This window comes from Hyperolius riggenbachi, chromosome 8 (genome assembly GCF_040937935.1).
Source record: "Hyperolius riggenbachi isolate aHypRig1 chromosome 8, aHypRig1.pri, whole genome shotgun sequence".
Classification (NCBI taxonomy): domain Eukaryota; kingdom Metazoa; phylum Chordata; class Amphibia; order Anura; family Hyperoliidae; genus Hyperolius; species Hyperolius riggenbachi.
Window position 1 is genome coordinate 30,294,953 of NC_090653.1, and position 72,089 is coordinate 30,367,041.

At 47.0% G+C, this 72,089-nt stretch overlaps 1 pseudogene; it reads right to left on the reverse strand.

Annotated features, from left to right (window-relative positions):
• Window positions 1-15,442: 15,442 nt before the first annotated feature.
• LOC137527258 (carbohydrate sulfotransferase 4-like) lies at window positions 15,443-16,581 on the reverse strand (annotated as a pseudogene).
• Between the last annotated feature and the right edge of the window lie 55,508 nt (window positions 16,582-72,089).

Here is a 72,089-nt window from a genome sequence, read left to right on the forward strand (position 1 = left end):
TCAGAGACTGACCAAAGCCAGGGGTAGATGGGTGGACTGGGGTGAGGAAATTACTAACTTAGAATGGGCAGACTTTGAGGAGTCATATATGAAGACTGTAATTAGTTCTCGTGATAAGTTAATACAGATCCGGTGGTTTCATCAAATTTACTACACTCCCCAAAGAATTTCAAAATTCTCTAAAGGTATTAGTGATGCTTGTTGGAAATGCGGGTACAGCCCAGGTTCTTTTAAACATATGGCATGGGACTGTCCTCTAATCCAAATATTCTGGGAAAAAGTCTTAGCATTTCTAAATGAGAACATAGGTCTATATGTAGTCTCCTCATACAAGATATGCCTATTGGGCATGATTGAAGATATGCCTCTTGGCACCCACAAAAAACTTTTGCTTAGACTTTTACTGTTCTATGCTAAAAAGACCGTTGCATTGGAGTGGAGGGGAACCTCTGAACCCTCTTTAACTGTATGGTTAAGAATTGTTAACTCTTCTCTTCCATTCTACCAGCTGACTTGGATGGCAAGAGGAGCCAACTCTAAATTTTCAAAGGTCTGGGATCTATGGACACAGAATTTTAAGTCAGCTATCGATAATCTGGATATAACGCCAAATATCATAGACTTTCTATAGGTCTTCTCCACGCACTATAAGAGGATTATGACTGCCATTCGTTCTCTTCTTTCCAGGAGTTTTTAAACAATCAAAAAAAAGCCATGTTCTCAGCTGGTCAGATTGCTTTATAATATATTATACTAGTGACTGTACTCTTGCACTACCTTTCGCTATAACCGTCATGTATTTAAACATGTTGTGTTCACATTTATAATTTACACTGTCAGTTGAACACGAGGTTTTCTCGTTGTTGTTTGTTTTGTTGTAAAAAAACAATAAAAAGATTTTGAAAAAAAAAAAAAAAAAGAATGACTGCAGTTTATATTTTCCCATTTAAAAAGTTAGTTGTTTTTTGCTCCACCCACTGTTGCTAACCTTGACATACAGTCACTCAAAGACCAATTTTATGAACTTTGGGGTCCTTGGCATTCATAAATTGCATTTTTCCATTGAAATTAAACAAATCTGATTGGCTGTTTGTAGCCTGTCCCCTTTTCAGAATTTAAATCCCAGTCTCCCAGTGACGGACTGTACCAGATTTGAGGCATTTGCCATTAAGAGTGTAAGAATGGTAGCAATGTAAATATTCCCCTTGAAAATCAATAGGTGAATATTGATTGGCTGTTGTAGACTCCACCCACTTTCGTGAATATTAATCCCAGTCATGTCAGTGACCAACTGTGTCAAGTTTGAGAACCCTGCCAATAACAGAATGGCTGAAATCAATCTAAGAAATCTCATTGGCTGTTTGTGGCCCCACCCCCTTTAGTGAATTTAGACTCCAGTCACCCAATGACTGACTTTGAGGCCCCTGCCATTAACAGTGTAAAAATGATAGCAATGTAAATATTCCCCTTGACAACATCAATAGGGGAATTTTGATTGGCTGTTGTAGGCTCCACCCACTTTCTAAATATGAATTATAGTCACTCAGTGGCCAACTGTGTCAAGTTTGGGAACCCTGTCATTAACAGTGTAAGAATGGCTGCAGTTTATATTTTCCCATGTAAAAAATGTAGTTGTTGGCGCTGCCCACTTTTTCTAACCTTGACATACAGTCACTAAATTATCAAGTTTATGAGCTTTGGGGTCCTTGGTATCAATTTATATATTCCCATTAAAATGACACAAATCTGATTGGCTGTTTGTGGCCCCACCCCTTTCTGAATTTGAACCCCCACCCACTGACCAATTGTACCAGGTTTGCGGTAGCTGCTATTAACAGTGTAAGAATGGCAGCAATTTAAATATTCCCCATGAAAATCAACAGGTGAATTTTGATTGGCTGTTGTAGGTTCCACCCATTTTCCTGAATAGTAATCCCAGTCACCCAGTGACCAACTGTGCAAAGTTTGAGAACCCTGCCATTAACAGTGTAAGAATGGCTGCAGTTTACATTTCCCCAGTGAAATTTGTTTTTAGCTCCGCCCACTTTTTGTAACCTGGACACACAGTCACTCAATGATTAAGTTTGTGAGCTTTCAGGTTCCTGCCATCAAAAATGTGTGAATAGAAGCAGTTTATCCAGCAAGGAAATCTGATTGGCTGTTTGTGGCCTCGCCCCTTTAGTGAATTTGGACCCCAGTCACCCAATGACCGACTGTAGCAAGTCTGAAGCCTCTGCCATAAACAGTATAAGAATGGCAGCAGTGTCATGTGTGGGGACTGTGGCTTGATTACTGTGAGAATGGTAGCCTTTTACATTTTTTCCATTGACATGAATGGGTGAAATCTGATTAGCTGTTTGTAGCTCCGCCCAGGTAAGCAGGGAGAACGCTAGTAAGGGATCTACATACCAAGTTTCGTTCAAATCGGTCAAGCTGTTTTCGAGTGATCGTGGCACATACATACATACATACACACATACACACACACACACACACACATCTGATTTTATATATATATATATATATATATATATATATATATATATATATATATATATATATATATATATATATATATATATATATTTAAATCTACTTTTTAAGTTTTTACTGTTTTATTGTTTTTGCTCAATGGCACATTCATTGAAGTATGCCTGAGCTAAAATCTATGAACTGTTGACTCTTTGTACCTCTTTCCTGCTCCCAGAAGCCATTTTCTGCTAGGAAAGTGTTTTATAGTTGTAATTTCTTATCAGTGAGGGTCATGCTGTAGTCTGACCCAGTCCTGACTCAGACAGGAACTGCCACTTACATACCTGATGTTTAACTCTTTCAGACAGAGAAAGAAAAAAAGGAACACAGCATAGTTATTTGTGTACTAGGCACTGTAGATACACGTCTATCTCATCATGTCACATGTGACCTTGGGTATCCTTTAAAAGGAAATAAATATGGCAGCCTTCATATGCCTCTCACTTCAAGTGTACTTTACGATGTGCTGCCATTGTACAGGCAGGGTCATAGTAGTAGAAGTGCGGCTTCACAGATGCAAATTTAAGGTACGCAGCTATACATGTTTTAGAGGATAACTTACAAATACACTTTAAATAATCACAAAAGAAATAATTTACAATTGCAAAAGTTCTACATGTTTAACTTTATTAGCGGTAACCTAAAAATGGCATTCAGTGCTCACAGTAAAAATACATGATATAAATATATTATATTTACACATCAAATGGGATTCCTATGATAGTTAAGGCACTCTTTAGTCATTTAATATTACAAAAAAGGGGTCAATGTTTTACAGCAAACTTGAAGTGAAAATAAACTTGTGAGATAATTTATTGTATATGTAGTACAGCTAAGAAATAGAACATTAGCAGCAAAGAAAAGAGTCTCATTGTTTTCCGGTACAGGAAGAGTTAAGAAACTTCAGCTGTTATCTATGCAAAAGAGCTTCTCTGAGCTCTTCACCCATTGGGCTTGATACACTAAACCGTGACAACTCAAATATTACTTTTTATCAAAGATATCACACCTTATGAAAAGATATCACACGCTATCAAAGATATCACACCTTATCAAGGATATCACACCTTATCAAAGTTAGCACGCCTTATCAGAGTAGCATAGCGAGCGCTATGAACCCGCAGGGGCTCAGGGCAGGACGAGTGCCATTGCCAATTAGCAGACATAAATTTGTAGCATCGCTATGCTACTCTGATAAGGTGTGTTAACTTTTATAAGGTGTGATATATTTTCATAAGGTGTGATATCTTTGATAAAGTATGATATTTGAGTTATCACGGTTTAGTGAATCAAGCCCATTGAGTGGAAGAAGGTGAAATAGGATGTTGGGATTGTAGCACCGAGGGTGGGGGAAGAAAAGAGGAAAGCCGATCCAGCGTCCGGACAGGTAAATATGAAACTGCTCCCTATGCCCATTTGAGCCCGATATCAGCCGCTGAGATTGCCATCTCACATGAGATAATGCGGGCAGGGCTGCTTAAAGGTTAAAGAAAGGTATGTGCATAATCTCCTGTGCAGCATGATTTGCTACATGCCTTTTATTTTGTCTCTGTGAAGTCCCATTCCTCAACTATTACCATATCCTGCCATTAGATTTGCTGACAGTCTATAGACAGGAAGTGGGATTGTCTAAGAACTGGAATTTCACGGGGATAAAGGAAAGGCATGCACATGATCACGCCTCAGAGGAGAAGATACAAATGCATGTTATTTAGAAACACATTTAGTGCAAGTATACTTTAAAGGACCACTATTGCAAAAATTGTAAAATGTAAAATGCATGAAAACACAAAAATAACATGTACATTTCTTCCAGAGTAAAATGTGCTATAAATTACTTTTCTCATATGTTGCTGTCACTTACAGTGGTTACTAGTTAGTAGAACTGACAGGTTTTGGACTATTCCGTCTTCTCGTGGGGTTTTCTCAGGTTTTCTTTATTTTCAAAAACACTTAGTGAACAAGAGTTGCTCAGTCCATCTGCCAGAAGAGTGTGCAAAGTGGTAGGTGGCGGCCTTCACATTTGTATATATCCTTTCCAGGGATGCTTTTGTAAAGAGTAAATTAAATACTGAGAATCCCTCATGAAGAGATGGACTAGTCAAAAACCTGTCAGTTCTGTCAGATTTCTACTAAGTGCTGCAACGTAGGAGAAAAGTAATTTATATTGCATTTTATTCTGGAAGAAACAGACTTCTCATTTGTATGTGTTTACATGTTTTTTTGTTTTTGTTTTACATTTTTTTTAAAAATTGCTATAGCGGTCTTTAAAGTATTAAATTAGCAATTGCAAAATTCAGCATGTTTAATGTTATTAGCAGTAAACCTTAAATGGCAGACATTGCTCACAATAAAATAAGTTATATAACTATATGTATCCTATGTAAACATCAGAACTAATTCCTGTGGTACTAAAATGGCTCTTTCATAATTTAAAATAACAACAACTGTATTGTAATAACAATATGGCTGTATTGTAATAACACAATTACTGTGCTGTAATGTAACACATTGTAAGGATGATTTAAAACACACCTGACCTGAAAGGGATATGGCGGCTGAAATACATATTTCCTTTTAAAGCATACTTGAAGTGAAAATAAACTTATGATAAAATTAATTGTATGTGTAGTACAGCTAAGAAATAGAACATTGGTAGCAAAGAAAACAGCCTCATATTGTTTTCCAGTACAGGAAGAGTTAAAAAACTTCAGTTGTTATCTATGCAAAAGAGCTTCTTTGAGCCATTCCACCCAATTTGGGTCAATACTATCTTGTTTTAGGCACTTAAAGCGGATCCGAGATGAAAAACTAACTGTAACAAGTAACTTGTCTATATATCTTATCTAAAGTTTAGATAGTTTACACAGCAAATCTAGCTGCAAACAGCTTTAATAGAATATGATTATTTCTTCCTGTGATACAATGACAGCAGCCATGTTGTTTGTAAACATTACACAGAGGCAGGCTTATCTGCATCTTGAGCAAAAAAAACCTAATCCCCCCTCCTCCTCCCTCCTCCCCTCTGCCTCTGAAATCTGTGGCTAGTAATACCCCCCCCCCCTCCTCCTGCCCAGACTGAGCTCCCATGAGCCTTTGCTACTGTCTGAAAGTGCCTTGGCTCTCTGAAATTCTGTGGGCGTGGCTTGTTTAGTTTATAGGGAATTACAGTATTAGAAACAAAAACAAAAAAGTATTTGGCTTGAGGAATGCCCTATAAACAATAGGAAAGGAACACAATTATGCAATGAGTAAAAATTCGGATCCACTTTAAACAGCCAAAAAACAGGGAGAGACAGCTTGAGATAAGGTTTTACTGCAGGAGAGTTCAGAGGGTTATTATCTTTGCTTTCTGCTGTTAAAAATATGAGACTCCTTTCTTTGCTAATGTTTCATTCATTATTCGTCCTGCACATACTATTAATTATATCATGCTTTTTTATTTTTTTTTTTTATTTTTTTTTGCTCCAGATTTGATTTAAACAATGTAAATTGCCAGGCTGCCCTGCTGACCCTCTGCATCTGAGGGTAGGGACACACTAGGCAGAATCGCATAAGCCTTTTCCACTATGTGCTATGGGAAAACTTAATTCGGTAATTCTGTAATTCTACCTAGTGCGTTCCTACCCTTACTTTTAGTCATAGACTCTGAACAAGCATGCAGATCAGATGTTTCTGACTGAAGTCTGACTGCTTGTTTCAGGGGTGTGATTCACTACTGATGCACGGAAGATCGGAAGGACAGCCAGGCAACTGGTATTATTTAAAAGGAAACACATATGGCAGCCTCCATATCCCTCTCAGTTTAGGTGTACTTTAAATGGCCATCTCTTTATATAATTTCCCTGTGTCCCATGTCCCTGTGTCAGTGCTTTTGCTCTACTGCCCATGTCCAACACTGACAGCCATTTGGACAGGACAGGCCAGGGGGCGGGACAGCGGGGCGTGTGTGCGCGAGGCGGATGGACGCTGCTGCTGCGGCGGTGACAGTCAGACCTAGAGCCCGTTTTTAAACAGGCTTAGGTTAGCTAGTCACACAGTAATCTTATAATTTTAGGGGGGGGGGGAAATCCATGTACAAAAGTAATGATGTAACTATAACCTCAATCCCGTTAGATTTTACTCAAAAATATATTAATTTAAGACTGTCCACAAATACCTACATTTCAATTTTGCTAAAACCTTGAAGAATGTATTTTGTCAAAATTCTATGTGAAAATCCAAAAAGGCCATGCAAACATTCTATGTGAAAATCCAAAAAGGCCATGCAAACATTCTATGTGAAAATCCAAAAAGGCCATGCAAACATTCTATGTGATGATCCAAAAAGGCCATGCAAACATTCTATGTGATGATCCAAAAAGGCCATGCAAACATTCTATGTGATGATCCAAAAAGGCCATGCAAACATTCTATGTGAAAATCCAAAAAGGCCATGCAAACATTCTATGTGATAATCCAAAAAGGCCATGCAAACATTCTATGTGAAAATCCAAAAAGGCCATGCAAACATTCTATGTGATAATCCAAAAATCCTCAGCAAAATTGTAAGCTACTGTGAACATATTTTCATGAATAAATTACAATTTTATGATTTTACAATGCAAACAGAGAGCTTGTTCACACTGCAGGCGTTTTTGTTATTTTTTTAAGTGCGGGCGATCTTTCAAAATCACCCTGAAAGCGCTTACACAATGATTCTCTATGAGATAGTTCATATCTAAGTGGTTCGTTTCCGATCCGTTTAGATAAGCGGTGCTTGAGCCATTTTTGAGGGGATTTCGCCTCAATGGAAGGTATAGAAAAAAAACGCAAACCGCTCACAAAACCACTTTTTGGAACGATTGCGTTCGCGTTTTTAGGAATAAATACATTGTATTTATTATTTTCCCGATCAATGAGTTCACTTCCTGACTTGCGTCAGGGAGAGAATTACCAAAACGCTCAGGAAAAAACGAGTTGGTAACCGCTAACCACAAAAAAGAATCGCCCACCCAAGCGCCGGGAATCGGAAAGAAAAAACGGCGCAAAATAAGAACACCGTGGACGGACACGCTAGCCGAATGCGATGTGAACAAGGCCTGGAATTCCATGTGAATTTTTTGAATTTTGATGAATTTGGAATTCAGCAATTTTTGACCATTTTTTAGCTATCAGAATAGAGTACTGGTTGCCCTTTGCTTTTATTCTTTTTTTTTTTTTCATGTCATTACAGTTACTGGATAGCAGGAATCCTGGTTGCTGTTGCTGCTGAGAGAATGACAGTCAGCAGCTCTGCTGTCATTGGAGCATGGGGAAAAATGCTGGAAGTGAATTGTCCAATCACCTGCATCTGACTCCTATATAGTCCTCGGACAAACGTGGTCTGATGAATTTGAAAGACCAGCTAACCCAGGTGATAATCCCTCCATCCGTGCCCTTGTTCCTGGCTAGGGATTCTCATTCGGATTCTGCAGAGTTAAAATTTCCGCATTTCCGATTAGAAATTGGGATTCCTGGAAATCGTAGTTCCACGGAAATCTGATTTACAGCAACTCAGCCATTTTAGCCCAATCACAGAATTCTGAAGCATTGGACCAATCAGAGAATGTAGACTTTTTTTTCTGCAAAAATCAGAATTTTAGAACAATCACAAGACTGATTTTCTGCTTTTTGCTGATCACTGTTTTTCTGCTTTTCATTTGTATGATTTCTGTTTTTCCAATTTTTTTTTATTTTTGCATTCTCTGATGCAAAAAATGACTAATAAAATATTACTCAAAAATTAGAAAAATTAAAAATAGGAAATTGGAAAAAACGGAAATTGGCAGAAATCAGAATCTGAAATGGACATTTCTGACCATCCCTAGTCCTGGCACAAGTTCTTGGGTGTAATTGGTCACTCGCTCACTGATGAGTGGTTAATGTTTTTAAAATGGTATACGATAGCCGAAATCTAAGGAGTAAGTTATGGTGAATTACTATTACAATGGTTATGGTTGCCCTAATCTAAGGCTGGGTTATGGTGAATTATTATTACAATGGTTATGGTGGCCGGAATCTAAGGCCGGGGTTATGGTGAATTATTATTACAATGGTTATGGTGGCCGGAATCTAAGGCCGGGGTTATGGTGAATTATTATTACAATGGTTATAGTGGCCTGAACCTAAAGCCGGGTTATGGTGAATTATTATTACAATCGCTATGGTGGCCTGAATCTAAGGCCAGGGATACAATTAATTATTATTACAATGGTTATGGTTGTCTGAATCTAAGGCCAGGGTTATGGTGAATTTTTATTACAATGGTTATGGTGAATTATTATTACAATGGTTATGGTGGCCTGAATCTCTGGTTATAGTTGTCTGAATCTAAATGCTCACACTCACGTCCAACTTAATGCACAACCAACTGCACAACATGACCAACCACACATCAAGTTGTTTACATGACAAGTACGTACACACGCGCCAACCAACTAAACAACCAACTGAATTAAATTCTATGCGTGCAAGCTAAATGACAAACTTCACCACATGTCCACATTCAAAAACAATAAAGTTGTTCAGAAGACTAGGACACACATTACAACCTGCCTGATACTTGGTCAAATTGATCTGGCAAAAACCTCTTATCAGTTGGACATCTGGTTGTTCGCCAGCTGTAGACACACCTAACTTATCTTCCAACAGACAAGTTTAAAAGATAGTTGGACAGATAGTTGGTAGGTGTGTATGAGCTTTAAGGCCGGGGTTATAGGGAATTATGATGGTTGTCCAAGTCAACAGCCATGTTAAAGAGAAACTCCAACCTAGAATTGAACTTTATCCCAATCAGTAGCTGATACCCCCTTTTACATGAGAAATATGATGCTTTTCACAAACAGACCATCAGGGGGCGCTGTATGACTGATTTTGTGCTGAAACCCCTCCCACAAGAAGCTCTGAGTACCGCGGTACTCTGGGCAAACTGCCACAATGTAACAATGTTCACAGACAGGAATTAGCTGTTTACAGCTGTCTCTAACAGCCAAAACAGCTAGCAGCAGCTACATAACCTGCCCACAGTAAAAATGTCACCATGTAATAAATGTCAGAATGTAAATCGGGGAGAGGAAAGATTTTACATAATTATGGTAAAAAATGAAGCACTTTTTTTACTACATTATTTTCACTGGAGTTCCTCTTTAATATGAATTTCTATTTCTTTGGAAAAAGTCTAATGTGTGTTAATTTCCTGTTTACCTCGAGTATTATGACTAAGCTTGTTGATTTATGTGGCTAAAGTTTTTCTTTCTTAAAGAGACTCTGTAACAAAAAAAAGTTCCCCTGTGGGTTACTTACCTCGGGAGGGGGAAGCTTCAGGGTCCCAATGAGGCTTCCCCCTCCCCTGTAGCTGCAGACAATCCAGCGCTGGCTCCCCCGAAGTCTCTGGCAATCCTGGCTCGACAAGCCTGACAAGGCTTGAAATATTTACCTTCCCTGGCTCCAGCGGGGGCGCTGTTGAGGCTCTCTGCTCGGAGATAGGTGAAAATAGCCAATCTCTGTCGGGTCCGCTTTACTACGCAGGAGTAGGAGACTTGTGCCTGCGCAGTAGAGCGGCCCGACAGCGAACGCATCTTTCCGCCTATCTCCGAGCGGAGAGCCGATACTGCGCCTGCGCTGGAGCCGGGAAGGTAAATTATTTACATCCCCACTGTTTGGAGGGCCCAAGCGAGACCGTCGTGGGACACAGGAGGATGGGGAAAGCCTCGATAGGATCTGGAAGCTTCCCCCTACCGAGGTGAGTACCCCCCAGGGGAACTTTTTGTCGTTACAGGTTTTCTTTAAAGTTTATAATTTTTGGTTTTTTAATGATAATTTAATCTCCTAAAAGAAATCAGGTGTTTATCTTTAATATTTTTATTTGTGTTCTTTTTTTATTTTGCATAGAAAGTTCTAATAATAATTTAAACAAGATATCCCCACTTTGGATTACTACAGTGGTGTCACTTTTTTTTTAAAAAAAATTACATGGCATAGCATAATGGGAGAAGAGTTTCTGGATCTGGATGATTAATTGTGAGCCAGAGCTCAGCAACTCCAGACAGCCCCACCCCATTCTCAGCCTGAAGTAGATGCAGGACCTGCAGGGGCGTCTCTAGCCATTTTGTCACTCCAGGCGAGAAATCCTGTGGTCCCCCCCCCGTGATTGCCCTGCAGCCCCATACTCCCCACCCCCGTGGTGAACACCACCCCTGTGGTGAACTCCACCCCAAGACCCCCGAAAATCATACTACACCAGCGTTTCACCAGAAAATACACTTATTGCGTCATGGGTTATATCAAGAGGGGGCACGCCACTCACAATGAGGGTCTCCCCTCTGCTGCTCTGCAGACTGTGTGCACACTGTGCAGCATGTGTGTCTCCCTCCCTCCGAGTCCTGCCCAGACCCACACAGCAGCAGGCATGATGCTATATGCCTGTATTATTTATCATCCATCCCAGGAGCCACTGCCTGCAGCGATATGGGCGAGCGGGAGGGGGGGGGGGGGCGGATTCAGGGCCAGCCAGGATGCATATAAAAAAAAATTATCGAGAGCAGCAGCAGATCTGCAGATGGCACTCACTGTGGGGAGAGGGGGCGGACCAGTAGGCGGCGGCGGCACCGCACATAAACTAATGTGCGTGCTGCTTGCTCGGAAAAGAGGAGAGGAAGGGCAGTGTTCTCCCCAGGATTTTTTTCCAGCCGGGTGGCATGAAAAAGTAGCCGGGTGGGGTGTGACAGGGGAATGCAGGACCAGTGCAATTCTGCTTACAGCATAGGCGGAGGATGAGGAGACGAGCCAATGTACCTGCTAGGTACACACAATGCAATTTTATGACAGATTTACTGTCAGATCGACTATTTCCAACATGTTAACTCTGATTTTCAATCGATTTTCCGTTCACTTCTATGGGAAACCAAGCAGAAATGTGATCAGAAATCAGATTGGACATGTTGGAAATAGTCGGTCTGACAGTAAATCTGTCAGAAAATTGCATTGTGTGTATAGCGTTAGGGAGAAATTGTTTCAGATTATTGTGCTCAAGTTCCCCCAGCGACATGATTAACAGCAAAGACGAGATTGTAAGATCTTCTGAGTACAGTTAGTGACATGACGGTAGGGATTAGATCATAAGCTCCTCTGTGGATAGTTAGTGACATCACAGAAGGGATAAGATTGTAAACTTCTCTGTTTTTAGTTAGTGACATAATGGCTGGGATCAGATTGTAAACTCCTCTGTGGATAGGTATGCCTGGTACACACCATGAGATGTTCTGGCAGATTTTTTTACCTGATCAATTATTTCTAACATGCCCAATTTTCCAAAAGATTTGAATGAAAAATCAATTGGAAATCAGATGGGACATGCTGGAAATAATCGATCTGGCAGTAAATCTGCCAGAAAATCTCAGTGTGTACCAACCATTAGGGACATGACGGCAGCGATTAGATTGTAAAATCGTTTGTGGATAGTTAGCGTCATCACAGCAGGGATTAGATGGCAAGATCCTCTGTGGATAGTTAGTGACATCACGGCAGGGATTAGACTGTAAAATCCTTCCTGGATAGTAAGTGGCATGAAGGCATGAATTAGATTGTAAGCTCTTCTGTGGATAGATAGTGACATGAAGGCAGGAATTAGATTGCAAGCTCTTCTGTGGATAGTTATTAACATGTTGACAGGGGTAATTCAATTATCATAAATAATAGGTATTGAACCAAAATAGACAGCAAAAGGCTGAATTAAAAAACAAAACACACACACACACACACACACACACACACACACACACACACACACACACAACCTATATTATCCCAGATGATCACCTGCGCACTGAAATCAGGCTATATAACAAAGCCCTGTGACAGGACAAGAAGAGTCCCCTCTGTATGTAGCTGGCCAGTGTCCTGTCTGGGAGACGCTGAGATCTGCAATCCACACACCGGGTCATCTTGAGGAGTGAGTAGGGGGAGAGGGGGCGCGAATCCACACTGCCAGGCAGCGCAGCCGCTCAGTAGATGAAAAGAAATTCCTCACATTCCAGCCAGGCAGACTTTACATTATGCTAACCTGTGTTTGTAGCTTTTGCTTCTCTCTGCCTGGCTGTTGCGTGCACAAACCCCGGCTCCCTCCATGATCTTTCATTTACCGCCAGCTTCTTCCACGTGTGTCACAACACAGCACTGCATAAGCCACTCCCCAAGCCATGCTATTGGATGGCTGGGCACCCCTGATTTGCTTGGGAACGCAGCGATTGGCTGCGCTGTTACACAGGCCTGTTTTCAAAGTAAGGAAGCCGGACAGCTCTACAAGATCCACCGGAGCCTGGAGAAAGAATGTCGGCCAGAATCCGTAATAGGCGAGCCCCTCCAGCCTGCCCGCGGCCACCCACTGCTGCTAGCCTGCCTATCTGCATACTTATGCAGGCTACAGACGGAGGTAGAGAGGCGAGAAAGCGTACATGCAGACTGCAGCTGTGTCGGCATGATGATGTATAGCGCGGTTGGCTGCTTCTACTTCGGCTTTTTTTTTTCTAGCTAGGTGGGCCAATGACAACAGCTGGGCGGGTTTAAAAACAGCCTAGCGGCCCGCCCACCTAATTGGCCCTGGGGAGAACACTGAAGGGGGCGGACCAGTAGGCGGCGCCGGGCACAGGCTGAGCTGCCTGTCACAGCCGGCGCCGACCTGGCTGAAAAAAAAAAAATAAACACGCACAGAGGCAGAGCGGTGACTTGGCGAGAGGGCGCCCACTTCCACCCACGGCGCTATAGGCAACAATTTATAGTTGCCTAGTGACACAAACGCCCCTGAGGACCTGCCTTTTGTCTGCATACAGAGTTGCTCCTCTTCCATGTGACCGGATCAAAGATCGATCGCTATACCTATGTGGCTGCTTAATGACAAAAGAAATGTGTTGCAGTAGTTCAGGAAACCAGTTAAGGAGCATTAAGATGTTTATTCTTACTTGTCTGGACATATGTTTTAAAGCAGGGGTGACCACACTTTTTCGGCTCGCAAGCTACTTTGAAAATTCCCGAGCCCGAGAGATCTACCAACGTATCCCCCCCCCCCCCCCCCCAAATCGCTGTGTATGGCCTCTCTCACCCTTCTCTGCAGGCACTTCTTCTAACAGCCTGCCTAGTCTCTCTTCATCCCCTCCTGGAGCCCCGTGCTACACGCCATCTCCAACATTCAACCTTCCCCGCTGAATCGCTAGTTCCTCTCGCTGTGCATCCTGGAGGGGAGGGGCCACAGACCATCACTGGCTGTTCCTCTCCTCCTCTGGCTGTCACGTGCTGCTCTGCATAGCGTAGCAGAGAAGCACGATTAGATAGAAGCACTGGCAGCATCCGGCGCACTATTTCAAAATACCCGACCGCGATCTACCCAGCAGTCCTAGGGCATTGGGCACCCCAGCTTTAAAGTCACCCCTATATTAAAGTGTACCTGAGATGAATGACATCTCGGTTACCATACTTACCTGGGGCTTCCCTAAGTCCCCTTGAGGCCGCTCAGTCCTCGCTGTCTCCCCATCACCCGCAATACTGCCCAAAAGCCTGGCCGAGTTATGCTTCGTCTTGCATGTGCCGCCTGGCCGGGCATGCTCCCATCACTGCGCAGTAGTGCTGCCCAAGTGCAGAATGGTCCAAGCCACAGGAACATGACGGGGGAGCACGCCTGGCCGGGCCGCCCATGAACGACAAAGCACAACTCAGACAGGTTTTCGTGCAGTATTGCGGGGGACAGGAGTGACCCAGGGAGATGTGGAGGGACTGAGCGGCCTCAAGGGGGCTTAATGTTGCCCCAGGTAAGTATAGAACCTGAGATGGCTTTTAGCTCAGGTTCACTTTAAGTTGTGGTTGACATTTGCAGACATTACTGTATTCATAAAGAGCCTAGCAGCTCACAAGGAACAAGTGACAGTAGGGAGACTCATTCTGCTCCATACTTCTTACCAGGGCCATTACTAGGCTAAATTGCTCCCAGGGTGGGGGTGTAAAAATTGCAGTAATGATATATGTCCATTAAATTTCTTAGCTTTCCTGGCCTATGCTACAACCAATGCAAAACGCCTCCAACTGCTATCTTCTCCATAGTGTAAACATTAGCAAAATCTGTGAGAAGCTTCATCTAGAGCAGGATCCACAAGGCAATGTAGGGAGGTGCCTGGGGCCTAGTGGGTGTCACTAACACCTTTTTGACCTCTCTCCTACCTCAGCTTACCAAGAAGATTAAAATAGGAAGCCAAAGCTACCACCTTGCTTTGGGGCTCAGCCATTTCCTCCTTCTTTGATTGTAAGAGGATAAGCTGGTAAGTGGAGCTAAGAGTCCATATGCAGAGAACTTGCTCCCAGTCAGGGATGCTCAACGTCGGATTCGGGTGAAACCCGGATAGTTGCTATCCAGATTTTCACCCTGGTAATTACAATCACCTGTGCGGGCTGGGCGGGGGGGGGGGGGGGGTCAATCTTACCTCTCTGATGTCTTTATCCTTCCGTCCCTCGGCGCCTTCTCGAGTCACGATGCGCTCCAATCCGGCGTCACGTGAGTACAAACACTTCCTCCTTCGGGGTTGAAGGAAAAAGTGTATAGTCACGTGACGCCGGATTGGAGCGCATCTTGGGAGGCGCGGAGGGACGGAACGAAGAAGAAGTCAGAGAGGTAAGATTGACTACCCCGCCCAGCCCGCACAGGTGATTGTAATTACCAGGGTGAGACTCCGGATAGCAACTATCCGGGTTTCACCCGAATCCGAAGTTGAGCATCCCTGCTCCCAGTCATCAGTTTTCAATAGAATGACCTTCTAAAGTTTCTCAGTTTTTAAATAGTAGGTCAAACAGGAAGTGCTTTCTCTAATACCTCATAGAGGTACTTCATACAGAATCCCTCAGTTCAACTTCATACCAATGACTTTTCCTTTCTGACCAAAGTCAAACTCATATTTTTCAGTTCAGTCTGAGATCTTGCCGGCAAGTAGCCAAACATATCCATGGCCTCTTTGCAGTTCTTCTGAATTTCTTCCACAGAACTGAAGTCCATATCATTTCTCCATTTTTGCGCCACCTTTGAGGACTCCCGTGAGAAACTTAAGAGTTTTTTTGTATCTCCAACTTCCTTGTGAGTGATATTGTAAATCCACTGGTCCACATCCTCGGTTAGAGGAAGGCTGGAGAATTTGTAAATTTCTTTAATTGTTTTAACAGGTTCATTGGAGAGGTCCTCATGGCGAACAGCCATATACCGTCCCTGCAAGGCTTGAGTTGCATTGGCCACGTTGTTAATGTCAACCTGAGATTTGCAAATCTTCTCCATGACCCTGTTCATTGACTTATTTGTGTCTCTTTCATTCTTAAGTACAATTCTATCATCATCATTGAGAACAAAGTATTTCCTTGACGAGGCAATGGCTCGTGGGTCCCTTACAAGGTGCAGAATTCGTAGATCAAGAGCAGGATCTCGAAAAAGAGACAGTAGAATGGAAAGGTCTAAAATACGAACGGTTTTCATCACCACGTGACTGTATGTTTTACACGTCTCTGACATTGTGTCCAGAGGCCTGTGTCCACAGCGGCTGTAGCAACTGAAGCGATCATAACCTTCAGAAGGGATGAAGGTTGAACAAGCTGGAGGCATGCAGAGAGCCCGAGTTTCTGCAAAAAAAAATAGTCATCGAGCTGTTTGCCACCGTTGGGAAGGTACTGCTTAAGAGGTGACATGTCACAGGTGAAGAGGGATCGTATGAAGTCTCTTAAGGGATAATGGAGCAGCTCAGAACTCTCTTCTTTAAACTTCATCCACACAGGATGTCCAGGCTCAAAAAAGTAAAACACGTCACTGTGATGGTTGAAGATCTGACCCACGAAGGAAGAACCCGACCTCCAAGAAGACAGAACCAAGATGTGGACAGGGTGCTTTTTCGGAGTGAAAGTAGGAGAGTAGGAAATAGAGTGAGATTTGTAAGAAACGAAGGATAGACACAAAATCATGAAAATTGTAAACAGCAAGAAGAACAACTTGATACGATGGGACCTCATGTGGAGCATATGATTAGCTGGAGGAAGAACCAGATAGACTTAACACCAAAGAAAGAACAGAATAGGAGCAAATTAAAAAAATGGATATCTGTAAAAACAAAAAACAAAATAAAGGTAAGCAAATAAGAATGATAGAAGACTAAATGTTGTACTGTGTAAATCGTAAAAATCTGTGAACATGGAAAATTGAAAAACTACCTGCAGAAAGAAAGGTTGTTCTTACTCACTACCTTCATAAAAAATCACTGATGGCAGAGCTTCAGGTATTGTTACCAGTGCTGCTCATCCGGATTCCGGATATCCGGGTAACCCGGATATTCAACCTTTTTTCAGCTATCCGACCGGATTCGGATTCCAGATACCTGGGCCCAAATCCAGATAGCTATCTGCGGATAGTTAGTTGGAAATCCGGATATCCGGCAGATATCCGAATCTTGAGATACTGTAACTAAGTAGATGACGTCCAGGACGTCATTGAGCCAATTGTTGGGCTCCCAGCAAAAGCCCTAGCAACCAATCACAGAGGGGAACCCTGGCCAGCCCCACCTGACCTCATTGAGCCAATCAGAGGGCTCCCAGCCTAAGCCTTGGCACCCAATCACAGAAAGAAACCCTGGCCAGCCCCCCTGTGGGTGCCATGATGAGAAATCTCGTCCTGTGTGACTGCTCAGTCACTGAGAGACATGCTCCAGTGCTGCTGGCCTAGCAAGTGCTGTATACAGTGATAAACCTAAAGCTGTTCAGTGATTAACCCATTCACTATCACTACACTATTGTATTGTAATTAGCTTGGTTTCATTGTGTGACAGTCAGAGAGAGTGTGTGCTGCAGGGCTGCTGCAGCTGCTATGTGTCTGTGTGTATGTGCACAGACCAGGCTAGCTGCTGCCTGCTGGTCAGCTATTAGCCTTAGCTAGCTACAGTATAGGTTAGTTTAGGGATTAGGGAATAGGATTACTGTATTATTGTGTAGTTAGTACTTTAGTACTGTAGTCAGACAGTGCTAGTAGTTGTTAGAGTAGTAGTACTACTGTGTAAGCTTACTACAGAACTGCTGTGCTGCTGAGCTGCCAGTGTGACAGTTAGTGTCCTCTCCTCTGCTGTCTGACTGTCACTCGGCACTTGGCAAGTGGCCCTTGGCACGTGGCACTTTGTACGTGGCACTTTGCACGTAGCAGTTGGCACGTGGCACTTGGCACATATCACGTACTAAGTGCCACGTGCAAAGTGGCATGTGCAAAGTGCCACATGAATTGTGCCACGTGCAAAGTGCCCCGTGCCAAGTGCCAAGTGTAAAGTGCCAAGTGTAAAGTGTCAAGTGTAAAGTGCCACGTGTAAAGTGCCACGTGCAAAGTGCCATGTGCCAAGTTCCACATGCCACATGGCAAGTGCCACATGCCATGTGCCACTGCCAAGTGCCACGTCCGGCATGCTCCTGGCAGACGTTACACCTGCCGCTGCTGCATTGCCCTGCTCCTGCTGCCTTTGCTGCTCCCACCGCCAGGCCAGGGTGCCACAGGCCACTGCTGCTGTGCTGATACCACCTATATTTAACCTAAAACACAATCGCTGCATAATTTTTGGGAGGTGTCTGTGGTGAAAACTGTCATGTCCCAGTTGTGCGGTTGGACTTTGGACACAATGTGGGCTGCACGATCGCTGTCTGGAACCTAGTCCTGATGTTGACAAACTTTTTTTTTTTGTTTGGGGGGGGGAGATTTTAAGTCCCCACATCATCAATTAGTGTTTCCCTTTAAAAAATAATGATGCTACATGCCTCATTTACCCTAAAAAACGTTTTTAAAGCAATTTAAAGGCCGCTTCCATTTTTTCTATCCAGATATCCAAATTTGCCCGGATACCCCGGATACTGAGGTCAGATATCCGATCGGATTCGGATTGGAAAATTTTGAACTCGGATATCCTACCCGGATCGGATATCTGGCTATCCGGATCCGGATCCAATCCAGATTTTGAAAAGGGGTATCCGAGCAGCACTTCTCTGCTTCTGGAAAACCCTATAAGATGTGCCCAGTGATCCTTGTATGAAATAGCCCCCCCGAAGGGGACACTTTAACCTCTTGAGGACCATAGGTTTAGTTACACCTCCCTAGTGACCAGGCTATTTTTCACAATTTAGGCCACTGTAGCTTTAAGGCATCGCTGCAGGGCCGCACACCTCAGCACACAAGTGATTCCCCGTCCCCCTTTTCTGCCCACCAATAGAGATTTCTGTTGGTGGGCTGTGATCGCTCCTGGGATGTTTGTTTTTTTATATAAATATTTATTTGGGTTTTTTTTTATAAATAATAAAAAATTTTTATTTATTTATGTTTCCCCACCCTCCTTCTCCCTGTAAGCCAATCACAGCGATTGGCTCTCATAGACATCAGCCTATAAGAGCTGATCACTCTCTGTGCCACCAGAGGGGACAACCATGTCACACGGCTGTCCCCAGTACAGCGCTGCTTTAGATCGCAGCGCTGTACGGTGTAAATAAACATTGGTTTTGCCATCTAACAGTCTCCTAGCAGGAAACCGATGACAGAGCAGAGCTCCGTTATTCAAGCAGAGATGTGTGCACATCGGCTTGCGGTCTCCTGCAAAACCCCACCATTTGGCGTTAGGCAGTCCTGGGGCTGCCACCACGCTCACGCCTATTGGCGTTACGTGGTCGGCAAGCAGGTAAGCTAGACACACACAACTCAATTTTAGCTCAACACTATTTTAATGTGACCAATTTATTTGAGAAAAAAATTGCTAACTTTGCTAAAAATATCAACAGATGATGAAAAAGGAGTCATCAATGTACAGTTGATTCTAACGACGTACATACAAAAACCAATGCACTTGTTACTTATGATATTTAACCTGAGTGTGTGTGTGTGTGTGTGTGTGTGTGTGTGTGTGTGTGTGTGTGTGTGTGTGTGTGTGTGTGTGTGGTGTGTGTGTGTGTGTGTGTGTGTGTGTGTGTGTGTGTGTGTGTGGTGTGTGTGTGTGTGTGTGTGTGTGTGTGTGTGTGTGTGTGTGTGTGTGTGTGGTGTGTGTGTGGTGTGTGTGTGTGTGTGTGTGTGTGTGTGTGTGGTGTGTGTGTGTGTGTGTGTGTGTGTGTGTGTGTGTGTGTGTGTGTGTGTGTGTGTGTGTGTGTGTGTGTGTGTGTGTGTGTGTGTGTGTGTGTGTGTGTGTGTGTGGTGTGTGTGTGTGTGTGTGTGTGTGTGTGTGTGTGTGTGTAACTAATTCTGGGGGCACATCTGACTACCTATACGGGGGGCTACGTAATACTGGAGGCACACCTGGCTAACTATACAGAGACGGGGCACATCCGCTCTCTATACTGAGGGGGCTACCTAATACTGGGTACTGGGGGCACATCTTGCTACCAATACAAAAGGGTGGCTACATACTTCTGCAGGCACATCTGGCTACCTATACTGGGAGGGATTACCTAATACTGGGGGCACATCTGGCTACCTAATACCATTGGGGGTGCATCTGACTAATACTAATATCTAGGGGCATGCCTGGCTACCTGAAACTACGGGGTACGCATTGTTCTCTGTATTGGCGTTCTGATCTTCGTTGGCGTTCTGATCTTCATCAGTTGGCGGCGGTCAGAATCTGTGTGTGTCCGGGGATGGGGGAGGTGGGGGGTAGTGTTAGGCACCATAGTTTAGTTTCTATCAGGCTGGACCTGGTCTTATTCAAAGCACTGCCCTCTGCCTACTTCTCTAGGTTTTAACTCTGAGACGAGTATAAATCAATGTACATGATGTACAACCATCGGCAACCATTACCAGATACTGTAGTATTACCTGCATCCCATCTAGCCAGGGGTGCCCTTGTCAAGGTCTGGGGCAGGAGAGTATCTGGCCAAACGGTCCTTGGTGGTGTCTACCCCACAGGAGAACGATGAAAGGGTGAAGGTGAATGGTGAAAGGTGTTTATATTAGGAGGATCACCCTGTCTGAAGCTTACGTAATCCACTAATGGAGTTGTTTGTCTCTTTCCTAAGGCAGCATTTTTAGACTTAAAGCAGATCTAAGATGAAACTAACTATAAGAAGTAACTTGTCTATATATCTTATCTAAAGTTTAGATTTAGTTTTAACAGCATATCTAGCTGCAAACAGCTTCAACAGTTTATGGTTATTTATTCCTGCGATACAATGAGAGCAGCCATGTTCTGTTTGTCACATTACACACAGGCAAGCTGCTCTGCATCTCCAGTCCTCAGCCTATGAAAACTTCACTCCCCTCTCCTCCTCTCTCCTTCCCTCTGCCTCTGAAATCTCTGGCTAGTAACCTCCTCCTCCTGCCCAGACTTAGCTCCCATACGCCCTTGCTACTGTAGATGGCTCGAACTTCAGATGTTGTGTATGCAGACCGCAAAAGTCCGCAGACGGGCGAACTCGACAATAGACTTCAATGGGCAAAACTACAAACAGACAAACAGTGTTTCTGGCCACAAAAATGATGGAAAAGATGTTTCAAGGGGTCTAACACCTAGAGGGGGGGGGGGCATGGCGGAGTGGGATACATGCCAAAAGTCCCTGGGAAAATTACGTATTTGATGCAGGGTTATAATCCCTAAAGCGCAGAAATCACATTGCATTCCTAAATTGGAGGCATAAAGTGCTTGAAAACATCTTGCGTGTGTATACATGGATCAGGTAGTGTAAGTAGTGTACTGCTTCACACTGACAGACCAAACTCACTATGTAACGCACCACAAACAGCTGTTTTTGTAGTGATGGCCAAGCTGGACTGGTGCGCACGATGGCGAGAGTGCAGGCGATGGGGGTTTTCCAGCCCATATGGTCGGGCTAGCCCAATGACAAAACAACAGTTACTGTCCAGCTGGTTGAATTTAGTCTGTCCACAATGAAGCAACGACCTTATTATCTTGGGTGTGCCCCCCCATCACACTCATATAGGTCATTGCTTCATTGTGATACTCAAACCCCTTCACCGCAGCAAGGTAACAATCATGAAGGGGAATTGTCACATGTACATGCCTTTTGTTTTGTTGTTGCAGCCGCAGTGCAGCCAGAAAAATTAGGCAGGCATGTACACGCACCAGAAAAATTATTATTCTTTTTGGTAGCAGCCGCTGCTAGCAGCGGCCTTAAAAATTCAGGAATCCACCTGGAGTCCTGGACCCTGTTGGTGGTGGCGGAGAAGGCAGTCACACGGTGTGCAGGCAGAGATGCTGTGTGGGGACTGACTTAGTCTTCGGGCAGACAGTAGCCCTCCAGGATCCATGCCTCATTCCTTTTAATAAAGGTGAGGTGTTGAACACTTTTTTGACCTAGGCGACTCCTCGTCTCACTGACAATGCCTGCAGCTGCGCTAAAAGTCCTTTCTTACAGGACACTTGAGGCAGGGCAAGCCAGAAGTTGGTTGGCAAATTGTGACAGCTCTGTTCACAGGTCAAGCCTGCGCACCCAATAGTCCAGAGGTTCATCACTGCTCAGAGTGACTATATCCGCAGTTAAGGCCAGGTAGGTGGCTACTTGCCGGTCGAGGCGTTCGTGGAGGGTGGATCCGGAAGGCCTAAGGCAAGGCGTTGGACTAAGGAAAGTACGCATGTCCGACATCACCATCTGATCGCTAGAGCACCCTGTCCTTGCCTGCGTGGACATGGGAGGGGGAGGATTGCTGGCACCTTTTTCCATTGTGTTGTGACATCACCCTTAAATGCACTGTAAAGCATACTTCCCAAATTGTATTGCAAGTGCTTCATCCTTTCAGCCTTGCGTTTATGTGGTAACATCTCTTCCACTTTGTGGTTATACCGAGGGTCTAGTAGTGTTGCCACCCAGTACAGGTCATTCCCCTTGAGTTTTTTTATACAGGGGTCCCTCAACAGGCTGGATAGCATGAAAGACCCCATCTGCACTAAGTTGAATGCCGACCTACTTGTCATCTCCTCTTGCTCTTCCTCAGAGATATCAGGTAAGTTCTCTTCCTCACCCCAGCCATGAACAATACCATGGGAAAGGTGAGCAGCACAAGCCCCCTGCAATGCCTGCTGCGGTTGTTCTTGCGCTTCCTCCTCGAAGCCACCTTCCTCCTCTGACTCCTCTTCCCCAGACGACTCCTCCTCCTCCCCCCTCCTCTGTGATGCTGCAGGTAGTGATGACAGATCTGGTTCTGGTGATGTTTCAAACAAGTCTTCCTCCTCTTCCTGTTCACGCTCCTCTACAGCTTGATCCATCAGCTTGATCCACCACTCTACGCTCAAGGAAGAAAGTGTATGGGATCAGGTCACGGATGGCACCTTCACTGTGACTCACCAGGTTTGTTACCTCCTCAAACGGACACATAAGCCTGCAGATATTATGCATGAGTGTCCAGTACTTCAGCCAGAAAACCCCCAGCTCCCCAAAGACAGAGCCTGACCTTTCACTGTAGTTGTACAGATACTCATTGACGGCTTTCTCCTGTTGTAGCGGGCGATCAAGCATGAGGAGCGTTGATATCCATCGAGTCGGGCTATCGCAAATTGAGCCCATTACCGGCAAGTTGTTTCTCTGCTGAATATCGGACAAACGTGCCATGGCCGTGTAGCAGGGCCGGGCCGAGGCATAGGCTGGAGAGGCTCCAGCCTCAGGGCGCAGTGTAGGAGGGGGCGCACAATTCATTCGGCTGTCATTCCTAATTGTGCATGAAGCAGAAAGAAATACGAAAAAGGGGATACATAGTAGTGACTGCAAGCCAAATAACTAGAGATTAAGGTGTTGGGGAGGTTGTGGGCCCTGTGACCCTCTTAGTCTAATAGCAATCAGTGTGTGACAGCTGGGGTGGGAGGGATAGAGGGGCGCACTTTGGTGTCTCAGCCTTGGGTGCTGGAGGACCTTGTCCCTGCTCTGCTGTGTAGGAACACCTGAAATGCCCACACACCTTTCTGGACTGCCTCAGGACCTCCTGTAAGCCTGGGAATTTACACACAAATCTTTGGATTATAAGATTCAGGACATGTGCCATGCAGGGCATAGTGTTGGGCGAACAGTGTTCGCCACTGTTCGGGTTCTGCAGAACATCACCCTGTTCGGGTGATGTTCGAGTTCGGCCGAACACCTGACGGTGCTCGGCCAAACCGTTCGGCCATATGGCCGAACTAAGAGCGCATGGCCGAACGTTCCCCGAACGTTCGGCTAGCGCTGTGATTGGCCGAACGGGTCACGTGGTTCGGACCCGAACGCGCTCTGATTGGCCGAACGGTCACGTGGTTCGGGTAAATAAATACCCGAACCACGTCATATCTCCGCCATTTGTCTGTGGGTTTAGCTTTGGGTAGGCAGGCAGGGTAGTTCGCGCTCCAGCCACGCTAGCCAGGGTCCCCCCTGTCATTGTGTCACTGCTGGGAACAGTAGTACACCGCTTGCTCAGCCACACTATATAGCATTCTGTTTACTGCCACTCTGTGTACCTCGCTCAGCCACACTATATAGCATTCTGTTTACTGCCACTCTGTGTCTGCTGGGAATAGTAGTACACCGCTTGCTCAGCCACACTATATAGCATTCTGTTTACTGCCACTCTGTGTACCTCGCTCAGCCACACTATATAGCATTCTGTTTACTGCCACTCTGTGTCTGCTGGGAATAGTGGTACACCGCTCGCTCAGCCACACTATATAGCATTCTGTTCACTGTTCTGTGTCTGCTTGGAATAGTGGTACACCGCTCGCTCAGCCACACTATATAGCATTCTGTTTACTGTTCTGTGTCTGCTGGGAATAGTGGTACACCGCTCGCTCAGCCACACTATATAGCATTCTGTTTACTGTTCTGTGTCTGCTGGGAATAGTGGTACACCGCTCGCTCAGCCACACTATATAGCATTCTGTTCACTGTTCTGTGTCTGCTGGGAATAGTGGTACACCGCTCGCTCAGCCACACTATATAGCATTCTGTTCACTGTTCTGTCTGCTGGGAATAGTGGTACACCGCTCGCTCAGCCACACTATATAGCATTCTGTTTACTGTTCTGTGTCTGCTGGGAATAGTGGTACACCGCTCGCTCAGCCACACTATATAGCATTCTGTTCACTGTTCTGTGTCTGCTGGGAATAGTGGTACACCGCTCGCTCAGCCACACTATATAGCATTCTGTTCACTGTTCTGTGTCTGCTGGGAATAGTGGTACACCGCTCGCTCAGCCACACTATATAGCATTCTGTTCACTGTTCTGTGTCTGCTGGGAATAGTGGTACACCGCTCGCTCAGCCACACTATATAGCATTCTGTTTACTGTTCTGTGTCTGCTGGGAATAGTGGTACACCGCTCGCTCAGCCACACTATATAGCATTCTGTTTACTGTTCTGTGTCTGCTGGGAATAGTGGTACACCGCTCGCTCAGCCACACTATATAGCATTCTGTTTACTGTTCTGTGTCTGCTGGGAACAGTAGTACACCGCTCGCTCAGCCAGAGTATATAGCATTGTGTTTACTGCCACTCTGTGTACACCGCTCAGCCAGACTATATACCATTGTTTACTGACACTCTGTGTACACCGCTCAGCCAGACTATATACCATTGTTTACTGCCACTCTGATTCTGCTGGGAACAGTAGTACACCGCTCGCTCAGCCAGACTATATACCATTGTTTACTGACACTATATAGCAGACTATATAGCATTGTGTGTACACCGCTCAGCCAGACTATATACCATTGTTTACTGACACTCTGTGTACACCGCTCAGCCAGACTATATACCATTGTTTACTGCCACTCTGATTCTGCTGGGAACAGTAGTACACCGCTCGCTCAGCCAGACTATATACCATTGTTTACTGACACTCTGTGTACACCGCTCAGCCAGACTATATACCATTGTTTACTGCCACTCTGATTCTGCTGGGAACAGTAGTACACCGCTCGCTCAGCCAGACTATATAGCATTGTGTTTACTGCCACTCTGTGTACACCGCTCAGCCACACTATATAGCATTGCGTACTCTGCCAGTCAGTGTGTATATTGCTGGGATCAGTAATACTCCACTCACCGTCAACCACTATATGAGCTCAACATGAGTTCCCCAGAGACCTCCGCTGTGAGCAGCACTCCCAACAACAGCAACAGCCAACGCCCCACGCAAGCTATAACATCCACCCCAGCAGCCAGTGGTCAGCAGCAGCCCTCCCCGGAGGAGAACGTTGTGTCCATCAGTCCGTCGCCAGAGCGATTAATGAGGGCTGCCATTGAGGAGATGATGGGGCCTGATGTGGAGGAGGAGGTCTGGCTCAGGCCAGCATCCCAAGTTAATGTTGAGGACGATGAGGGGTCTGTGTCTGGGGATGTTGGGGTGGCAGAGGTGGTGGGTGGGTCAGACTCAGGAGAAGAGTTGTATGATGAGGATGATGATCGGGACCATCTGTATGTGCCTCAGAGTCCGACCCCGGAAAACATGTTGTATCGTGTGTTTAGGTACTAAAATCTGCGTTCCCTCCCAGTAGTGTTGGGCGAACAGTGTTTGCCACTGTTCGGGTTCTGCAGAACATCACCCTGTTCGGGGTGACTATATAGCAGACTATATAGCATTGTGTTTAATGCCACTCTGTGTACACGGCTCAGCCACACTATATAGCATTGTGTTTACTTCCACTCTGTGTCTGCTGGGAACAGTAGTACACCGCTCACCCGCCACTGTATAGCATTGTGCTCTGTGTCACTGCTGACAATAGTGGTACACCGCTCACCCACCACTGTATAGCATTTCTGTACTGCCACTGTACTGCTGCCAGTCAGCGTGTACTTTAAGGATAAGTGAAATGAGGAAGAAATCCGGTGAAAGAGGGAGGGGCAAGGGAAGAGGTGTTTCCCCTGACGGTTCACGTACAGGCCACAGGGGAGCACCCAAGAAAACCCACTCAATACTGCCCATGTTGTCCAGGACAACAACCCTCACAGATCCAAAAGAACAGGACCAGATAATTACTTGGATGACCTCTCAAGCGTCCAGCAGTGGGTTAAGCAGCACCAGCACATCACGCACGAGGTCCGAGTCCTCAGCCAGTTAAAGTCTGGGCTTTCTTTGAAGACTGCACTGAGGATGTTACCATGGCGATTTGCAAGGTGTGCAAGACCCGCCTGAGCAGGGGGAAAAGTATTAACAACCTCTCCACCACCAGCATGAGCCGCCACATTCTATCCAAACATCCCACTCTGTGGGCAAACGCGGCAGGACAGGGTACCACCAGCAACACTGCCTCCCTTGGGTTCACCAGACTCACCACCAGACCCGCCTCAGCAGCAGCAGTAGCCCAGCCATTGCGTGGTTCACAACATTCACAAACATCAGACGATGCTGACACTGTCACTTTCCGGACTAGTGCTCTTGAGGTCTCCCAGTGTTCATCAAACACAACAACCAACAGCCCTTCGGTGTGCAGCGCTACGGTTGAGTTGTCTGTCTCTGAGATGTTTGAGCACAAGAGGAAATTGCCAGCAAATGACCCCCGGGCCGTGGCAGTAACAGCCAGCCAGCATAGCCAAGCTTCTGGCCTGCGAAATGCTGCCATATCGAGTGGTGGAGACAAACAGCTTCAAGGGCATGATGTCAGTGGCCATCCCACGTTACGTGGTTCCCAGCCGCTACCCCTTTGCGCGCTCTGCAGTGCCTGAGTTGCATGAGCACGTGGTCAGCTAAATAACCCGAAGCTTGAAGAATGCCGTTGCCTGCAAGGTTCACCTCACCACTGACACCTGGACGAGTGCGTTCGGCCAGGGTCGATACATCTCCCTTACCGCGCACTGGGTGAACCTTGTGGAGCCTGGCAGCGATTCCTCACCTGCTACGGCGCGGGTGTTGCCCACGCCGCAAACAGCTGGATAACAACAGCAGCACCTACCTCTCTGACTCCTTCTCCTCCAACGCATCTCAAAGCTGTACCTCATCCGGAAATGCTAACCCAGCACCAGCAGCAGTAGGATCGTGGAAGCAGTGCAGCACAGCTGTTGGCATGCGTCAGCAAGCGTTGCTGAAGCTGATCTGCCTTGGGGATAAGCAGCACACAGGGGAGGAAATTTGGAGGGGAATAAAGGAACAGACGGATTTGTGGCTGGCACCGCTGGACCTGAAACCGGGCATGAAGCTAGACACCTGGCACGAACTGGCAATGTACGCAATAGAGGTGCTGGCTTGCCCGGCAGCCAGCGTTATGTCGGAACGCTGTTTCAGTGCTGCCGGAGGCATCATCACAGATCGGCGTATCCGCCTCTCCACAGAAAATGCAGACCGTCTGACTCAAATTAAAATGAATCAATCCTGGATTGGAAACGACTACGCAACACTCCTGGACCCCAACCAAGTAACATGACCGATGAACATCTGGGATGGTTTAGCGTTTCCGGTCCCTGTTTATTGAACCTCTCATCTGTATTACATTTATGACTGCATGGCGGCAAAAAGCATTGCTGCTATATCCGCACGCTTTTTGTCCTCATGCAAGGCCTGGGTTGTTGTGTCTCACAAAGCGTGGCCTTCTCCTCCTGCGCCTCCTCCTGTTCCATCACGTGTGCTGCTGCTGCTGCTGCTGCTGGGTTACCGTTGCCGGTCCCTGTTTATGGAACCTCTTATCTTTATTACATTTATGACTACATGGCGGTACAAAGCATGCTATCCGCACGCTTTTTGTCCTCATGCAAGGCCTGGGTTGTTGTGTCTCACAAAGCGTGGCCTTCTCCTCCTGCGCCTCCTCCTGTTCCATCACGTGTGCTGCTGCTGCTGCTGCTGCTGGGTTAGCGTTGCCGCGTGGTCCCTGTTTATTGAACCTCTTATCTTTATTACATTTATGACTACATGGCGGTACAAAGCATGCTATCCGCACGCTTTTTGTCCTCATGCAAGGCCTGGGTTGTTGTGTCTCACAAAGCGTGGCCTTCTCCTCCTGCGCCTCCTCCTGTTCCATCACGTGTGCTGCTGCTGGGTTAGCGTTGCCGCGTGGTCCCTGTTTATTGAACCACTTATCTTTATTACATTTATGACTGCATGGTGGTACAAAGCATGCTATCCGCACGCTTCTTGTCCTCATGCAAGGCCTGGGTTGTTGTGTCTCAAAGCGTGGCCTTCTCCTCCTGCGCCACCCTCCTCCTGTTCCATCACGTGTGCTGCTGCTGGGTTAGCATTACCGGTCCCTTTTCCTGGAACCTCTTATATGTATTACATTTATGACTGCATGCCGACAAAAAGCATGTTACCTGTGCAAAGAAAACAGACATTTCCCGCATTTAAAAGACAGTTTTCCCTTTGAAACTTTAAAATCGATTTTCTCAAAAACTATAAGCTCTTTTTGCTAAATTTTTTTTTCCTCTTGTACCCACTCCCAAGGTGCACATACCCTGTAAATTTGGGGTATGTAGCATGTAAGGAGGCTTTACAAACCACAAAAGTTCGGGTCCCCATTGACTTCCATTATGTTCGGAGTTCGGGTCGAACACCCGAACATCGCGGCCATGTTCGGCCTGTTCGGCCCGAACCCGAACATCTAGATGTTCGCCCAACACTAGCAGGGCACATGTGTCAACTTGCACAAATTCAAAACCGAAATGAGATTGCTGCCATTGTCACACACCACGTTGCCGATCTCCAGTTGGTGCGGGGTCAGCCACTGATCCACCTGTTTGTTCAGAGTGGCCAGAAGTGCTGGTCCATTGTGACTCTCAGATTTGAGACAAGACATGTCCAAGATGGCATGACACCGTCGTACCTGGCATGCGGCATAGGCCCTGGGGAGCTGGGGGTGTGCAGTTTGAGAGAACGCAGCAGTAGAGTAGCACTCAGCTGAGGAGGAGAAGGGTGACAGTGAAGAGGATGTAGCAGGAGGAGTAGGAGAAGGAGGAGAGGAGGTGGCCACAGGCCTGCTTGCAAGCTGTGGAGGTGTCACCACTAAGTCTGCTGCACAGCCAGGTACTTCATGCTTGCCATCAGTCACCAGGTTGACTCAATGTGCCATATAAGTAATGTACCTGCCCTGACCGTGCTTTGCAGACCAGACATCCATGGTCAGATGGATCATTGACCCAACACTTTGTGCCAGAGATGACACCACTTGCCTATCAACATCATGGTACAGTTTGGGTATCACCTTTTTTGAAAAATAATTTCGGACTGGTATCTTCCATTGTGGTGTCCCAATCACTACAAATTTTCGGAAGACCGCAGAGTCCACCAGCTCGTATGGTAACAGCTGGCAGGCTAACAGTTCCACCAAGCCAGCTAGCAGATGCCAGGAAATGGGGTGACTGGCAGACATTGGTTTCTTCCGCTCAAATATTTTCTTTATCGACACCTGGCTGCTGTGGGCAGAGGAGCAGGAACCGCTCAAAATGAGAGGCGGAGTGGAGGGTGGCTGTGAAGGTGCAAGGGCAGCAGAGGATACAGTGGCTGAAGATGCTGCACCTAGAGGAGGCGGAAGGTAGCTTTGGATTTGTGTGCTGCTTTTCCTCATGAGCTCATCCCATTGGTGTATGTGCTTATTGATCAAGTGCCTTCGTAAAGCTGATGTCCCTAGGTGGGTGTTGCTTTTTCCATGACTCAATTTTTGGTGGTAGAGAGTATGGATGGCATTGATTTAATCTGAGGTAGATACACAAAAATAACTCCACACTGGTGAGCTGTGGGTTGACAGCATTGTGGTGGTGGCAGCAGCTGACGTTGAAGGGCGTGTTGGCTGGCTTTCCCTAGGTGGCAATACATGCCGCCGGACACTACATATACTGGGGATATATACACCTGACTACATATACTGGGGACATATACCCCTGGCTACATATACTGGGCACACATACCCCTGACTACATATACTGGGCATATATACCCCTGACTACATATACTGGACACATATACCCCTGACTACATATACTGGGGATATATATCCCTGCCTACATATACTGGGGACATATACCCCTGCCTACATATACTGGGGACATATACCCCTGCCTACATATACTGGGCACATATACCTCTGGCTACATATACTGGGCATATATACCTCTGGCTACATATACTGGCACATATATACCCCTGACTACATATACTGGGCACATATACCCCTGGCTACATATACTGGGCAAATACTGTATACCTCTAGCTACATATACTGGGCACATATACCCCTGCCTACATATACTGGGGACATATACCCCTGCCTACATATACTGGGGACATATACCCCTGCCTACATATACTGGGCACATATACCTCTGGCTACATATACTGGGCAAATACTATACCTCTAGCTACATATACTGGGGACATATACCCCTTGCTATACATACTGGACACATATACCCCTGGCTACATATACTGGGCACATATACCCCTGCCTACATATTCTGGGGACATATACCCCTGGCTACATATACTGGGACATATACCCCTGGCTACATATACTGGGCACATATGCAGTGTCACCCACAAAGACAGCTATGATTTAGTAAGGTAAATCACAAATGCAGTGAAAAGATATGCAATGGTATGGTAATACACAGGGATGCTCATCTGGATTCCGGATATCCGGGTAACCCGGATATCCGACCATTTTTATGCTATCCGGACGGATCCGGATCCCGGATACCTGGGCCCAAATCCGGATTGCTCTATGCGGATATATGGCCGCATACCCCGGATATCCGCGGATATCATGTGGATATCCGGATCTGGGTGCTGTTACCATGGAGATGACGTCCATGATGTCATTGAACCAATCAGAGGGCTCCCAGCAGAAGCCCTAGCAACCAATCACAGAGGGGAATTCTGGCCAGCCCCCCCCCCCCCCCGTATATAAAGAGGCGGCCATGATGAGAATCTCGTCCTTGCTTTGTGACAACTCCAGTGTGTTTGGCTGAAGCAAGTGCGTTATCCCAGTGATAAACCCAGCGTTTTTACACTTAAACACCTTCACTACACTGCTATATATACTGGGCACATTTACCCCTGGCTACATATACTGGACACATATACTCCTGCCTACATATACTGGGGACATATACCCCTGCCTACATATACTGGGGACATATACCCCTGGCTACATATACTGGGACATATACCCCTGGCTACATATACTGGGACATATACCCCTGGCTACATATACTGGGAACATATACCCCTGGCTATATATACTAGGACATATACCCCCTGACTACATATACCCCTGGCTACATATACTGGGACAAATACCCCCTGACTACATATACTGGGGACATATACCCCCTGGCTACATATGCTGGGGACATATACCCCCTGACTACATATACTGGGCACATATACCCCCTGACTACATATACTGGGCACATATACCCCTGACTACATATACTAGGGACATATACCCCTGCCTACATATACTGGGAACATATACCTCTGGCTACATATACTGGGCACATATATCCCTGGCTACATATACTGGGGACACTGTCTGTTTGTCATTATGTGCATTTACTGGTGAAACGCTGTCTCTTATTATGTGCATTTACTGGTGAAAAGCTGTCTCATATTATGTGCATTTACTGGTGAAAATCTGTCTCTTATTATGTGCATTTACTGGTGAAAAGCTGTCTCTTATTATGTGCATTTACTGGTGAAAAGCTGTCTCTTATTATGTGCATTTACTGGGGGGAAACGCTGTCTCTCATTACGTGCATTTACTGGGGAAACGCTGTCTGTCATTATGTGCATTTACTTCATATTTTTTTTATGTAACTACATTAGCTGGTATAACTACATTACAGTTAGCCCCACCCACGGGCAGGGTATATGAGGGATATATTTATTAAAAAATATAAAGGCATCAATATTAAAAAAAAATCTTCAAAAAACATTATGGTATGCGTGACTAGGGGGTTGGGGGGTGTGGTTAGGGGGGGTGTGTGTTGGGGTGTAGTTAGTGGTTTGGCCTGTGTCCCGATTTCTAATTTTAAAATGTTGGGAGGTATGCCTTAGCTACACAGTATAGTTTAGGGAATAGGATTACAGTATTATTGTGTAGTTATTTAGTACTGCAATGCTAGTTGTTAGAGTAGTACAGTGTCTGTGTTAGCTTACTAGTACAGATTACTGCATTTCTGCTGCGCTGCTGACTCTGAGTGTCAGTGTGTGTGACACAGACCGTTAGTGTGCACACTGTGTTCTACTCTGCTGTCTGTCACTCCATGCAGATTCATTCAAGTCCAACACCAATTACCCCAATTTAAATAAAGTGCAAGTACCCCACATCCATCTGGTGACATCATCATCATCACACAAACTTGCAGTATGTCTGCTGCAACTGGCAGCCGAGGGAAGGGCATCAAGGCAAAGAAGAGAGGGAACATTGCTGGCACTGTCACCGCCAGCAGTTCTGCCGCACCAGTGTCCATTCAACCACTAGCCACTGGCCGTGTTAGGGGGAGTCATGCTGCAGATGCGCAGCAGCGTGTAGCGGCCATTTTTCAGCAGGGTCGGCGCCGCAAATTAGAGGAGAAAGACGCAGAGCCTGTGATGCAGATGCTGGTGGATGAGCAGGCCACCACCACCAGCTCTACAACACACACCTCCACCCCCACCACCACTCCTGTTCGCAGGAGCAGCAGCAGCCGCCCAGCAGTGCATTGGGACTCGTCGGTCATCATGTCGACCCCAGCGGGCAGCCTACCTTCAGTCAGCACACTCTGTAGTCCACAGTCAGACACCGCAAGCGCAATCAGGGCTGTTACCACCACTGCCCCAAACCTGCTGCTCCAGGAGTCCATGGTCACATGGACCCGCTCACCCACCGCATGATGCAGCCCACGCTTCACATTGGCCATCGCGAAGTGCTGGGATGGCCGTGCGTGAAAAGTAGTGCCGGCTGGGTATTGGCCAATCCGGCGCTGCGCTCTGCAGGAGCGCATGTTGCTCCCCTCCTGCACAAAGGAGTACGGGAGGAACTGGGAGGACACAGCCCATGCAAGCAGGCCGTTCAGCTGGCGGATGCGACAGCTGCTGGGAGGCTGAGCCCTGACCGCAATGGACTCAGTCAAAAGGGTCTGTTGGCGTTTTTTGGTTGCACGGGAAGAGGAGGAGGAGGGAGCAGAGGAGACCACTGAGGAGGACTGGCTGCCTGAACGGGTCTCAGTGTCGGCAGGAGTGGCACTGGTAAAGGGGGTTCTGGTGGGGCTTTTGGTCAGAGGAACACTGCCAGCTTCCTTCAGCCTCTTGAACTCCTGATGCTCAGGGACGTCAGGGACGTCATCTCCTTAGTTACAGTATCCAGATTCGGATATCCGCCTGGATATCCGCGGATATCCGGGTATGCGACCAAATATCCGCATAGTGCTATGCGGATTTCAGCTCAGATACCCGGAATACGATTCTGGTCGGATAGCGTTAAAAAGTTTGGATATCTGGGTTACCCGGATATCCGGAATCCGGATAAGCACCACTGTTAATATTGTAAAAAATAAGCAATTTTATTAATTACAGTCTTTATTTAATATCCATATATCCAGCTAGATGGCATGTACTGCTATTCACTGGAGTTTAAGCCACATACTGTATTTTTCAGACTATAAGACGCTCCTGACCATAAGACGCATGTAGGTTTAGAGGCCAAAAAACAGGGGAAAAAATATACACTGAACCTGGTGCATCCATGGTGAAGGGACATCTTGTGGATTATACCCCCTGTGTACCTCATGCCCCCTTGTACCTCTTGTGTCTTCCTGTGCCCTCCTCTGTCCCCCTTGTGTTCTACTCTATGCCCCTTTGTATCCCCCTGTGTCCTCCGTCTGTCCCCCTGTGTCCTCCTCTGCATGGGCACAGTACATGGAGTCCCTGACATTGCGGTGGGTTGTAGGTTGGTATTGGCAGCGTTCACAAGTCAGGAACTCCCTGCATTCAGACTATAAGACGCAGTGACTTTTTTCCTCACTTTTGGGGGAGAACAAGTGAGTCGTATAGTCCAAAAAATACAGTATATTGAAGAGCATTTGCCTACCGTAAGCCTGATGAGGCTGGATCCTCTTCCTCTTTTGCGGTATCACGTGTTTCCACCACCTGGAAAACTGTAAGCCTGATGAAGCACAAACGTCCCCCTGTGTTCTCTTCTCCTCGTAGATGAGACAGGATCCTCTTGCTCTCCGACTGTATCCTTCGCTCCCTATACAAGTCTTATACTGCAGTGGCTTCCAGCAGCAGGTGAGTATATTTTTTTGACAAGTTGTTACACCTCTTTCGCTGGTTGATATCAAATAATAAGTTTCCTGGAAAATAGGGATTGCTCAATAGCAGGGTGGATCAGGAATGTTAATTTTCTCCTAAGCATCTAACACCTCCAGCCACGGTCACCAGCCTCTCATATAACATCCTGTGACCTTTGTTACTCAGAAATGGATGAGGAAGGCACAAGGTGTACAATCTAGAAATGTTAATGCTTGCAATTAAGCAAAGCAGTTCATCTAAACTTCATAGTCAGTGCTGCTCGGATACCCCTTTTCAAAATCCGGATTGGATTCCGATCCAAATACCCAGATATCCGGGTCGAATATCCGAGTTCAAAATTTTGCAATCCGAATCGGATATTCGACCCCAGTATCCGGGGTATCCGGGCAAATTCGGATATCTGGATAGAAAACCCGGAAGTGGCCTTTAAATAGCTTTAAAAATGTTTTTAGGGTAAATGAGGCATGTAGCATCATTATTTTTTAAAGGGAAACACTAATTGATGATGTGGGGACTAAAAATCCCCCCCCCCCCAAAAAAAAAATGGCTGTCAATTAACATCAGGACTAGGTTCCAGACAGCGGTCGTGCAGCCCACATTGTGTCCAAAGTCCAACTGCACAACTAGGACATGGCAGTTTTCAGCCGACACCTCCAAAAAATATGCAGCAATTGTGTTTTGGGTTAAATATAGGTGGTATCAGCACAGCAGCAGTGGCCTGTGGCACCCTGGCGGTGGGAGCTGCACAGGCAGCAGGAGCAGGGCAATGCAGCAGTAGCAAGTGTAACGTCTGCCAGGAGTATGCCGGACGTGGCACTTGGCAGTGGCACGTGGCACATGGCACTTGGCATCGGGCACTTGGCACATGGCACTTTGCACTTGGCATGTGGCACTTTGTATTTGGCACTAGAGATGTAGCGAACGGTTCGCCAGCGAACGGTTCCAGGCGAACTTAGGGGGTTCGCAATCGCCTGCAGCAGGCGAACTTTTGCGGAAGTTCGATTCGCCCCAGCCTGTTGAGGGACCCCCGTATCAAAAAACTCAAGTCGAATGACCTGTACTGGGTGGCCACGCTACTAGACCCTCGGTACAGGCACAAAGTGGCGGACCTGTTAACAACTTAACAGAAGGCGGAAAGGATGCAGCACTTGCAGAACAAGCTGTCGATGATGCTTTACAATGCATTTAAGGGTGATGTGGCTGCACAACGCAATCAAGGTACCACTGGCAGTAACCCTCCTCCTCCCAAGTCCACGCAGGCAAGGACAGAACGCTCCAGCGATCTCAGGGTGATGTCGGACATGCGGACGTTCTTTAGTACAACTCCTCGCCATAGTCCTTCCAGATCCACCCTCCACCAACGCCTGGACCGGCAGGTAGCCGACTACCTGGCCTTAAGTGTGGATGTAGACACTGCGAAAAGCGACGATGAACCCTTGGACTACTGGTTGCGCAGGCTTGACCTGTGGCCAGAGCTGTCCCAATTTGCCATACAACTTCTCTCTTGCCCTGCCGCAAGCGTCCTGTCAGAAAGGACCTTCAGTGCAGCTGGAGGCATAGTTACTGAGAAGAGAAGTCGCCTAAGTCACGACAGTGTTCAGTACCTGACCTTTATCAAAATGAATGAGGAATGGATCCCGGAGGGCTACTGCACGACCGAAGACTAAGTCAGTCCCCACACACAGCATCTCTGCCTGCAGGCCGCTTGCCTTCTCCGCCACCACCAGTCCAGGACTCTAGGCGGATTCCTGAATTTTTAAGGCCGCTGCTAGCAGCGGCTGCTACACTAATTTTTCTGGTGCGTGTACATGCCTGCCTAATTTTTCTGGCTGCACTGCGGGCGGCTGCAACAAAAAACAAAAGGCATGTACATGGGCCCATCCCCCTTCGTGATCATTACCTTGCCGCGGTGAAGGGGCTTGCGTATCACAATTAAGCAATGACCGCCAGCTATTTGAGTGTCTCGGGTGGGGGTGGCACACAAAAGATAATAAGGTCGTTGCTTTATTGTGGTCAGACCAAATTTGATCAGCTGGACAGTCACTGTTGTTCTATCATTGAGCTACCACAGCCCGGCGACCATATGGGCTTGAAAAACGCCACGGCCTACACTCTGGCCACGGTGCGCACCACTCCAGCACGGCCGTCACTACGCAAACAGCTGTTTGCGGTGCGTTACACAGTGAGTTTGGTGTGTCAGTGTGAAGCAGAACTCTAATTACACTCCCTGATTGATGTATACCCATGCAAGATGTTTGAAAGCATGTTAGGCTTGCAATTTAGCATTCAATGTGATTTCTGCCCTTAAAACACTGCTTTGCATCAAATTCAGATTTTTCCCCGGGACTTTGGGCATGTATCCCACTCCGCCATGCCCCCCTCCAGGTGTTAGACCCCTTGAAACATCTTTTCCATCACTTTTGTGGCCAGCATAATTTTTTCTATTTTTCAAAGTTCGCCTCCCCATTGAAGTCTATTGTGATTCGCAAACTTTTCCGCGAAGCGAACCTTCCGCGAAGGTTCGCGGAAAATCGGAGTTTCGCGACATCTCTATTTGGCACTTGGCACTTTGTATTTGGCACTTAGCTTCAGTACTGTGTTAGTTACTGTACAGATCTGTGATCTGTGACTGCCTGTTATCTCTGCCTAACCCTATTGATTGCGTCCGTGTGTGACAGACTTTGATTGTCACTTTCGGTCACACGAGTTAGTTACCGACTACTAGTCTACTACACTACTACTACTAGGGATTATAGTTAGTTATTTACCTACGTACTAGTTTACTTAATTTCTACTGTTGTTAGTCTGTGCGTTACTGTGTTAGTTACTTTACAGAAGGCAGCATCTGTTGTGATCTGTGACTGCCTGTCATCTCTGCCTGAACGTATTGATTGTGTCCGTGTGTGACAGACTTTGATTGTCACTGTCGGTCACACGAGTTAGTTATCAACTACTGTAGACTACACTACTAGTACTACTACTACATATTGTAACGCGCCAAACTCACCGGCGTGCTGCTCATCAGGACTCTGCCATCTTGCCTCTAGGGGGTGTGCGCGCACGCCAGGCACGCCTTTATACCCCTAGAAAGCATGTCAGCTGACCTGGAGGTCAGCTGACGTGTTTAGCCTGCCCTTATTGGTTGCTGCTTGGGGTGGGGTCTTCTCTCCCAGGCAGTATTTAAGGAAGTGCTTTTCAGTCACACTTCGTCTGTGTTTGCGATACCCTGTGTCAGCACGCAGACCTAGTCAGTTCCCGTGTGATTATCCGGCAGGACTCCGGCTCTTGTCACTCCTACCTAGTCTTGTATTTGATATTGTGTTATATACTGGTTTATCGCCAATATATACGCATATTGAACCGTATTGATTTATTGTGTATGACTCTGTGCCAGTCTTGACTATTCTTCTGTTTCCTGATTCTGTACTTCACCAGCCTGTACCGTTATCGACTATTGGCTTGGTTTCTGACTATTCTCATGTCTCACGTTTCTGTACAGTTGCCGCCTGAACTGTTGCCGAACCTCTATTTGTCTGACCTTTCTCCTTTCAGTTGAACGTCTCCCACTGTAGGGTCTCTATCTGAGGCTTGCCTCTCTGAGACGCCCGCCCCTAGCAGACCGTTACTGCTAGCGGCCGAGACTCCTCCACTGCTTCTCTTGGAGGATCTCACACACGGGGTTCCCATTCAGAGGTAACCACACCTCTGAGGAATTACCGTGTGGTGGACATTTCCACATACTTGTGAATTTACACTGTATTGTATCTTGCTACATTTGTTTCGTGTGTCTACTACCTTTTTGATCAGCCCGCATTATTGGCAATTCCGCAGATTGCTATATAATCGGGCCAATCCTTGTATTATTAGTGATTCTGCGGATCACTAATAATCAAGGCTCTGAGTGTGACACTGATCTTTGACAGATCGTTACACATATATTTTTTTGTTTTTCTTATTGTATTTGTATAATTGTACGATGACATGGCAGAGGTAGAGGCACCACCAGGAGAGGCAGCGCCATTGCCGCAGCCACTGCCGGCAGGTCTGTGACTGGTCTGCTGCCAGCCACTGACCGCAGAGTTGTGGAAGAGGGAGCAGAGGCGCAGCAGCAGCGTGTTGCGCCCATTTTTGCCTTGGGTCATCGTCCCCGGCCCATTGCGGAGAGTCAGGCACAGGCTGTGGTGGAAATGATGGCGGAACAGCAAGCCACGGTTTCAAGCCAGACCCCCAGCTCCAGCAACACCAGTGCCACCACCAGCACTCCGGTCTGCAGCAGCAGCCGCCCTCCACCACCGCTTGAGGTCACATTGACCCCAGCGACCAGCCTGCACTCACTGACCTCGCTCTTGTTGAGATGTTGGGGGAATGCAAGGAGGAGTAGAGTTGAGCCGAAATTTTCGTAATTTCGCATTACTATAATTACGCATGCGAAATTTGTGATTACGATGCAAAATTACGGTAGCGTAATTGCCATTAAAATCGTAATTGAAAATACCGTAAGCGTAATTTTCAACGCGTAATTTCGCGTTTCGTTCATGCCGTAATTTCGCATTAAACGCTACCATAATTTCGCGTTAAACCGTAACGCTCCGTATAATGTAAAAAAGAGGAAAATTTTTTTTTTCAAAAAGACCTTATAGTTTTTGAGAAAATCGATGTTAAAGTTTCAAAGTAAAAATGTATACATTTAAAAACCCGCCGACTTTAACGGTTAATAGCAAAGCCTGCTTAAAGTTTAGGAACACCAAATTCCCAGGGTATATTAAGGGAATCAGTGGGAATAAGAGGAAAAAATTTTTTTTCAAAAAGACCTTATAGTTTTTGAGAAAATCGATTTTTAAGTTTCAAGGGCAAAAATGTCTTTTAAATGCGGAAAATGTCAGTTTTTTTTGCACAGGTAACAATAGTGTATTATTTTCATAGATTCCCCCAAGTGGGAAGAGTTTTACTTACTTCTTTCTGAGTGTGGGAAATATAAAAAAAAACGACGTGGGGTCCCCCCTCCCAGACCTCTTTAACCCCTTGTCCCCCATGCAGGCTGGGATAGCCAGAATGCGGAGCACCGGCCGCGTGGGGCTCCGCACCCTGACTATACCAGCCCGCATGGTCCATGGATTGAGGGGTCTCGGAAGGGGAGGGGCAGCCAAGCTTTCCCCTCCCCCTCCGAGCCCTTGTCCAATCCAAGGACAAGGGGCTCTTCTCCACCTCCGATGGGCGGTGGAGGTGGAGGCCGCGATTTCCTGGGGGGGGGGGGGGGTTCATGGTGGAATCTGGGAGTCCCCTTTAAAAAGGGGTCCCCCAGATGCCCACCCCCCCTCCCAGGAGAAATGAGTATAGAGGTACTTGTACCCCTTACCCATTTCCTTTAAGAGTTAAAAGTAAATAAACACACAAACACTTAGAAAAAGTATTTTAATTGAACAAAAAACATAACCACGAAAAAAGTCCTTTAATATTCTTAATTAACCATTAATACTTACCTGTCCCTTTAAATAAATGATCCCTCGAAATAGCCTCGGAAATGTTCTATCAGTTACAATGTAACAAAGTTGTTACAATGTAACAACTTTGTTACATTGTAACTACGCCGCACCCGACGTCACTCGCCGCTCAGCCGCCGCATACGCGTCTGCGCTGCACGGACCCGACAGAGCTCTGAGCTATATAGCTCAGAGCTCTGAGAAGCATCTTTGAATTTGGGCTCCAAGGAGCCCCATTGGTCCTTAGCAGACCAATGGGGTTCCTTCAAATCAGAAGGACAAGAGCTCGGAGGGGGAGGGGAAAGCTTGGCTGCCCCTCCCCTTCCGAGACCCCCCAATCCATGGACCATGCGGGCTGGTATAGTCAGGGTGCGGAGCCCCACGCGGCCGGTGTTCCGCATTCTGGCTATCCCAGCCTGCATGGGGGACAAGGGGTTAAAGAGGTCTGGGAGGGGGGACCCCACGTCGTTTTTTTTTTATATTTCCCACACTCAGAACGAAGTAAGTAAAACTCTTCCCACTTGGGGGAATCTATGAAAATAATACACTATTGTTACCTGTGCAAAAAAAATGACATTTTCCGCATTTAAAAGACATTTTTGCCCTTGAAACTTAAAAATCGATTTTCTCAAAAACTATAAGGTCTTTTTGAAAAAAAAAATTCCTCTTATTCCCACTGATCCCCTTAATATACCCTAGGAATTTGGTGTTCCTAAACTTTAAGCAGGCTTTGCTATTAATCGTTAAAGTCGGCGGGTTTTTAAATGTATACATTTTTACATTGAAACTTTAACATCGATTTTCTCAAAAACTATAAGGTCTTTTTGAAAAAATGTTTTTTCCTCTTATTCCTTCTGATCTCCTTAATATATTCTCTAATATTTGAGGCTCTTAGCATTTAAGGGGGCTTTGCTATTAACCCTTAAAGTCGGCGGCTTTTTTACATTATACGGAGCGTTACGGTTTAACGCGAAATTACGGTAGCGTTTAATGCGAAATTACGGCATGAACAAATACCCATTGTAATGCTAAAATTACGCGAAAATTACGCTTACGCGAAATTTCGCGAAATCCTTCTTCATTACGATTATGTACTTACGGCCATAATCGTAATTACACTAATAGAAATCGTAATTACGTCATTACGCTCATCTCTAAGGAGGAGGAGGTGGAGGAGGTTGTTGTTGGCAGCGCACAACAAGTGGAATTTCCAGAGGAGGAGGAGGGGCCTGATGCAGAGGATGATGGGACAGAGGAGTTGGTTGAGGGCTCAGAGGAGATGTTTAGGGGTGATGATGATGAGGTGCTGGATCGTCCCTATGTGCCACCACCAGCACAGTTGGGTGAAGGCAGCACGTCATCGGAGGAGGAAGCGTCTCTGGCACAGAGGCGTGGCAGCAGCATGGCGGCCAGCAAAGGGCATGGAAGACAGGAGCCACAGCCTGCTGCTTCAGCCGCTACCACCACCACCTGCACCAAAGCTAATCAAACAAAAAAAAAAAACAGCCCTCCAAAGTCAAAAAACTCCTCAGCCCTCAAGCGGGAAGGGCAAGTTGAAATCCCCAGTCTAGCAGTACTTCACTGTGTGCGATGACAACAAGACACGTGCCATTTGCCACAGTTGTGGTGCCCGCCTGAGCAGAGGTCGCGATCTCAAAAAGTGGGGTACCTCCTGCCTGTAGACCCACTTGGAGACCAAAGATTTTGAGGACTGCAGTGACTTTCTGAAGCTGAAGGACAGTGGCGCAGGCAGTGGTCCGAGCCAGACAGCCACTGCACAGACTTCAGCAGCAGCAGCAGCATCCCACCCTCCTGCTCATCCAGCATCAGCAGCAGGAGCACAGAAAGCCACTGCTCCCCCCCCCCCCCCCAGACAGCCAGTCCTAAGTGGCCTCATCCTTTCCCGTTGTGACCAAGGTTCTGCCTGCCACCAACAGGCGCATCCGGGTGCTGAACGGGTTGCTTACCCGGGCCATGTGCTCCCAGCTCCTACCATACTCCTTTGTGCAGGAGGGGAGTGACATGAGAATGCTCCTGCAGTATGGGATCCTGGAGTGGCAAATCCCCAGCCGCCACTACTTCTCCCGCATGGCGATCCCAGCACTGCAGCGGTTTGCTATGGCGAACGTGGGCCGCTTGCTCAATCACGCCCTGAGTGAGTAGATCCACATCACCATGAACTCCTGGAGCAGCCATTTTGGGACAGACTGCTACCTGTCCTTCACGGCTCACTGGGTCAGCCTGGTGGAATGTGCCAGCGAGGAAGCAGCAGGTCCATCCTCTGGTGCATCAGCAGCAGCAATGGCACCAGTTTTCCACTATGTGGTGCCACCAAGACTAGGGATACTGTGTTACTATTGTGTTATACTTCAGACTAGTTCCAGGGTGTTGAGACCATTGACCTCACACCCAAGACTAGGGATACTGTGTTACTATTGTGTTATACTTCAGACTAGTTCCAGGGTGTTGAAACCACGGACCTCACACCCAAGACTAGGGATACTGTGTTACTATTGTGTTATACTTCAGACTAGTTCCAGGGTGTTGAGACCACGGACCTCACACCCAAGACTAGGCCTTGTTTGATATCTGTTATGACCTATTGCTTTCCTGACTCTCCTTCTGCTTTCTGATTTGGTACCTATGCATATCTGATTACCTGTTGCCAACCCTGCCTGTCCCTGGTTACCGAATCAGCCTTCTGTCTCTGTACCTTATCTGCACGTGTGTTGCCGACCTAGACTTCTCGACCTTGCGAGCTATCACTCTCTATTGAGGGATTAGTTCTCAGTGCTGCTTGTGACGCCCACCTTCTAGGTGTCACTTAGCCACAGGGCCTTCCTGCTATTCAGCCAGGGGCTCCACCCCTTTGGAAGTTTCAGGCTGCTGGAAGATCTTCACACTTCCCAGAGGGAGGTATTTCTCATACAGCCAAGGACCACCTGCTTCTCGGGTGGTCCTACTCAAAGTCATTACTGTTGCACCAAACACTCACACTATATAGGTGTCCAGAGGTTAGTCATACTCGGATTATTGGTGATTTTGCAGATCATCCATAATCGGATATATATCTGTATTGCTGGTGATACTGCAGATCACCAATAATCAGATTCTCTCTGGGTTTTGACACCGATCATTACAGAACGGCAGACCATAAAAACAAAATGGACGCACTTAACAGCCATCTTGATGCACTCACCACCTCGGTGGAAAATTACATCCGAGTGCTGGAGAGTCATCAGATCCAGATCAACGCTTTGTCTGGGTCCCTACAAGTCCTTCAGATGGCTGTGAATACAGTGCGATCTCCTCCAGGTACAGACTTACATATGCCTGTGCCTGAAAGGTTTTCTGGTCACAGATCTGACTTTCAGAATTTTAAAAATCGAGTGTTGTCATACTTTGAGTTAAGGCCTAATTCATCAGGAACCGAGACACAGAGAATTACTTTTATTAAGACTCTGTTGTCAGGGGATTCCCAGACCTGGGCATATAGTCTCCAGACAGGGCATGAGGCCCTAACTTCAGTTGAGGAATTATTTAAAGCGATGGCTATAATTTATGATGATCCGGACATTGCTTCCACCGCTGAGCGGAAGCTCAAGACTTTGCGGCAAGGCAAGGATCCGGTTGAAATTTACGCAGCTGAGTTCAGGAAATGGGCAGTATCAGCTAGATGGGGGTCATTTGCACTTCTGGACTGTTTCTTGTCAGGGTTGTCAGACGCGGTCTCTGATCTAATGTTGGGACATCCTGAGCCAAAGTCTATTGATGAGGCCATTTCATTAGCAGTCAGGGTTGATCGTCGTCTACGTTACCGGAGACAGACTTGGGGTAGGAACAATGTGAGATATGTTTCCTACGCCTCTTCTCCACCCGTTTCACCCCCACCAGAACCAATGCAGATTGGTCGGTCGAAATTGTCCCGGGTGGAGCAGAATCGCAGAAAGACAGAACAGCTCTGTTTATACTGTGCAGAGGAGGGTCACAGAGTGCAGAATTGTCCCAAAAAGTCGGGAAACGCTGCCGCCTAGGTGTAGTCAGAGGTAATACCCTAGGCGTGCAGTCTTTACCTCTAAACGATGAACGTTTGCTCCTTCCTTGTTCTATTTCATGGGAGGATCAAACAGTTGTTACTGAAGCCTTCTTAGACTCTGGCTCAGCAGCCAACTTTATGGATTACGAGTTTGCGAAAAAATTGGGGATTCCTATTTTTCCTTTGAATCAACAGATTCTAGTCACTGCAGTAGACGACTCTCCTCTGCATAGTAAATACCCGCTGTCTCAGACCCCAGAGTTAAGGGTCACGGTGGGGGTGTTACATAGAGAGAGTCTACAATTTCTGGTTTTGCGGATGACAACTTCCACGATCATTCTTGGCATGCCATGGTTACAACTTCACTCCCCTCACATCGATTGGGCTTCAGGTCAGCTAACGAGCTGGTCTACCCATTGCCATCATCATTGTTTAGCAAAGGTAACCTTGGGTAACACCAAGATTCAAGTGGAAGGTTTTCCAAGCCAGTACTCAGAATTTGCTGACGTGTTTTGTCCCAAATCAGCGGATAAACTTCCTCCCCACCGTCCCTTTGATTGTCCCATCAATCTCAGGTCTGGTTGTATGCCCCCTAGAGGTCATCTCTATAATTTGTCTGGGCCAGAGAAACTGGCTATGCAAGAGTACATCAGAGAAAATGTGGCTAAAGGTTTTATTCTTCCCTCTCGGTCACCAGCAGGGGCAGGATTCTTTTTCGTGAAAAAGAAGGATGGAGGCCTCCGTCCCCGCATTGATTATCGAGGCTTAAATAAGATTACAGTGAAAAATCGCTATCCTTTGACTTTAATTGATGATTTGTTTACTCAGGTCACTGTGAGAGATCGCGGAAAAGCCGCCGCATGTGCTACTGAGGAGACGGCTGATTCCGCGTCCAGTGCGGCGGTTTGCACGCGGAAGCGTGTGTCTGGTGGCAGGGCAAAACGCGGAAAAGCCGCCGCATGCAACAACAGTAAGGCGGCTGGTTCGGCGTCCAGCGCGGCGGTTTGCACGCAGCAGCGTGTGTCTGGTGTGGCTGAGTCTGTTAGTGCACGTAGGCTTAGGAATACACGCGCGCGCGCTAAGAGGCAGAATTCTTATACTAAGCAGGAAGAGTCAGCTGACCACGCCGATCAGCTGACTCCAGAGCAAGATACTATTGGTTGAGCAATTAGGGGAGGTGCTGGAGAGCACTACTCCATATATAGTTTTTGCTGGTCACTTGCAAGTCTGCCGTTGCGATCACTATGTGGAAGCACTCAGACCTAGTCAGATCCTTCGGTGTGTTTGAACCAGGTGGACCTGGGAATTCACACTTAGCCAGATTATTTGAATTGTTATTCTGTTTTTGCTTAAGCTAGTTCCGGGGTGTAGAGACCAAGGACTTCACACCCAGCTTAGGGAACTGTGTTATCATCTGTGTTATACCTTCAGACTAGTTCCAGGGTGTAGGGACCAAGGACCTCACACCCAGCTTAGGGAACTGTGTTATCATCTGTGTTATACTTTATGCTAGTTCCAGGGTGTAGAGCAGGGATGCTCAAATTCGGCTTCGGGAGATATCCGGATTTTTGCTATCCGGATATCTCCCAGTAATGCTGTGCGGGCTGGGCGGGGGGGGGTCAAGCTTACCTCTCTGACGTCTTCTTCGGTCGTCCCTCAGCGTCTCCCACGATGCGCTCCATGCGCGTCACGTGATTACAAACACTTCCTCCTTCAACCCGGAAGGAGGAAGTGTTTGTAATCAGGTGACCGCCGCTTGGAGCGCATCGTGGGAGGCGCTGAGGGACCACCGAAGAAGACGTCAAAGAGGTAAGCTTGACCCCCCCGCCCAGCCCGCACAGCATTACTGGGAGATATCCGGATACCAAAAATCCGGATATCTCCCGAAGCCGAATTTGAGCATCCCTAGTGTAGAGACCAAGGACCTCACACCCAGCTTAGGGAACGGTGTTACCATCTGTGTTAAAATTCAGACTAGTTCCAGGGTACTGAGACCACGGACCTTGCACCCAGTCTAGGGAACTGTATTACCATCTGTGTATACTTCAGACTAGTTCCGGGGTGCTGAGACTAAGGACCTCGCACCCAGAATAGGCATTGTTTGTTACATGTTATGACTTATAGCTTTTCCGACTACTCCTCTGTCTTCTAATTCGGTACCTCGCATATCTGATATTCTGTTGCCAGACCCTGCTTGCCTTGGATATCGAATCAGCCTTCTGTCTTTGTACTTTATCTGTCAGTGTGTTGCCGACCAGGCGAGGCTGACCTTGAGAGCTATCTCTCCTGTTAAGAGATAGTCTCCAGACCAGATAGTGACATCCACCGTCAGGTGTCACTCACTCTCTGGCCTTCCCTATCCTCAGCCTGACTCCTCCCCTTGAGGAGCCTCAGGCTGCTGGAAGGTTCCTGTGCTCTCAGAGCAGTGTCTCTTTACTGTCAATTATCACCTGCTCAGCAGGTGCGTTACTCAAAGTATTACTGTTACACCAAACACTCACATACCTATAGGTGTCCAGAGGTTAGCAATATATCTGTATTATCGGTGATTCTGCAGATCATCAATAATCAGGTATATATCTGCATTCTTGGTGATACTGCAGATCACCAATAATCAGATTCTCTTTGCGTGCTGACACCAATCGTTACAGTCACCAACGCAAAACTTTTCTCGAAACTAGATTTGAGAGGTGCATACAACCTTGTACGTATCAGGGATGGTGATGAATGGAAGACGGTCTTTAACACACCCGACGGGCATTACGAGTACCTGGTGATGCCCTTCGGGTTGTGTAACGCCCCGGCCGTCTTCCAGGAGCTGATTAATGAGGTGTTCAGGGAGGTGTTGGGCAAATTCGTCTTAGTGTATCTAGACGATATACTGATTTTTTCATCCAACCTCTCAGAGCATAGGAAACATGTTAAGTTTGTGTTACGGAAATTGAGACAAAATCTGCTGTATGCCAAATTGGAAAAATGCATTTTCGAAGTGACCTCTGTCGCCTTTTTGGGGTACATTATCTCAACCTCTGGCCTCTCTATGGACCCTGGAAAGGTTTCTGCTATCTTGGAGTGGCCTCAGCCTGTAGGACTGAAGGCACTCCAAAGATTTCTGGGTTTCACCAACTACTACAGGAGGTTCATAAAGGGGTACTGTAAGGTGATCTCGCCTCTCACCAGTCTCACCAAGAAAGGGGCGGATACTCACCACTGGTCCGCAGAAGCCCATGCTGTTTTTTCCACTCAAAAAAAACTGTTCTGTTCTGCACCCATATTGAGACATGTAGATGTCACTTTCCCCTTTATCGTGGAGGTTGATGTCTTAGAGGTGGGGGTGGGGGCTGTATTGTCTCAGCGTTCTGGTTTGCAGGGAAAACTCCACCCATGTGCCTATTTCTCTCGTAGGTTTTCACCCGCAGAGAAAAACTACGATATCGGCAACCGGGAACTTCTAACCATCAAGTTGGCCTTTGAGGAATGGCGACATTGGCTAGAGGGGGCAGAACATACCATCACAGTTTACACGGACCACAAAAATTTAGAGTACATAGAGGGCGCCAAGAGACTTAGCCCCCGACAGGCCCGGTGGTCGTTGTTCTTTTCAAGATTCAGATTTGTAATTACGTATACCCCTGGTAGTAAGAACATCAGGGCCGATGCCTTAGCCAGGTGTTTCGAGCCCGAGACAGCGCAGCCCTCAGCCCCTGAGACCATTTTACCTCAGAAGGTGGTCTTGGCAGCCACTGAGACCTGGAAAGACTGGACTGCCACTCTGAGCCCATACCAACAGGATGTTCCAGAGGGGAAGCCTGAGGGGGTTCTGTTTGTGCCATTGCCTTTTCGCCTACAACTGTTGCAGCTGTTTCATTCCCACAAAAATGCTGGACATCCTGGGGCCACCAGAACTCAGGACCTGCTTGCTAGATGTGCTTGGTGGCCGTCATTGGCAACAGACTGTAAGGAGTTTGTGAGTGTGCAGTGTGTGCTAGGAGCAAACCCTCCCGTCAGGCACCTGTTGGAACGTTGCAGCCTTTACCAGTTCCGAGTGAACCTTGGACCCATTTGTCAATGGATTTTGTGGGAGAACTCCCCAGGTCTGAGGGCATGACGGTCATTTGGGTGGTAGTTGATAGATTCAGTAAGATGGCTCATTTTGTCCCCCTGAAAGGACTCCCCTCGGCCCAGGAATTGGCTGATCTCTTCATCCAGCACATTTTCCGGCTGCATGGCATTCCGGAAAATGTAGTGTCAGATCGGGGAGTCCAATTCGTATCTAAGTTTTGGAGGGCATTCTGCCATCAGTTAGACATGGATCTTTCGTTTTCATCAGACTACCACCCACACAGACCAATGGCCAGACCGAAAGAGTCAACCAGTCCCTGGAACAGTTTCTTAGATGTTATGTTGCAGATGCACAAATCGACTGGGTAAAGTTTTTGCCGTTTGCAGAATTTGCACACAACAATCTGAAAAGTTCCTCTTCAGGATTTTCCCTATTTCAGGTGGTGTCGGGAAGGTCACCCAAGTTTGCCCCATTGCCAGTAGCGTCTACTCCATTTCCAGCCCTGGAGGATTGGCAGAGGGCCTTGAAACAAATTTGGGGAACGGTTAAGAGAAATTTGGGGAAGGCTTTTCAGAATCAGAAGAAACAGGCTGATAAGAGACGATCCATAGAATGGGAATTCTCTCCAGGGGATTTGGTCTGGGTGTCCACACGACATTTGGCTCTGAAACAAACTGTCACCCAAACTGGCCCCTAGATTCATAGGTCCTTTTCCAGTTACCAGAAAAATTAATAATGTCACTTATGCTATTGATCTCCCTACCAGCATGCGAGGTGTAAGATCATTCCATGTGTCCTTGCTTAAGCCGGCAGTACACGTGGATCCCCCCTGTGTTGATTGATGACCAACCTGAGTATGAGATAGAAAAGATTCTGGACTCCCGGCTAGTGCAGAACTACGTGCAGTATCTTGTTCACTGGAAGGGATATGGCATAGAGGAGAGAACTTGGGTGCCAGATTGTCGCATGCACGCAGAGGAATTAAAGAAGGAGTTTCATGACTCACATCCTGGGAAGCCTGGTGGCAAGTGTCCGGAGTCCACTCCTTGGGGGGGGGTACTGTAATAGATTGCGAAAAAGCCGCCGCGTGGACTGGCAGCGAGGCGGCTGCTTCCGCATTCAGCTCAGCGGTTTACACGCGGCGGCGTGCGTCTGATGTGGCTGGGCCTTCTAGTGCACACAGATTGAGGAATACACGCGCGCTGAGAGGCGGAACCTTTATGACAAACGAAGAGGGATCAGCAGACCAGGTTGGTCAGCTGATCTCAGAGCGGGTGACTAATGGTTGATCAGCGATGGGTGGCGCCGGGGAGCGCCGCTCTATATATAGTTATGGCTGGTCAGTCTGAAGTTGTCTGCTGTTGCGAACACTTACGTGAGAGCACTCAGACCATAGTCAGATCTCACAGTGTGTTAGAACCAGGTGCCACTGGGGATTCACACTGAGCCAGATTACTACTGTGTTATTTACTATTGTGTTATACTTCAGACTAGTTCCAGGGTGTTGAGACCACGGACCTCACACCCAAGACTAGGGATACTGTGTTACTATTGTGTTATACTTCAGACTAGTTCCAGGGTGTTGAGACCATGGACCTCACACCCAAGACTAGGGATACTGTGTTACTATTGTGTTATACTTCAGACTGGCATCGCAGCTGCCCTTGGTATGTTTTGGGGCTCTATTTCAGTAGAGTGGTTTGGGCCCCATGTAAAACTGGCACTGGGCCTCCAAACTCCTTAGCTACGTCACTGCCTGATGCCTAACCTTTAACCACCACCCTGCCACAAATCGCCACCCTCCACCACCAATCGCTGAAAACAAACCCTGTAATTTTTCGGCAGCGTTGAGTTGTAATTTGTGCACCCGATAAACAAATATTAATGGGTGCAGTTTGACACAGGCCAGACTTCAGACACCCGAATTTATTGCTTCCCACCTAAGTGGCAGGGGCGTGGCTAGGATCCGAAGAGATCCGGGGCACCTTTGGGCGCTCCAGACAGAAAATGGGTGTGGTCATGGGTGGAGCCAGATTTACATGAACTTAACAGTGGTCTAAGTAGTAGTAGTAGATGAAGCCCCCTGATAGGCGGCGGCTGGTCGCAGTGGTGTTTCCATGGACAGCCTGGAAGCCTCCGATCGTGGCTCGCAGGTGAAATGTAAACACCCGGGGAAGAAGAAATGCCCGGTGTTTACGTTGCACGGCGCTGCTGTCACAGCAGCGCCATAAAGGAGATCGGCGATCCCCGGCCTGTCATTGGCCGGGGATCGCCGCCGTCTGATAGGCTGAAGCCTATCAGAGGCAGTACAGGACGGATTACCGTCCTGTACCGCCCATAGAGAGAGGGAGAGGCAGGAAAGGATAGGGAGGAGGGAAAAGCGCTGCGGAGGGGGGCTTTGAGGAGCCCCCCCTCCGCTACACACAGCAAGCCGGCGGCGATCAGACCCCCCCCCCCCCCCCAGCACGACATCCCCCTAGTGGGGAAAAAAGGGGGGAAGTCCGATCGTCCTGCCTGCCACACGATCTGTGCTGGGGGCTGAAGAGCCCACCCAGCACAGATCATACAATACTCATGCGGTCCTCAAGTGATAACTATGCAGAGGTACTTGGCTTCTGTGCTGGCTGGTCTGGCTTTCTGCTGGATGGGCGGGCTGGCCTGCTACCAGGTTATCTGGCAGTTCCCCCATAGCATTCCCTAACCTTCTAGTGGCCCCCCTCCCATGCTCCCCCCCCCATGCTCCCATGGGCCTCCCATTCAGGCACCACAACTCCCAGCATGCCTCATAGAAGGACCACAGCTCCCTGCATGCCCCCATAAAGGCATCACAGTGCCCAGTATGCCCACATAGAGGCACCAAAGCACGCCGCATAACCCTGATTGATGCCTCACAGCTCCCAGCATGCCCACCATTGAGGCAACACAGCTGACTCTTCCTGGGGGACATCCAGGGCACCCAAAAATAGATCCGGGGCACGTGCCACTGACCCTTGGGGCTAGCGACGCTCCTGCGAACAGGTGTCTGCTTTTCTTTTTTTTCGTTGTTGATAATTGTATTCATTTTCAACACAGCTGATGGTAGAAATATATCCACAAATAGCACCGCTTCAGCAGACAACATCACATGATTGGCTAATTAGATAGCTGCATTAGTGAGCAGGTGTCCCATGTTTTTTATATGCTTTTTAGTGAGTCTATGTTTATAGGGAGTTTTTACAGAGTGTCATGTTTAGCCTCAAGGCCTTAGCAGTGGCAGACAGCTTGCAATGAATACAAGTTTATATGCATTTCAGTTTTTTGCTTTCATAAATAGTGTGATGTTCTTGGAAATGAGCCAGTCTACTTCCGCAATCCTGATCCGTAATGATTATAATACAGGTGGATGATTTCCTGCCCTGTTATCCTTCATTTTGCATAAGTTAAAGTGCACCTTAAAGGGACACCGAGCACCTCTCATGAGTATGCCTATAAAGAGACCCTTGACCAGTACTGCAAACCAGTGCCGGGCCGAGGCAGAGGCGAGAGAGGCTCCAGCCTCAGGGCGCAGTGTAGGAGGGGGGCGCACAACTCACTCAGCTATCATTCCACTATTAAATTTGAAACAGAGAGAAATAAGAAAAGTGGATACATGGCAGTGACTGCAAGGCAGATAACTAGGTGTTGGGGCTCTGGGATGCCTCTTTGTCTAATAACAATCAGTGTGTGATGGCTGGGGTGGGAGGGATGGGGGGGGGCGCATTTTGGTGTCTCAGCCTTGAGTGCTGGAGGACCTTATCCCGGCTCTGGCTCTGCTGCAAAGTACTTAAAGATGCATACCTTTCTGTAGCTTGTGCTCACCTCTTTCATTTGATGCCTGAATTGCCATTCTACACCAAATAGTTTTCGTTTGATTTAAAAATCGCGCCTGCCATCTTGGCTATGTTATAACTTCTGGGTCACCCCTGTCTTCTCTGTTAGAGAAGTGCATCACTGAATGAAGCAGGAAGAGGAAATGACACGCATGGCCATTGCAAGAGGGGTCATAGCACGACTTTGTTGGAAGTCGTCTGGCTTAAAGGCATACCTTTAATATATACATACCTTTTATATATGAGAGCATTATAATAGGGGTTGCAGCCCCCTGCACCCGCGGGGCCCGCTCATGGCCATTTTGGGGGGCCGGAGGGGTCGCAGCATGAGGAGAGAGCATGGCCGCGCATCGGCAGGGAGGGGGTATACTCCCCTCCCTTAGGCTCTTCCCTCAGCGCGCTCCCCTCCTGCAATTATCAGTGGCAGTGGGCAGGAACACATACCTCCATGCGTTCCACGCGCTGGAGGTTCCGCTCTCGGTAAGTGTCTGACGCTACTTCCTGTTTAAGTAGGAAGTAGCATGAGGCACTTAGAGATTGGATCTCCGCAGTGGATGGAGTTATGTACTCCTGCCGCCGCCCTCTGCCACTGATAAATGCAGGAGGGGAGCGCGCTGATGGAAGTGCCCGAGGTGAGGGAGGAGTGTCCCGCCTCCCCACCGATGTGCAGCCATGCTCTCCCCTCATGCTGTGACCCCTTCTTCCCCCCAGGCCCTGAGCAGGCTGGAAGGGCCACACACATTTTTGCAGGGGGGCTCTGTGATTTCTAGTTACGCCCCTGACCTTAACCAAATAAAAAAATGACGTTTCACTTACCTGGGGCTTCAACCAGCTCCCTGCAGATGTCCTGTGTCCGCACCATCAATTACTGATCCTTCGGTCTCTCGCAGCCAACTAGTTTAATTTTTGGCAACTGGCCAGTGGGATGGCCATGGCGACGAGAGCATGGTTGAGGGACGCGCGCAGCCAGGGCCAAGCAGGCGCACTGGCCAGTCGCCGAAAACGAAACTGGTTGGCTGCGGGGGACCGAAGGATCTGTTTGGCACGCTGCAGTCACAGGACGGCTGTGGAGGGCCCGTGGAAGCCTCAGGTAAGTGAAACTTTTGTTTTAACTCAGTTAAGATTCACTTTAAGGAAAATAAGTGGGGGGTGAGAGGAAAGTGAAAGGACCCCAAGAGCCAATATAGTATAGTAAGTTGGTGGCACAAGGATTAAAGCAACGTGAATAAGTATACTCGCATTTGCTTGCCCCAACAGTGGCCCGACAGTAGTCAGGTGAGGAGAACAGAACAAACCCAACACCACTTGGGTTAAAATTTACTCCTTTCAATTATGGAGAAAACAACTTGAATTAATCAACGTTTAGCACCAAAAGATCTATAATACAGTGTGTAATATATTTTTGTTCTTTCTTATCTTTAAAATGTGGCCAGATGTTTATTGGATTTTGTGACAATTATCAAAGAGATACACCCTTCACACGAGGAGGTGGGTGGAGCTAAGACGGCACGGCATTTGCGACCACTGAGCCTTGTTTCGTCCTCCAGGGGAATAAAAGGCTGATTAGCTCAGAACAAATTTGTCCTTTGCTGGGAAGCATGTGGTGTGGTGGAATGAGCACATGAAGATATTTGAGTTTTTTTAGGCTGGCAAAGACTTGATTGTATTTTCAGGTGTTTCTTTTACTTAGGGAAGAACAATAGGTTTGCTCCGAGAAGAGAGGATTCATGGGCTTGAAATGTACTTACTAACCCATCTAGTGGCAAGATTTACCTGTTTTCATTATTATTATTATTATTATTATTATTTTGTAAATATATTTTAATAAGCCTGTAAATAGCCTGTAAAGCACATATTTAGCACTGGTATTGATAAATCACAAGGACTTGGGACAAAGAGGAGAATATACAAATACCTTTTATTTAAGCATATCCAAAGAGCAGGTAAGCTTTGAAAAATCAGCAATAATCAATACAGATATAATTAACCACAGAAGAATTCAGAGTCTATCTTTATTAACAGTAACCTGGAAATGGCAATCTTTGCTCACAGTCAAAATACATTTAATAAATATATAATATTTACATGGCAAATAGAATTCCTGCTGTGATACTTAAAGTGGTTCTTTCGTAATATAAAATAGCAATAACTACTGTACTGTAACAGAGTGTAGATGCAGATTAAATGTTAAATGGTGTAGGTAAAATCACCTGTACTAATTAACCACTTCAGCCTATCTGGATGACTATAGTCATTCAGATAGGCACTGCTTAAGACTAACTGGACGCATATACGTGTCCAGTGTTTAAGCAGCGGGTGCGCGTGCAACCGCTGCTCATACCTGGTGGTATTTCCATGTCAGCAGTTGGGGAAGGAAAGCAAGGCTTCCCCGAACCAATCGTTGTGCCTCTAATGAATAGACACGACCCCGATCGGGGGCCCAGGGCCGGATTTGTGCTTTCCAGTGCCCCAGGCCTGCTGTCACCTAAGACCCCACCGCCACCACAAAAAAAAAATCTGTCCAACACTCTGACTAGCGATTATTGGTTTGAATGGGCTCATTTCAGTTGTGCTGCTCTGCCTCCCATTCAGCCAAGAATCAGAGGATGCTCTGTCTGCTCAATAATTCCTGCGATTTGCGCTATAGTGTTCTGGGCATGCATACTTGAGAAATGACGCTGATGTATGTACCTGTCAAGAATGCATAACACTGTATTGGTGTTGGTTGCTGTGCACATCTGGGCAGGAGCAGAAAACTTGCACAAGTCGCAAGTGGCCAGAGCATGCGCTGCTTCTTTGTCCTCTGTGTGCGACTCACTGCAGTCAGAGCCACAAACAGGTGGCAGGGCAGTGCAATGGAGAGAAACAGAGAACAGTTATGTAGCAAACATCCTGTCAATACCCACTTTGGATGTTTGGTTGTAATTAGAGCGGACCTGAACTCAGAACTTCCTCTCTGCTTCAAAAGATACACAACAACATAATAAACTTTAAAAAAAACAAAACATTTCTTTGTTACAGCTGATACAAATCCTGCAATAAATCGGCAGTGTCTACTTCCTGCTTTCATGGAAGCAGACATATTGTTAACATCCTGTGCTTTCAAATCAGCTTAGATGTTGTGGCAGTCAGGGGACACAAGGGAGAGATCAAATTACAATTTAAGATTAGACACAGATGAGGGGGAATTACACAGGCTCTCTAAAAACATACAAGGTGGATTTTTCTATGTTTTCCTTCTGCCCTGTGCAAGAGTTCAGCTCAACTTTAAAGCATCTGAATGATATTTATTTATATTTGCTGAAAAATCTATGTATCTCTTTTGAATGCTGAATGTACATATGGCGGTGTGCTCTAACATATTGACAGTATACAGGAACACAGTCTAAATAAGGTTTATTCGCAGAAAGATTACTTTTTTCTTTTAAACAAATAAATGGTATCATCCTGATTCAAAACTCTCTGCTTTCGCTGATGGCTAAGATGGTACAATGCTCTACTGCTACAGGAAAGCAGAAGGATGCCAAACCATACACACTAGCATAGAGGTAGTAACAGCTCAGGTGACAGTGACAGTTTAGCAATGAAAGGAACGTAAACAGCATGTCTATTTCTGCAGTTCTCATAGATGGTAGGAACTAAAGGACAGAAAATGAGTCAGGAAAGAGTTAACTGAGACCACTGCTGGCTAGGAAGAAAAAAAAACCTGAAGCCATAAATTTAGGTAGACTAGAGATAAGAAAGTGTAAGCTGGGGTCAGTGTCACAGCTGTAAAGGAGAAAGTGAAGAAACTAGCAGAGCTCACTGATGTCTGTGAATGCCTGCATTAAAACTCAGCGGAACTTAGTTCTATCTGCTTTGTAATGTAAATCCCTGATATTTCTCACATCAACTTGTATGTCCATCATACAGAGGAATGGATCATCAGGTGAGGTGACAGCAGATGTTGATTGTCATAACACACCAGGAATTGTGAGAAAGAGACTTGCTGGAATTGGAGTTACTCTGGAATTCAGCTATTAGTGCAGAGCAGGGCGCTGGCTGGCTGCTCTGCGGGACAAGAAGAGGTGATTAACTTTGAAATATGACCTCTTCTCTCTCCAAGTACTGTCGCCCTTCTTATCTTATCTGATTTTATCGCTCTAGGCCATGGCCTTTTTGACCTTCCCAGAAATCCGGCCCTGCAGGAGCCAAGTCCATTCATAAGAACGTAAAGAAACGAAAGTAAAAAAAAATATATATGAAACACTTCCTGGTAAAACAGGATTGTGTTTCTACTTGCAGAAAAGTGCAGACATCACATATCAACAATAAAAGGAATAATAAAATGAATCCCATAAGTGCACAGTTGCTGGCCTGGCATCCGACATCAGTTGACCACGCCCAGGATTGCTCTGCACATTGCTCATGATGTCACGATTACATCATGCAAATGCAAAAGGTAATTTTAGATGACAGAATTCTAACTACCATGCTTACATGCCTTAAGTCAGTCTGCATACTTCTATTGATAAACGTGAACCGATATGTCAGCCTCCATTTATACTACAAATTTCCTTTAAACAGCATGGCTACCCAAAATGTCACGTACAAGTAAAATTTGGATGCAGTAGTGATATATGTCCATCAAAGTTCCTAGCTTTCCTGGCCTTCCTTGTAACTGTAACGCTTGGCGGTGTATCCTCTACAGTCAGCGCGCAATGCACACTCTGACATAAAGGAGACACACACACAAGACGCAAGCAAGGCATAAAACTATGAATCTCAGGGTACAGTGCGAATGCACTGGTGGAGGAGAGGACTGACTCCAGCAGGAGATTATTATTATTATTATTATTATTTAGTATTTATATAGCGCCGACATATTACGCAGCGCTGTACAGTGTATGTATATATATTGTCTTGTCACTAACTGTCCCTCAAAGGAGCTCACAATCTAACCCCTACCATTGCCATATGTCTATATTATGTAGTGTAAGTACTGTAGTCTAGGGCCAATTTTTTAGGGGGAGCCAATTAACTTATCCGTATGTTTTTGGAATGTGGGAGGAAACCGGAGTTCCTGGAGGAAACCCACGCAGACACGGAGAGAACATACAAACTCTTTGCAGATAGTGCCCTTGCTGGGATTTGAACCAGGGACCCAGCACTGCAAGGCGAGAGAGCTAACCACTACGCCACCGTGCTCTGCCTTTGTCTTGACTTGTGGATTGCGCTATCTCCTGCAGAGGAGATGTGGCGCACAGAGCAGGCGTAGCTCCGAGCAACCACACTGACACTTAACAAAGGTTGCTCAGCGCAAAAACAGCGCTGGGCGTTCTTAACCAGAACTCAGAGAGAAAAGGACAGGCTGACAGAATGAACGCTTGCTAATCTAGTTGCTCCTCAGTGACAGCAAGCGTTCACAAACAGGACAGACTGGAACGGGGCAGCCACTCGCGACCGCAGCGATGGCTTACCTCGCAAGAACAGGACTGGAAGGATTCGCTACTCCTCTGCAGGAGATAGCGCAATCCACAAGTCAAGACAAAGGCAGAGCAAGAAACAAGTAAAGGAAATACACAAATATATGCAGTAATCCGTGTCGCAATATGGAAAATAACAAACGCGCTAGTATGCGTATATATTGGCAATGAACCAATATATGACGCAACACTAACTAAGATACAATAATCCGCAACGCAATATGCAAAACAACAAACGCGCTAGTATGCGAATATATTGGCAATGAACCAATATATGACGCAAGACTAGCAAAATAACAAATCTAACTGAGATATAAATATACTGGCGAACCAATATCTATGCATGTATCAGGAACTAACTACGGTCCCGAAGGACACACATAAACAAGGACTGAGACAAACGGAATGAACGCTTGCTAATCTAGTCACTGCTTCAGCGACAGCAAGCGTTCATACGTAGACAAACACACAGGAGTGAGATAAATAGCAACCGCAGCTATATGACTAATCTCATGGAACAGGACTGGAAGGATTCACTGCTCCTGTGCAGGAGTCAGTGCAATCCACAAGGCAAGACAGACAGAATGAATGCTTGCTAATCTAGTCACTGCCACAGCGACAGCAAGCAGGGCCGGATTTCTGGAAAGGCCACAAAGGCCACGGCCTAGGGCGATAAAATCAGATAAGATAAGAAGGGCGGCATGACTTGGAGAGAGAAGAGGTTATATGTCAAAATTAATCACCTCTTCTGGTCCCGCAGCGCAGCCAGCCAGCGCCCTGCTCTGCACTAATAGCTGAATTCCAGAGTTCCCCAATTCCAGCAAGTCTCTCTCTCAATCAACATCTGCTGTCACCTCATCTGATGATCAATTCCTCTTATCATGATCATACAAGTTAATGTGAGAAATACCAGGGATTTACATTACAAAGCAGATAGAACTAAGTTCCGCTGAGTTTTAATGCAGGCATTCAAAGACATCAGTGAACCCTGCTAATTTCTTCACTTTCTCCTTTAGAGTTGTGAAGCTGACCCCAGCAGCTGTAAATTACACTTTCTTATCTCTAGTCTACTTAAATTTATGGCTTTAAGGTGGCCATACACTGGCCCGATTTGCGGCAGTTTCGACAGCAGATTCGATCACTGGGATCGAATCTGCTGCCAATCGTTCGCGCAACACGCACCCGCCGATCCGATTTCCTCCCGAAATCGGATCGGTCCGTCGATCGCGCCGTGCGGGAAATTACCCTCGATCGCCCGCGGGTAGGGAGCGCGTCGCTAGCGGCGGCCGATCCGATCAGGTATACATTACCTGAGGCTGGCTCCCGGGCATCCCGTCCGTCACTGCTCCTGTCATGGCGCCTCCGGCATCCTCGCATAACTTCCGCTGTCATGCCAGTGACAGCGGAAGTACAACTAGAGGGCGCTCTATTTGAACTTCCGCTGTCACTGGTGTGATAGCTTAAGTTCTATGCGGATGCCGGAGCCGGAGGTGCCACATGACGGGGACATCACGCCCGGGAGCCAGCCTCAGGTAATGTATACCGGCGGGGGGAGCGGCGGTAGCACCACCACAACAGATTGTGATCGGTTTCAGGCTGAAATCGATTCACAATCTGTTTGCAGGAAAGGCAGCCATACGATCCCTCTCTGATCAGATTCGATCAGATAGGGATCTGTCAGCTGGTCGATCTGATGGCACATCGACCAGTGTATGGCTGCCTTTAGGGTTTTTTTTCTTCCTAGCCAGCAGTGGTCTCAGTTAACTCTTTCCTGACTCATTTTCTGTTCCTACCATCTATGAGAGGAATAAAAATGCTGTTTGCTTTACTTTCATTGCTAAACTGTCACTGTCACCTGAGCTGTTACTACCTCTATGCTAGTCTGTATAGTTTGGCATCCTTCTCCTTTCCTGTAGCAGTAAAGCATTGTACCATTTTAGCCACAGCGAAAGCAGAGAGTTTTGAATGAGGATGATACCATTTATTGGCTTAAAAGAAAAAAAGTAATCTTTCTGTGAATAAGCCTTATTAAGACTTTGTTCCTGTATACTGCCAATATGTTAGAGCAAACCACCATATGTACTTTCAACATTCAAAAGAGATACATAGATTTTTCAAATATAAATAAATGTCATTCAGATGCTTTAAAGTGGAGCTGAACTCTTGCACAGGACAGAAGGAAAACATAGAAAAATCTACCTTGTATTTTTTTAGAGAGCCTGTGTAATTCCCCCTCATCTGTGTCTAATCTGACATTGTAATTTGATCTCTCCTGTGTCCCCTGACTGCCACAACATCTAAGCTAATTTGAAAGCACATGATGTTAACAATATGTCTGCTTCCATGAAAGCAGGAAGTAGACACTGCCGATTTATTGCAGGATTTGTATCAGCTGTAACAAAGAAATGTTTTTTAAAGGTTATTATGTTATTGTGTATCTTTTGAAGCAGAGAGGAAGTTCTGAGTTTAGGTCCGCTCTAAATACAACCAAACATCCAAAGTGGGTATTGACAGGATGTTTGCTACATAACTGTTCTCTGTTTCTCTCCATTGAGCTGTCCTGTCACCTGTTTGTGGCTATGACTGCAGCCAGTCGCACAGAGAACAAAGAAGCAGCGCATGCTCTGGCCACTCACGCTCCCTGTCACCTGTTTGTGGCTCTGACTGCAGCCAGTCGCACAGAGGACAAAGAAGCAGCGCATGCTCTGGCCACTCACGCTCCCTGTCACCTGTTTGTGGCTCTGACTGCAGCCAGTCTCACAGAGGACAAAGAAGCAGCGCATGCTCTGGCCACTCACGCTCCCTGTCACAGAGGACAAAGAAGCAGCGCATGCTCTGGCCACTCACGCTCCCTGTCACCTGTTTGTGGCTCTGACTGCAGCCAGTCTCACAGAGGACAAAGAAGCAGCGCATGCTCTGGCCACTCACGCTCCCTGTCACCTGTTTGTGGCTATGACTGCAGCCAGTCGCACAGAGGACAAAGAAGCAGCGCATGCTCTGGTCACTCACGCTCCCTGTCACCTGTTTGTGGCTCTGACTGCAGCCAGTCTCACAGAGGACAAAGAAGCAGTGCATGCTCTGGCCACTCGCGCTCCCTGTCACCTGTATGTGGCTATGACTGCAGCCAGTCGCACAGAGGACAAAGAAGCAGCGCATGCTCTGGCCACTTGCGACTTGCGCAAGTTTTCAGCTCCTGCCCAGATGTGCACAGCAACCAACGCCAGTATAGTGTTATGCATTCTTGACAAGTACATATATCAGCGTCATTTCTCAAGTATGCATGCCCAGAACACTATTGGCTGCTGTGCACATTCGGGCAGGAGCACAAATTGCAGGAATTATTGAGCAGACAGAGCATCCTCTGATTCTTGGCTGAATGGGAGGCAGAGCAGCACAACTGAAATGAGCCCATTCAAACCAATGATCGATAGTCAGTGTTGGTCAGAATGTTTTTTGGTAGTGGTGGTGGGGAGGGGGCGGGGGGGGGGCGGTAGATGACAGCAGGCCTAGGGCACTGGAAAGTACAAATCCGGCCCTGACTGCGTAGTTTGTTTACCCATTCCCCATGGCAACGCTGGGCACCAGTCATTTCCGTGCCAGTCAGCGTAACCTTCCCATTTTATAATCCCGTTCAAGCCGTAATCTATATCAAGTGCAGCGATCGGTTTACAATGTGCTTTTACCTGCAGAGACATTGCCACTCCACTTACACACTTGCTAACCTACCACTAACATGTTTCACTACAATCTTATGTTTGTGCAGTATTACACCATATCAGTATTCGCTTAAAACTGTCATCCATATTAACATATTATTTCACTCATTAATTGGGTATAGCTTAAATGTGGTTTTTTATCAACCCCGCTATACACAGGTGGTTCTTGTGAGAGAAGTTTTTATACCACATATGGGTCCGGGTCCCGCAATTAGATACCCAAAACTCAAGCGTTATGCATTAGTTCTCCATACTGGAGGCATCACTGCTGAATGTCAGTTGTTTGTTTTGGTATTAGAAAAGAGTGTCATAAGTTGTTTTCCCCTTTTTGTGAGAGCAGTCATATCATCCAGCACGATACATATACTCTCCTATCACCCTCACTGAGGGTTGTTAGTCATTAGTTAAAAAGCAGTTAATATCCAATTCAATGTTAAGTCCTGCTGGATGCATGGTTCTAAGGATATATATCCATTTTGTTTCTGTTTGGCACAGTTTGCGCAGTTTGTGGCATCCCCTCCAATTCGGTTGGATCTTTTCTATTGCGCATGCTCTAAGAAGTTTGGGATTGCATCCATGCTTTTCCTTAAAATGCCTCGATACGCTATGATTCTCGTGCCCCTTTGTTATTTTATATATATGCTCACCCACCCTTTCTTGTAGTGTGCGTGTGGTGCGACCCACATATCTATATCCACATGTGCACCACAATAAGTACACTACATGGTTACTTCTGCCTGTTATACATTGCTCAATTTGATATTCCTTAAGGTCATCCTTTGCCATAAACGTATTCGTTTTTACTGTGACACCCATTTTGCATGCTTTGCAATCTCTACAGGGGAAAAATCCCTTGTATCTCATATTGGCTCCTTCCCTTTGGGTCGGGGGGGGGGGTCCACACAGCTGGGGACCAGCTGGTCTCTCAGATTCGGCGCCCTTCGGTAAATAAACCTTGGGCTGTCTGGAAGTATTCATCTGAGTTGCACATCACTCATGAGTATGGGCCAATTTTTTCTAAAGAATTTTTCCACCGCCCTGTATTGTGTTGAAAAATCACTCACCACTGCCAATTGGAAATCCCCCTCTTTCTGGGCCATACTTCCATTCTCCAATAGTCTCTTTCGATCCATATGGCCCACCTGGCCTACCAGACTTTCTATTGTCTCTCTCTCATAGCCCTTTTCAATGAACCTTTCACCAAGTGTTGTTGCCTGCTGTAAGTAATCGGCAACCGTTGTACAATTGCGTCTCACTCTGGTGAATTGTCCTTTCGGGACGCCCCCTATCCAGTTGGGGTGGTGACAGCTATTTGTCGGAATAAATCCGTTTCTATCCGTTTTTTTAAAAAAGCATTTCATTTCAAGTTTATTATTAATTTTGGAAATATTAAGGTCCAGGAAGTGTATGTTGCAAGGGTCGTATTCCAAAGTAAGTTTGATGTTAGGAACGATTGCATTAATATCTTCCATGAACGCTTCTAGGGAGCTGCTGTCTCCCCTCCATAACAGTACCAGGTCATCAACATAGCGCCTCCAAAGGGTGATCTTATCACCCCCTTTTTCAATAGCCTTTTCCTCCCATGCCGCCATATATATGTTAGCTAAAGAAGGAGCATACGCTGCCCCCATGGCGCATTACGAGTTGATGGGAAGATGGATGGATCCAAATACAGGGCAAACTTGGAAGAAAACCTCTTGGAGACTGCAAAAGACTTGAGACTGGGGCGGAGGTTCACCTTCCAGCAGGACAACGACCCTAAACATAAAGCCAGGGCGACAATGGAATGGTTTAAAACAAAACCTATCAATGTGTTAGAATTGCCCAGTCAAAGTCCAGATCTAAATCCAATCAAGAATCTGTGGCAAGATTTGAAAACTGCTGTTCACAAACACTGTCCATCTAATCAAACTGAGCTGGAGCTGTTTTGCAAAGAAGAATGGGCAAGGATTTCAGTCTCTAGATGTGCAAAGCTGGTAGAGACATACCCTAAAAGACTGGCAGCTGTAATTGCAGCAAAAGGTGGTTCTACAAAGTATTGACTCAGGGGGCCGAATAATTACGCACACCCCACTTTGCAGTTATTTATTTGTAAAAAATTTTTGGAATGATGTATGATTTTCGATCCACTTCTCACGTGTACACCACTTTGTATTGGTCTTTCACGTGGAATTCCAATAAAATTGATGCATGTTTGTGGCAGTAGTGTGACAAAATGTGGAAAACTTTAAGGGGGCCGAATACTTTTGCAACCCACTGTATATAACGCCAACATATTCCGCAGCTCTTTACAAAGCACAGTAAGACAACACGGGGAACATGGGTACAACCAAAAAGTGTACAGCAGAGTCTCAAGCAGCACAAATATTTCAACAAAAACAGTAAACATTAGGAGGATGTCCCTGCCCTTGCGAGCTTACAATCTAAAGGGTAGTGGGAGACACATTAGGTAAGGAGACGTGGGGGAATAATGGATGAGGCAGTGAGCCTTTGCCTCTTATTACATTGTGAACAGATAAGTAAACGGGCTGAAAAATGTTATAGGCTTGTCTGAAAAGGTGTGTTTTTAGAGTGCATTTGAAGATGTCCAGGTTTGGAGCATGACGTACAGGCTGTGGAAGAGAGTTCCAGATAAGGGGTGATGCTCGTGTAAAGTCCTGGATGCGAGCATGAGAGGAGGTCAGCTTAGAGGCCAGGAGGATTATTTGGGAGGAGCGAAGGTTGCGGGAGGGACAATATCTAGAGATTAGTGAGGAGATGTATGGAGGAGAAAACTCATGAAGGGATTTGTATGTTAGAGTCAGGAGTCTGAACTGGATCCTCTGGGTAATGGGTATTGAATAGAGAAAGAATCGAGAGGGAGTCGAGTTTTTTCCGGTATGCCCAATCAATGAAAAGTGGCTGAAATCATGTCATATTGACCAGTTCTGGCGAATGAGCAGGATGCAAGATATCGGTCGATCACACAGGAATCAGCTACTCTTCACCTATCATACTCTCGATCGACTCTGAATCAATTTTTGCATTTTTGCAATTGCTAAAATTGGTCAGTGATTGGCCAATCATAATTATGGAGGTAGTAAAATTGGTGAGTGATTGGCCAATCATAATTATGGAGGTAGTAAAATTGGTCAGTGATTGGCCAATCATAATTATGGAGGTAGTAAAATTGGTCAGTGGCTGGCCAATCATAATTATGGAGGTGGTAAAATTGGTCAGTAACTGGCTAATCATAATTATAGAGGTGGTAAAATTGGTCAGTGATTGGCCAATCATAATTATGGAGGTGGTAAAATCGGTAAGTGACTGGCCAATCATAATTATGGAGGTGGTAAAATCGGTAAGTGACTGGCCGATCACAATTATGGAGGTGGTAAAATTGGTCAGTGATTGGCCAATCATAATTATGGAGTGTAACGCTCGGTGAAGCACAGAGAGGTCTGATTACCGGTGATCTGCAGTATCACGGGAAATACAGACGTATACCAGATTATATGTGATCTGCAGTATCACCGATAATCCAATATACTAGCTAACCTCTGGTCACCTGAGTAGAGTGTTGTGATTGGTGCAACAGTAATATAGAGGACAAGCCTCAGTGCAGCAAGGAGCACTGCACAGATTCCTTCCGCAGGTCTGAGCTCTCCAAGACGGGAGGAGTCAGACTGACAGAGGGAAGGGAAGTCCGAAAGTGACACTCAGGCGGGAGTGTCACTAACAGGACGGGGAACCGCCTCCAATCGTGAGGTCGGTTCTCGAGGTCGGACAAGCCAGGTCGTAAACAGACGGACAGATAAGTACAATATCAGTAGGAAAAGGCGGAGTCAAAGTACAGGCAGGGTTCGGCAACGGGGTGTCAGAAATATCGGGGTACAAAATCAGGAGGCAGAGGCGGAGTCAAAGTACAGGCAGGGTTCAGCAACAGGGTATCAGATATAGCGAGGTACAAGGTCAGAGTTCAGGAGGATAGTCGAGGCAGGCAAAGGTCATAACAGATAATCACAATCAAACTAGTACTTTAAGCTATCAACAGAATTTAGCTTAGTGTAGGATTACAGCTCCAGCTGGTCCCGGCACACTAACGGATCTAACTACGGATCTGGGTGCTCCCACATATGTGAACGCAACGCCAGACAAGGAGCAAGTGAACAGCCAGCAGTATATATACACATATACTTCTCCAGCTCCACCCCAAGCGCTGGACCAATGGGGAGTGGAGCCAGAGTCAGCTGACCAGCCTGGTCAGCTGACTCATCTTGACAGGCATATCTACTTCCTGAGTGCGCGCGCGCGTCACTCTAAACTTTGAGGGACTACGAGTCCCAGCCCCAGCAGCCCCGCTCTGCGGAGTCTCCGCAGCGGGGACATGCGCGCCGACCGCGTGCGGCCACTGGACGCGGAAAGAGCCGCCGACCGCTGGCTCATGGCGGCGGCTCTTCCGCGTTTTCTCACAGTACCCCCCCCCGAGGAGTGGACTTCGGACAGCTCCCTCCAGGTTTTCCTGGATGTACAGCATGAAATTCCTTCACTAACTCGTCCGCATGCATGCGGTTCCCAGGTACCCATTGCCTCTCCTCAATCCCGTACCCCTTCCAATGTACGAGATACTGTACCGAGTTCTGTACAGTACGTGAATCTATGATCTTTTCCACCTCATACTCAGGTTGGGCATCGACTAAGACCAGGGGCGTAGGAATAGACCCTGCAGCCCCTGCAGTTGCAGGGGGGCCCCTAGCAAGTCAGGGGCCCGGAGGAGGAAAGGCTGTCACCACCGGCGTACCTACCGGGGATGCGACTCTCTCAGCCGCAGGGGGGCCCGGCCGCCCGGGGCTGCTCTGGGGCCCGCTCACTGTCCGTGGGGGGAGTGCTGCTCTGGACCCCCCAGCAAGGTGCTCAACTGGCCGCAGCGTCTAATAGACGCTGCGCCAGTTCATTCCCCACAGCCCCGCTTCAGCAGCCTGCATAGTCTCCGGCAGGCAGAGCAGGGCTACGGCAAGATGGCCACCGAAGAAGCCCTGCACTGGAGACTATTTGTGTCTCTAGTACAGGGCTTCGGCAGCCATCTTGCTGTAGCCCTGCACTCTGCCTGTCAGCGCGGGAGATGTGCTGCAGGAGGACTCGGGGAGCTTTGAGCCAGATGCCGGGAGAGGAGAAGACTTCTGTCAGGTAAGTGAATTGTTTTTTTTTCACAGGTGCATTTTTTTTTCTAGTGTCTGCTGCCTACATTGTGATTTTCTGGTCACTGCTGCCCACATTGTGATTTTCAGGTGTCTGCTGCCCACATTATGATTTTCTGGTCACTGCTGCCCACATTGTGATTTTCAGGTGTCTGCTGCCCACATTATGATTTTCTGGTGTCTGCTGCCCACATTACGATTTTCTGGTCACTGCTGCCCACATTGCGATTTTCTGGTGTCTGCTGCCCACATTACGATTTTCTGGTCACTGCTGCCCACATTGCGATTTTCTGGTCACTGCTGCCCACATTGCGATTTTCTGGTGTCTGCTGCCCACATTATGATTTTCTGGTGTCTGCTGCCCACATTACGATTTTCAGGTGTCTGCTGCCCACATTACGATTTTCAGGTGTCTGTTGCCCACATTACGATTTTCAGGTGTCTGCTGCCCACATTATGATTTTCTGGTGTCTGCTGCCCACATTGCGATTTTCTGGTGTCTGCTGCCCACATTACGATTTTCAGGTGTCTGCTGCCCACATTGCGATTTTCAGGTGTCTGCTGCCCACATTGCGATTTTCAGGTGTCTGCTGCCCACATTACGATTTTCTGGTCACTGCTGCCCACATTGCGATTTTCTGGTCACTGCTGCCCACATTGCGATTTTCAGGTGTCTGCTGCCCTCATTACGATTTTCAGGTGTCTGCTGCCCACATTACGATTTTCAGGTGTCTGCTGCCCACATTACGATTTTCTGGTGTCTGCTGCCCACATTAGGATTTTCTGGTGACTGCTGCCCACATTGCGATTTTCTGGTGACTGCTGCCCACATTAGGATTTTCTGGTGTCTGCTGCCCACATTATGACTTTCTGGTGTCTGCTGCCCACATTACGACATTCTGGTGACTGACTGCTGCCCACATTAGGATTTTCTGGTGACTGCTGCCCACATTAGGATTTTCTGGTGACTGCTGCCCACATTACGATATTCTGGTGACTGCTGCCCACATTAGGATTTTCTGGTGACTGATGCCCACATTGCAATTTTCTGGTGACTGCTGCCCACATGGCGATTTTCTGGTGACTGCTGCCCACATTGCGATTTTCTGGCCCACATTACGATTTTCTGGTGAACACTGCCCACGTTACGATTGTCTGGTGAATGCTGTCCACGTTACGATTTTCTGGTGAACGCTGCCCACATTACGATTTTCTGGCCCACATTACGATTTTCTGGTGAACACTGCCCAAGTTACGATTGTCTGGTGAATGCTGTCCATGTTACAATTTTCTGGTGAACTCTGCCCACATTACGATTTTCTGTCCCACATTACGATATTCTGGTGAACGCTGCCCACATTACGATTGTCTGGTGAATGCTGCCCACGTTACAATTTTCTGGTGACTGCTGCTCACGTTACTATTTTCTGGTGACTGGTGCCCACATTACGATTTTCTGGTGAACTCTGCCCACATTACGATTTTCTGGCCCACATTACGATTGTCTGGTAAAATGCTGCCCACTTTACAATCAATTTACAGTGAAACGCTGCCCCATTACGATTATTTGGCACCTATGGGGGGGCCCCATCCAAATATTCGCAGGGGGGCCCAGTGATTTCTAGTTACGCCCCTGACTAAGACAGGAGGTGGAGGAGTGGGACCCACCTGGACTGCGGGTTTGAGAAGTGATACGTGGAAAGACCTTACTCCGCGCATGCTGGTGGGAAGATCAACGGTATATGTGACATCGTTGATCTTCCTGGTAACTGGGAACGGACCCACGAACCTGGGACCAAGTTTATCAGAGGGTTGTTTTAGGGTCAGGTGACGGGTTGAGACCCAAACCAAATCTCCTGGTTGGAATTTCCACTCCAACGAGCGTCTTTTGTCAGCCTGACCTTTCTGACTCTGGAATGCTTTCACAAGATTATTCTTGATGGTCCACCACATGTCCTTAAACGACCTTTGCCAGGCCTCCAAGGCTGGGAACGGAGTGGCCGCAACTGACAATGGGGAGAATTTAGGCAGTTTCCCTGTCACAATCTGAAATGGACAGAAACCTGAGGATGAACTCTTTAAGTTATTGTGGGCAAATTCTGCATACGGTAAATATTTAACCCAATCACTCTGTGCCTCGGCAACGTAGCATCTCAGAAATTGTTCTAACGACTGGCCCTCTCCGTCTGGCCATTTGTCTGTGGGTGGTACCCTGAGGAAAATGACAATTTCATGCCCATTTGGTGACAGAATGCCCTCCAAAATTTTGAAACAAACTGGACTCCCCGATCGGAAACTATGTCTTCTGGAATGCCATGCAGTCTGAAGACATGGGTGATAAATAAATCGGCCAGTTCCTGGGCCGAGGGGAGTCCTTTCAGAGGCACGAAGTGGGCCATCTTACTAAAACGGTCAACCACCACCCAAATAACTGACATGCCTTCAGATCTCGGAAGCTCTCCCACGAAATCCATGGACAAGTGGGTCCATGGTTCACTCGGGGTGGGCAAAGGCTGCAAAGTACCCACAGATGCCAGCCGGGAGGGCTTGCTTTTCGCGCACACTGCACATTCCCTGACAAACTCTTTGCAGTCCGCGGCTAGCGAAGGCCACCATGCACATCTGGCCACGAGATCTTGTGTTCTAGACGCTCCAGGATGTCCCGCGTTCTTATGAGAGTGAATCATCTCCAAGATCTGGAGACGGAATGGTAACGGAACAAATAATACCCCGTCTGGCTTCCCTTCCGGGACATCCTGCTGAAAAGGACTCAAGGTCTCTTTCCAGTCCTCCCAAGTCTCGGTGGCGGCTAACACCACAGTTCGTGGGACAATGGTCTCGGGAACAGAGGGCTGTGCTGTCTCCGGCTCAAAACACCTAGAGAGTGCGTCTGCCTTGGTATTCTTACTACCTGGCGTATACGTGATCAAAAATGTAAATCTTGAGAAAAATAGCGACCATCGAGCCTGCCTTGGACTTAACCTTTTAGCCCCCTCGATGTATTCCAGGTTTTTGTGGTCGGTATAAACCGTGATAGTGTGCTCAGCCCCCTCTAGCCAATGACGCCACTCTTCGAAGGCCAATTTGATGGCCAGGAGCTCCCTGTTGCCTATGTCATAGTTTCTCTCTGCCGGAGAGAACCTTCTGGAGAAATAGGCACACGGGTGCAGTCTACCCTGAAGACCAGAACGCTGGGACAGCACAGCCCCCACCCCGATCTCCGAGGCGTCTACCTCAACAATAAACGGAAAAGAAGTGTCCACGTGCCTGAGTATCGGTGCTGAGCAGAACAACCCCTTTAATTTAGAAAAAGCCTGTAAGGCCTCGGGAGACCACTGAGTGGTGTCTGCCCCTTTTTTAGTAAGGCTAGTGAGAGGGGCGACTACTGTGGAGTACCCCTTAATAAACCTTCTATAGTAGTTCGCAAACCCCAAGAACCGTTGCAATGATTTTAACCCCACCGGCTGCGGCCATTCCAGGACCGCGGAGACCTTGGCAGGGTCCATGGACAAACCTGAGGTGGAGATTATATACCCCAGAAAGGCAACCGACGTGACCTCAAAAATACATTTCTCGAGTTTGGCGTATAACAGATTCTGCCTCAGTTTGTCTAGTACCATCCTGACATGGGTTCTGTGTTCCGGGAGGTTGTTAGAGAAAATGAGAATGTCGTCTAGATAGACTAAAACGAACTTTCCCAACACCTCCCGAAAAACCTCATTAATGAGTTCCTGGAAGACGGCCGGGGCATTACATAAACCGAATGGCATCACCCTATACTCGTAGTGCCCATCAGGGGTATTGAAGGCCGTCTCCCATTCATCGCCCTTCCTTATACGCACCAGGTTGTATGCCCCCCGTAAATCCAGCTTAGAAAATATCCTAGCCTCAGTGACCTGTGTGAACAAATCGTCTATGAGTGGTAACGGGTAGCGATTCTTTACTGTGATTTTATTGAGGCCACGATAATCGATGCAAGGCCGTAAACCCCCGTCTTTCTTTTTAACAAAAAAGAAGCCTGCCCCAGCGGGCGACCGGGACAGCCTGATGAAGCCTTTTGCCAAGTTCTCACGGATGTACTCCTGCATGGCGAGTTTCTCGGGGCCAGATAAGTTATATAAATGGCCTCGAGGAGGCATACAACCGGAATGAAGGTCAATGGGACAGTCAAATGGCCGATGCGGGGGTAATTTATCCGCGGCCTTGGGACAAAACACATCGGCATAATCAGAGTATTGTTCCGGTATACCCTCCACCTGTACCTTAGTTAGACCTAATGTCAGTCTCCCCAAACACTGCTGGAAACATCGAGGTGACCATGCTGTCAACTGTCCTGTGGCCCAGTCTATCTGCGGGGAATGAACCTGCAACCAAGGCATGCCTAGGATAATAGTGGAGGTGGACATGTGTAAAACAAAAAATTGTAACTGCTCCCCGTGCAATACCCCTATGGTGAGCTTCACCAGCGGAGTCTGTGACAGGGGACGATTCCGCTGCAAAGGGGAGTCGTCAACTGCCGTGACCTGAATGGAGGGTCTCACGGGAGTGAGTGGTAGACCCAACTCCTGAGCAAACTCAAAATTCATAAAGTTAGCCGCTGAGCCGGAGTCAATAAAAGCTTCAGTGGCGACAGACTTATCATCCCATGTAACCGTACAAGGGAGAAGTAATTTTTTTCTCTTTAAGGGGTGAGGTTTGTGTGCCTAGGGTGTCACCCCCCACTACTCCTAGGCAGACCCGTTTCCCGCCCTGTTGGGGCAGTTTCGCACCCTATGTCCTGCTTCTGCACAGTATAGGCACAGTTGTTCCGTCATCCTCCGCCTTCGCTCCACCTGGGTCAGTTTTGATCGACCAATTTGCATCGGCTCTGGTGGAGGCAAGGCCGGAAAGGGTGAGACAGGCGGAGATGCTGTTACAGAGGATGCAGCAACCGGTGCCGCGTACGAAGTCACCCTGACACGGTGACTGCCCCTGGCCTGTCTCTGATGGCGTAGCCTGCGATCTACTCGAATGGCCGATGATATGGCCTCATCAACTGTCTTGGGCTCGGGTACGGTTAACATTAAGTCGGAAACCTCCTCTGTCAACCCAGACAAAAAATAATCCATTAGGGCGAAGTTATCAAATCTAGAGGTGACTGACCACCTACGGAACTCCGCCGCATAATCCTCGACCGAACCACTGCCTTGCCGCAAAAGTTTGAGCTTCCGCTCTGAGGACGCAGCAAGGTCAGGGTCGTCGTAGATTATGGCCATGGCCTTAAAGAATTCCTCTACCGAGGTCAGAGCGGTATCGGTAGGAGGCAGGTTATATGCCCAGGACTGGGAGTCCCCAGTCAACAAAGTCTTAATGAAGATGACCCGTTGGGTCTCAGTCCCCGAGGATCGGGGTCTTAACTCGAAATACGACAACACTCTACTCCTGAAATTCCGGAAGTCAGACTTGTGACCGGAAAATTTATCAGGTACAGGCATACGTATGTCATCACTATGAGGGGATCGCACTGAATCGACTGACGTCTGGAGGGTTTTCACAGAGCCTG